This window comes from Pinus tabuliformis, chromosome 8 (assembly GCF_031772625.1).
Source record: "Pinus tabuliformis cultivar Carrire ecotype Pingquan chromosome 8, CPIR1, whole genome shotgun sequence".
In the NCBI taxonomy this organism is placed as follows: domain Eukaryota; kingdom Viridiplantae; phylum Streptophyta; class Pinopsida; order Pinales; family Pinaceae; genus Pinus; species Pinus tabuliformis.
Window position 1 is genome coordinate 1402746696 of NC_142294.1, and position 72089 is coordinate 1402818784.

The 72089-nt window shown below is 34.2% G+C and overlaps 1 protein-coding gene across 1 annotated transcript; it reads right to left on the minus strand.

The window, feature by feature from the left end:
- Positions 1-4256: 4256 nt before the first annotated feature.
- Positions 4257-55985, minus strand: LOC149240800 (alcohol dehydrogenase class-P-like). Its single transcript, XM_089370315.1, has 6 exons — positions 55833-55985; positions 5715-5790; positions 5543-5604; positions 5256-5351; positions 4948-5109; positions 4257-4761 (listed from the first exon to the last, which is right to left on the minus strand). The coding sequence occupies exons 1-6, from the start codon at positions 55983-55985 to the stop codon at positions 4642-4644; spliced, it is 669 nt and encodes a 222-aa protein (XP_089226441.1). The 3' UTR covers positions 4257-4641.
- Between the last annotated feature and the right edge of the window lie 16104 nt (positions 55986-72089).

A 72089-nucleotide genomic window follows, 5' to 3' on the forward strand; every position in this document is an offset into this window, starting at 1 on the left:
TTGGGCAATTTCCTTACTCTTTTTTGTTGGTATCACATAAAGTGCATGGTCTAGGGATTTAGTGTTTTTTTAAAGGCTTCAAGAATCATGCGATGGCGATTCTCATGGAGAATGTTTATGTATTTTTTAAATGTCTAATTAAATTTATAAATGCAAAACATAGATTTTACTTTTAATTAATATTGAATTTAAATAGTATAGTTTTAAATAATAATTTTAATTGTAATTAAAATTGAATTTGAAATATGTTTATAGAGTATAAAATAGTTGATGAATAAGTATATTATCAAAGTACTTCTTTCATAATGATTATATCAATTTGAAATTTTATGGGCGTTTCATTTCATTGACTTTCAACTAAAAATTATACTGATAGTGACATGAATCGATTCTGTATCACATAAGTATCAACACACCTACTTCCGACTAAAAGTTATAATGATAGTGGCATGAATGGATTCTGTATCACATAAGTATCAACACACCTAATTGTCAATTTCTCTAATAAAAAAAATAAAATTTATGTTGTTGCAACTTTCTTGTTTTATATTTAAAAGTTTAAATATATTTTCAACATACATTCATACATTAAAATTAACATTAATAAAAATAAACGCATTCATGCATTAAAATTAATACTAACAAAAACACACATTCATGCATTAATACTAATAAAAACACTTAACTTCAACAAAATGATGTGATCACCTTGTTAAAGAATATGAATACAATAACATCAAACACAAAATAATGATTTGAATGTGATATAAATACATCTCATAAAAGATTGGGAAAATTTATAAAACAACTTATTATAATTTATATAACCTAACCTCAAGTAAAAAAAAATGTAATACTATATCGAAGTAAATTTAAGTATTTAAAATTTGATGATACTAAATGTGTTTTATAATATTATAAGTTTTAAAAAACATATTAATTGAATTAAATTTAAATGATTGTAAAAAGTGTTATTTTATTTATTAAATTCAAATTTTATAAGAATATTTAATAAATATAGTATTATAATGAATTTAAATGATATAGTAAATATTATTATAAAATTAAAAAATATTTAATATTTTATTTAACTTATTAAGTTTATAATAATTATATTATTATAATTTTATGTTATTAATCAAAATGAGAAAGTATATTATATTTGATAATAAATTATCTCAATTTTATAATTATTTTTTTAACAATCAAATTAGTAATAATAAAAAAGCTTTAAATACATTAAATTTTAATATTTTTACTGTGAACATGCAAAGATAAATGTAACTTTGAAAAACTTAGATAGGTATGCAATGGATTAGAGTACAGAAAGGAAGGGCATGGATAAGCCGTCCCAAATCCAAAGCCAAGCATGGACAGATTGCCGTCCGTGTGTGAGCCTCATGGAATTAAGTTATGATTATTGATTTTTGAGGGGTTGTCAGAAGGATTGATTATATATATATATATATATATATATATATATATTTTATTCTCTGTGGTATTTTTTTTTTTTTTTTTAGGGTTTTTTTGGTGATTTTATTTAGTATTCAATTGACCAGGTCATGATGTTTGTTGTATCAGTTGTAACAATATTGTAAATGATATCTTCCATTATTATAATATTGTTGGTGATGTTTATAATATAGTTTGTTTAAAATTTAATGGACCAGGTTTTGTTGTATATTTTTCTAAGGATTTTGTATTTATATCATTGAAAATTGATTTTTTTGTTTTGTTTTAATTAGAGGCTGGGGCTACCTTCAGTGTTGAATGTAAGAGTATTGGATGGAAGAACCATCATTGAGATGCTATTATTGGGATCTTCCCATCATTGAGATGCTATTATTGGGATTGTCTTCCCATCATTGAGATGCTATTATTGGGATTGTCTGAAGCCCCATTATTGAGATGCTATTATTGGGATCTTCCCATCATTGAGATGCTATTATTGGGATTGTCTTCCCATCATTGAGATGCTATATAGTTTAATTTCTCAAAGGTGGCTCCAATCCTAAATCCCTCCCCATGAAATTTGAACCTATGACTTGGTGGAGACTAAACCCCACACAACCAATCGGTCTACACCTCATAAGTAAGAAATCGGTTTTATAATGATAAGATAGTTTGATTGGTTGGTGGTTGACCTTATTCCATGTTCCTCCTTAATGAAAATATTATGTTTAAGGAAAGGGTTAGAGACTAAGCTTTCACGAGATCCTTTTGATAAAGAAAATATTTCAAAATTTAATATAGATTTTGTAAATAATATCTTTTTGATAAGAAAAATATTTCAAATTTTTATATAAATTTTGTAAATGATATGAAACATCAATTTTTTTTTATGGTGATGTCATTATGATGTTCACCAGATTAGTAATTACTATTATGAAGTCATAATACTATGTTAAAATGAATTTTCATGATATTTTTATCAATTTTAATTTATCCATTTTAAATATGACACAAGATATCCATCCAATATCATAGATAAATTGGTTTTAGAGAACTTCATACTTAATGCACAATATTCCTTTATTTCGATTGACAATACATGAACTTTCATGATGTTTTTAACAATTTTGACTTATTATAAGTACCTAAAAATTTGTATGAAACAACATATCCATTCAATATCATAGATATATTGGTTTTACAGAACCATATATTTGATGCATACTATTCTTATATTTCTATTTCTATTAACCATTCATCTAATAAAAATGTTGAACAAATTTCTACCCCTTTATTCTCCATATATATATAGAAATGAATAATAATGTTGATACTTTGTAGAGAAACATTGTTATTTTACACTAGCAATTGTCCCAAAAGGTACAAAGAGAGGCTGATAGGATTATTAATTTGGAATTGTAAAATTTAGTAGCAAATATTGCAGAGGGAAATTCCATGATATTATAGAATGAAATCCCGTCCTATTACAAGTAAAACTGAGAAATTTCATATACCACAATACAAGTAAAACTGAAACCAATCTTGTAGAGTGAAATCCCATCATATTACAAAATGAAATCTCATTATATAGGATTTATTAGGGTCATTACAGAGAAAATTAACATAAGTGGAGAGTTGATTCAGAAGGTATGACATGGACTCTGTAGAGTGAATCCCCTAATCTTGTAGAGTGAATCCCATCATATTACAGAATGAAATAGAAGTCTAAAGGATTTATCAGAGACATTACAAAGAACGCTATCACAGTGGAGAGCTGCTTCACAAGGCAGGACATGGATTCTGCTTATTCACCACAGAAGCTCTTGTTGTTGAAGATGAGAAGCAGCACAAAAGTAAGTCATTCCACAACTACTACAAACTTACAACAATATTAACATCCTGCAAATATTCTCATCTATGAGGAGCTTTGGGGGCCTATAGATTACAAGAGAATAGCAGAAATTCTTCACTAAACATGTTAGTAGCGTACTGATCATCTTGGCGGTTGGAGACAGAACTGGTGTTGAAGCTCTCTTTCCTCACAAACCCAGCAGGGGCTTTCTTGTCATAATTCTAAGTACAAAATTTGACTATCATTTTCTGCATCTTTCTATTTATATACATTGTTTGAACTCCTGTACAAAATTTCCCACAGAAGAGAAACAAAAGATATTACAATCATATTGTAAGAGAAACAAAAGATATTACAATCATATTGTAAGAGAAATGATCTGGCTACTAACAAATGAAAACCAACATGAAATGATGATTCAAGCACTACAAAGTTAAATCCTAGTTTTCAAATACATTCTGTATTAACTACATGTGGGCATCACACTGTCCTTGTATAGTGACTTAATCTATTTGGCTAGCAAGAAATGAAAAGAATTCAAAACAAAGATGTTATTCCTAATCAAGTTTGACACAAGAATAGATATGCATATTAAGGTACACAACCACTTTTAAAGGAAAAGAAACAAATAATACTAAGATCCCCAGATATATATATAACAATAGTGTGGAGTTATTTCAACGAGGCTTGTCAAGGTAATCCCAGCTATTGTGGATCATGAGGCATTACTTTAAGAGACAATTACGAGATCAGTTTCAAAGCAGAGCTGTAGGAGATGGATCAAACAACAGAGCAGAACTTTATGCTTTTTGGTAGATTCTGAAAATAGCAATAGAGAAAGGTTTAGATTGTCTACATGTGATAAGAGATTCCAAACACATTGCAGAGAGGTCAAATGGAAATTTCAATCAGGAAAATTTGCAGCTGGCCCATCATTGGACGGAATCAGAGAAGCAAGGAAAAATTCCATGTCATTATCTTTTCAGCATGTCTGCAAGGGATAAATATGAAGGCTGATATATTGTTCAAGTAAGCACTGAGGATGCAGAACAGATGGATGGAGATGATTGAATACCCCATCTGGACCTTCTCATTCAATCTATTTCTAATCAAGCTATTATAGTAATGACCTTTTGGATGGCTGTTTTGGAAGCAGTGTCAAAACTTAAACATCATACTTACCCTAAAATTATTATAACTGTTTACATGCTTTCCAGGACTTTAATTGCATACCATAGTTACACATAAAAGCCACGACATTAATCACATAACAGTTTGAAATAGTTCAGCATGCCTTCATAACATTGGAGATATTCCAACTGTGTTCATATTTGTCACTAATCCTGGATGACTTTAATTACAGTTCTCAGACCCTCTCCTTTAAGCATGTGATCAAATGCCTTGTTGATGTCAGCAAAAGAAACCTTGTCTGTAACAAATTTATCCAGTTCAAGCTCCTGCAAATTTAACAATCAAGGAAGGAAAGATTAAAACCGTAATTATAACTCTAATTAGATATGATAAGCATAGATTGCTCCCGGCATGGTACGGACAAAAAAAAAACAACTGGGAAATATGACCACACAGTATTATCTACAATTATGGTTTGAATAAGTTGTTACAACTATGTTATGAAGTCTTACCCCATTCAAATACATCTCTACAAGGCCTGGCAAATCAGTTCGAGGCTTGTAATTTCCAAAGAAGGTTCCTTTCAACGTTTTCTCGCTCAGAAAGTTTACAGGATTCGTTTTAAAGAATGCGTCTGAACGAGGGACCCCTGTTAAAACGGCTACACCCCAACCCTGCAAAAACAAAACTCTGATATCAAACATATGCATTGCCTGCATTTTCTTAATTAAATCGAAGCAATCAGTTTAAACTTTAAAGCTACAACTTAGAATTGAAATGATTGATGTATCTTAAACCAAAGGAAACCAAGAGCTAGTACATCATGGCAGCATTCCAAAGCTTGAACCATGGCCTCAATACTCCCTGTGCATTCGACGCTGCAGTCCACCCCTCCATCAATTTTTTCCGCAATTACCTGTAAACATTTTTTATAAGTGTTTGGAAATTAAGAGTCTACACTGCTTTGAATGGATGGTGAATGAGTGCACTCCATGCGAAAACTTAAAATCTCCCCCACCTAAGTACTAAAGTACCACACTAGTCAAAAGCAACCAATACTCTGATCTGGGAGAGAGTTTGATGATCATTTTGGGCAGCTCAACGTACCTGCTGAATAGGTTTTTCGTACTCTTTAGGGTTTATAAATTCCGTTACTCCAAATTGTTTTGCTGAGAAAGGAAAGATTACAAAAAAGGGTTAAAAAGGCAATTCTACAAGTCAACATATCAACATATGTACACAGGTTTTCCAATAATGGAAGTGGGAAATATACAATTACCTCGTTCATATCTCTCATTATTGAAATCGATTCCAATTATTCGAGCAGCTCCTGCAATTCTTGCACCTTCACAAGCCTGCGTAGTATAAATCAACTTATTAAACAATTTTAAAAGTTTTTCTTGAAAAACCATTATTATTTTCATCTTAATTTACAACATAGTTACCAATTTTGAATTCGAATCCATAAATTTCCCATGAAAATTTTCAAGTCAAAAATTATTATCTAATAAATAAATACATATTTAGAAAATCAATAAACTTATTTATTTATGTAGATTTCGTTAAAATAAAAATATATTTAGAAAATGAGTAATAATGTACTTTCACTCATTAGACTTTTAACTTATTTGTCAAAAATTCTTATCCAATAAATAAATACATATTTAGAAAATCACCATTTTAAACTGATTTATGTAGAGTTCAAAATAAAAATATATTTAGAAAATGAGTCACAATGTACATTCTTTTTTTTCTTGTTTTATTGGCTTTCGCGCCCACCAAAGAAAGAATATTTTGAAAAATGAAATTTTTCCAATTTCACAATTGTTTTTATTTTCCTTCCTTTTCTTTTTCTAAATACACACAATTATATATATGTATTGGAACCTTGACATTATATGTTTACATTTTTTTTATCTGGCTTTCCAACTCTTCAAACTAATAATGAAATTGAAAAATAAAATTTTTCTTAATTTCACAATTATTTCTCTTTTCTCTAGTTTTCTTTTTGAAAATACAATTATTTATGTGGTAAAATCTTATTATATGTCTACAAATCATACAGCCACACAATTTTATTTCCTAACAAAAAGTCAAAGCCAACCCTCCTAACTTGCATGGCATCCTAACTCCTTGAAAACACTATTATGTTAAAATATTGCTCTCTTTAAAGACGGGCTCAAATAAATGAACCAAATCGAACCATTCGTTGTTCCAATCGAATTAATATATTTCCAAACTTTTACCCCAATTCAAGCGAATCTTGGTAACTGTGATTTACAGCGACTATCCGGTTCTATAATCATTTCCTTGGGTTATAAACATAGATAAGGGAGATGCTCAGCTTTACAATATTTCTATTCAGGGAATAAGAAGAAGTAGTGCTGATATCTATCATCATTTGCTTGCGTTATAAACATAGATAAGCGAGATGCTCAGCTTTACAATATTTATATTCAGGGAATACAAACAAGTAGTGCTGATCATCGCAAACATAATGAACAAAACATAAGTAGCAGCTATAAATAAATATATAGATATATAGATATGGTTATATAAGCATATATAGGGACCAAAAAATGAGGATTACATGCTTGGAGAAACGGCCAGAGCGCAGCGATGTATATTCGATCAGATGCGAGTGACAATTATCACACGTATGTCTAATCGGCGGTGACTGCGAGTCTTTTCCCAGCCAGAGAGAAGTGCCGAGGAAAACTGCAAATAAAGTAGTTAGGACCCTTATTCAGAGTAACCATGTCGTTGCCAGTGTCGTAGCGTTTTGAATTCCCTGCAGTACGGGTTTTATAACCGTTCGCGTCTGCCACCACCACGCAATGAAATCTCAGGTAATAGTTGAATATTGCACGTATAATTACTTGAATTTAATTCAATGGATTTCAAGAATATTTTAAAATGGGATTTAAAAGAGTGAGGTCAAGAAATTAAACTCTTTCACTTCTCTGTAGCTAAACCTAATTGCATTATCAATTTCAAAAATATTTTAAAATAGGATAACCGGAGTGAGATGAATAAATTGAATTCACTACCTCTCTACCAAATATTCTGGAAATTTACAATAATAAAGATTGTTTTACTAAGGAAATATTCTATACATTTACAATAATAAAGAAGGTTCATTAACCATCAGAAACAAAACTCAAAATATTCCAGAAATGGACAATGATAAAGATGGCCCCATCAGCCACATAAAACAGCCTTGTTCATCAACCAGATGCATGCCTTCAAAACACATTAAACTTACAGAGAGTGTCACTGGCCTTGAATTTCTTCCCGCCAACCCAGCGAGACGGGTCGGTTTGAAAACCCCACCCATGCGATCCCCAACCGCGTAGGTGGCGCCTTCAACAAGAAGTGCAGACTAAATCATCAAACAAAGGGGCAGCATGCCCATTGTGAAAAGCGCCACACTGCCTCCTCCCTCGGCCATTTTGCGGTACAGAACCAGAGCAATCAATAACACACATAAAATTTTACCAGATCGCACTAACAGAATTAGATTTTTACCAGATCACTCTGACTGGGTAGAACAGTGACAAAATTAGGTTTTTACCAGATCGCCCTGACTGGTTAAAACTGTGACAAGATTTGGGTGGAAAGAACGGTAGCTAGAGAAAGACGGGATGCGATGATTTATATAGTGGGATGTAGGTAGATCCCGAGTTTGCGAAAAAATTGTAGTATCTTCAATTCCATGCATGGTGGTTGGTGTTATAAGTGCCACCAACTGCCCCGCCCACTTCGACATTCATTATTCAAACATTACGGTCATTCATTCCAGATAACGACTATATACCTCCGTTAAAATCTCCCACCACCTCCGTTATTGAAATTTGGCCGAGCAAAACAAGCGTTATATGCCATGATCGCACAACGTTCTGCCCAATCGGTGGATTTCAGAAGATCGAAGAGAGACAAATTATCAAAAGATTAATTAATATTAAAAACCTACCCTGATTTTGTGGGCTCTGCTCCAAACTTTTCTGCGTAGGACTTTGCCCCGATGATGGAGAGAGGGTGTCGACAATTCTGGCAGAGCCATCTCGGAGGTTTTCCCGCACGCTGTTTGACAAGTTAACGGCGGAAAACCAAAGTAGTAGTGACAAGTTAACGGTGGAAAATTAAAGCAGTAGTGACAGATGTACCGTGGAAAACAAAAGCGTAGACGACCGTAGGAAACCAACTGATTCAAAAGTAGCCAGGTGTCAACCTTACAGTGAAAGGGACGACGAAAGTCTCTTTCAAAGGGAAGGCCTATCGGCCTAATTAGAGAGTGTTTCTATTATTGAAATATAATAAATACATTTAATGTAATAGTCAATTCTTTATATAGTAAATATTAGAGAAACATTATAGATAATAAAGAAAAAATATTATTTTTAATAAATAAATATATTTTTAATTTTGCAATATATATAAATATAGTTAAAAAATATAAATCATCAATAAGATTGTTGTAATAATTAAATAAATATTCTTTTTATTAAAATTTAATCATTATATTTAAATGGATTTTTTTTATTATTAATTTCTAAATATAATGATAAGTTGATTCCTTATATATAAATATAATTAATATAAATAAATATTGATTTTATTTAAAAAACATATATTTTAATATAATTGTATTAATTATTTTTATTTTATATATATATATATATATATATATATATATATATATATATTTCAAAATCACTTACTTAAATAACTGCTCACATAAAACACAACATTTTAAGAAAATAAAAATTGAAGCATAAAATTGAATTATAATATAATTTTTATGTTTTATTTATTTTTTAAAGATAATATGATTTATTTTTTTCATCTTTGTAAATATTTTTCAAAGTATTTATTCTTGTTTTAGTTTAATGATTTTTATTAGTTATCTATTATATATTGATTTAAATGATTTTTATGAGTTATCTATTATATAATGATTTAAAAGATTTATGATTTATTTAATATTAAATGTAAAGTATTAATTTAATAATTTTATGAGTTATCTATTATATAATGATTTAAAAGATTTATGATTTATTTAATATTAAATGTAAAGTTTTAATAATTTTAAGAGTTATTCATTATATAATGATTTAAAAGATTTATTTATTATATAATTATTTAAAAGATTTATGATTTATCTCATTAAATGTAATAAATAAATATATATATTTTAATTATTGGCTTCATGTTTAATAAATAATTTTGTAATATTTATGTTTTTTTTAATATCTATATTAGAAATGGAGTATATATTATGTTGTATGGACCTAAAAAAAGATAGAACTCCAAATAAAAACATATTAGAATTATGATGGATATATATTTTTTTTCTATTATAGTGTTAGATTACTAACTTTAGTCACTTTGTTCAAATTATAGAGTAGCAATATTGCAAACTTTCGAAATAAGACCAAAAAATAGTTTGAGACATAAAAACGTTAGTTCAAAAGTAAATAAAGAATGCGTACACTATACCTAGTAATGAAATTCCATGGCTTCCTAAAGAAGACCATGGATATATTCATTGATAATGATAAACTCTACTAGGAGAAAAAAGAGCTTCCTTGGAGAGCTCATTTGCTTGATGTTTAAACTCTTTGTAGACATGAGTGAAAGAGGTCCATTCAAAGGATTGTTGAGTTAAAGGGATTTATTTCATGAGAGGTTTTATATGGATAATATCCATTTTGCTTCTTTTATTGGCTTAATCAAAGACCACTTTCAAATCTCCCATAACCTATAACCTGCGTATGCCTTGTTCAGTGGCACAATGAAGAAGAGTCCAAAGCATTACACATTCCACTTAAGAGTTTGAGACTTGTCTATGAGCATATCATAAATGGAAGTAATGCGAGGAGTTAACGAACAAACACAAGTTAATGGGTGTCCCTAGTTGGCTTCATAAAAAAACTCAAGGAACTTCCAAATCAAAAGAGGGCATACTAATCAATTTGGATTTATTTTCCTTAGTGTTTTTGAGCATGAGGCCCACTACCACCTTGGTTGGGGTCAGAGCATCTTGGAAAATGCTTTGATTTCTTTCCCACTAGATTCCATAAATTATAAAACATAGTAATGCCTTGAGGATTTCTATTGTGTAGTCAACTAAACAGTCCTTTAGAAAATAAAAAAGATGGGGTTTATTCCAAGTGGCTTTTGGAGTCAATGTTTATGCTACCTCAACCTAGATTACCTTGGTGGAAGAGCACTGTGTAAGAGATGTTAAGTCAATCAAAGTCTTGTCTACATAGTGCACACTAGTTGTGACCAACCAATCCTCTCTTCAGGCTATTAAGACATATCAAGAGCTTATTACGTAAAGCAAGCCACATGACGATTTTCATTTTGAGAGGAATATGAATCTTCCATAAGCATTCACACCACCATTCACAAACTCATTGAAAATATGCTTCTACTTGGACATTGTATTTCAATTTAATTGTAAAGTTTTTAGTTGAGGAATTTGTTGACCAACAAAGTAAATCATCCTCATCGGATATTTTATAAAACCTAAACATAACCTGGTAACTGAACCATCCCATTCCTAAGCTAGTGAAATTTAGGATCAAGCTCCACATTTGGCTTCCATCTTTGATGACCCAAATCATTCTTGAGTTGGGTGCCTACATCATGAAGTGTATAAATGCCTCAAGCATGTACTAGATTGAGAAGGTCATCTAAGAATTCAAAATCTTCATCCACCCCAATCCAAGGATCTTCCCTAATCCACATTTTCCTTTTGTTGCCCTCACACTAAGAGAGTCACCTACGAACTAGAGGAGAAGCTTCAACAAAGGCTTTCTAGACAATAGAGATATTGTTTATAGATTTTCTTTCTCAACAATGCGAGTCTTCATTTGAGATTCCACCTAAGTATTTTGACGTCATGACTCAATGATCTAGGAGGATCCTTGAAATGCATAAATTTCAAAAGTCTCAAATTCTCATGAAACTAGTGCCAAGTCGAAGAGCTTGTTGCGCTGATTTCAGTGGCATATACGGTTTTAAAAATGGCCTCCGTGTGAGGGAGAAAATGCGTTCTGAAGTTATTCTTAAATAGATAAAAATTTGGGCCTTTGCAGGCCAAGTGGAAATTTCTCAGTGTGACATGTGGCAGGTTAAATTCAATGCACATCAGCTAAAGTAAAACCAAGCACAGGTCAAACTGTAGGGTCGGGGGGCGAAATTGTGACCTCTGAACCATTAATCCAAAACTTTACTGTTGGCCCATGACTTTGCTTTGTTAATACACTGGCGGATTTTTATATTCAAGTTTTATTGAGTTTAAATGTGGGGAAAGGGTTGGCGGAGCTCACCAGCCAGGTGGCCTCGCCAAACCCATGGACTATGTTATCAACGCTACCAAAAAATTTAGGGGGGGTCTCCAAACCATGACGTGGAGTCTCCACAGATGGTGCAGTCAAGCCCTCACCGCCGGTGTTCCAACTATATGTGACCACGCCAAACATTTCTTATATAACAAACCATGCCACGGACATGTGATCGCTGGGGTTTATATATATATATATATATATATATATATATATATATCTGCCAAATGCTAATGTTATAACTATGTGGCATTTTCCATGGGGGCCATCGGTCCAATAAAACACTTTGGTTTAAAACTATATGTTAAATATGGGTTTGGGTTATAACAACACACCATTACATATGCACCGAGTTGTAATGTGTTGCAACGATTGCTAAATGTTGGCAAAGAAATCCTGGGAGGTCTGCGTGTTTGACCCCAGTACTTTCCTGCAACTTTATAAAAGGTATTACCAATGCGCCAATGCCTAAGGAGTTGTATAGTGAGTTTCAAAACCTGGTTTTATTGGTGCCTGTAAATGCCTTTTTGGGCATATCTTGGTCAATATTGGGCCTTTTTTAGATTTGAGAGTTGCGTTGGAGAGCTGAGGTAGAGGCCTATCAATTGACAATAGCCATTGATGCCTGTGTGCACAGTCCAGAATGGCGAAATTTGATGTAAAGAGACTTATGAGCATTTTTAATACAACGGACGCCCACTTGGAAGTGGGCCCGGAGATGTAGTCCAGGAGGGACAAACTCCGTCATCAAATATCTTGAGTTTGCTTCTTATTTTCTTTATTGTTTATGCTTATGTTCAGATTTCAAGTCTATGTTTAAAGACACTTAAAAATAAATTTTCTCTCATTCATTCACATAAAATCAACCTTAGTTAATATTTGAAGAAATTGAGAAAATAGTCAATCCTGTGTTTTTGGATAATATTTTGGTATTAGAGCGAGGTTGATCATGTATAAGCAGGATATTTGCCAATATGAATGTTGACTATATCCAGGTTGCGACGTGGAGAAGGGAATCTTGAAGAGATAAATCCAGAGATTGGAAAGAGGATGACAGGTTCAAATGAAGGAAAAGCTCCTGAGACAAATAGCGGGAGGAATTTTAGCAGATGTTCCTTAATATGCAAAGGATGATTTCATAAATTTATGAAGGCAAGAAGACTAGAGATGCAACTTTGTCTTCTAAAGGCACGAAAGTGAAAAAGGGAAAGGAAAAAACTGATGGTAATGAACCTCGTTCTCCTCCATCTTCGTCTTCTTCTTCTTCCTCTTCTTTACCCTCTTCAAATTCAGACTCGCAAAAGAAACAAAAGAAATCTACTTTTTTGAGTCTTGATGTCAAGTTTGAGTTACCAATAGATGATGGTGAAATGAATCCTGAAAAGTTAGATAAATGGATAAAGAAACTTGAGGTGTATTGTAGAATTCAGAATATTGTTGATGAATCTGCAAAAATTCAGTTAGCTACACTTAGAATGGGGGGAACAACTTTGATTTGGTGGGAAAGTAAAACTCAATCAGATTTGAAGCATAAAGGTAAAATTATCTCTTCATGGTCTAAGTTTGTTAAAGCTATTAGAAAGAAATTCTATCCTTTAGGATATATGCAACAGGTTGTAATGGATTCGCAACATATAAGTCAAGGTAAAGGACAAAGTGTGCAAGAATTCACACAGGAATTCAGGAAAAAGGAATTAGCACTTAATTTTCCATTAAACACACGAGATAATTTGTTAAAGTATATTGGAAGTGCGCATTCTTATTTGTGACCTAAATTGCTTATGTTAAATCCAACTGACTTTGATAAAGTGTGTGTACAAGCCATTCATATTGAATCAGGTGGTAGACCTTTTCAGTTAAACTTTTCAAAGAAACCATTCAAGCATTTAGATAACAAATATTCCAAAGAAGGCAAAGGGAAGAGAAAGTTGAAAGGGAAGAAATTGAAAACAACTAAGAAAGAAGGAGAAAGGCCTACTTGTACTCATTGTTAGAGGGTTGGACATGATGACTCCAAGTGTTGTAAGCTTCATCCAGAACTTAAGCCAAAGAAGTTACTTAAGAAAAATGGTGAGATGAAAGCTAATGTTGTAGTCCAACAAGATTTGGGATCCGACTTTGGTGATGAAAAGAAGATAACCGCTATGGGTCTGACAAGTAATCCTTCTGAATATATCTCTAGTTCTACTTGTTCTACATCTTCTTCAAAATATAATGATGTGATTGAAGAAAAGAAGAGAGTTGAATTGTTTCATATTAGGATTATCTCCAAGCACACTAAGATAGATACATTATTTGATAGTGGATCACAGGAAAATCTAATATCTAAGGAACTAGTAAGGAATTGGGATTGGAAACTAAAAATCTTCCAAAACCATACCCTTTAGGATGGTTGAAAGAAAACACTCAAATGCAAGTCACAAAAAAGTGTCAATTAAGATTTGTAATTACAACTAGTTTTGTTGATGAAGTTGAGCTAGATGTGATTCCTTTAGATATATGTGGAGTTGTGTTGGGTAGTCCTTATATTTATGATCGAGATACCATATTTCATAGAAATGAGAATAAGTATCATCTTGTTAAGGATGTAATTGAATACATTGTCAGGGAACACATAATTAAGACAAGCTTGGATTTAATCATTGTAATTCAAATGAAAAGGCTCACAAATTCAAGTAAAACGTATGTTCTTATGTTTGTTAAATAACAACCTAAAGATAAGTGTGATTCTTTTCAAGGGTGTGATTATCAATTTAAGGACAAACTGGTTGAAATAGTAGATTCTTATAAGGAATTGTTTAAAGAACCAAAAAGCCTACCTCCAAAATGAGAAATACAACATGAGATTCAATTACAATCTGATGCCCCTCTTCCAAATATTGGCATGTATTGTATGTCGGTAATAGAAAATGAAGAAATTAAGAAACAAATTCAAGAATTGGTTGATAAAGGCTTCATTCGACCTAGTTCTTCTCCATGTGGATCACCGATGATATTAGTCCCTAAGAAAGACAGAACTTGGATAATGTGTGTTGATTTTAGAGCCTTAAATAAAATCACCATTAAGAACATGTATCCTCTTCCTAGAATCAATGATTTTCTTGATCAGTTAAAAAATGTCGTTTACTTTACAAAACTGGATTTAAGAAGTGTTTATCATCATATTCGTATTACAGAGAATGATATATGGAATACTGCATTGAGGACTAGATAAGGGCTTTATGAATGGTTGGTTATGCTGTTTGGCTTATGCAATGCTCCAATTTTTTTTATGAAAGTGATGAATGATGTGTTTCATCCTTTTCTTGTTAAGTTTTTCATAGTCTATCTGGATGATATTCTTATTTTCAGTTCAAGTTTGGAAGAACATGTAAAGAATGTTAAACATGTTTTTGATGTGTTGCAAAGAGAGAAACTGTATCTCAAACTTTCTAAGTGTGAATTTGGGGAAACTTCCTTAGTATATCCTGGTTACATAGTTGGAGGAGGTCATCTAAAAATAGATCCAGCTAAAATTGATGTAATCATTAAGTGGCCAAGACCAAAAAATGTGACAGAAGTTAGAAGTTTTTTGGGTGCAATTTAGTATTGGAAGAAGTTTATTTTTCATTTCTCTTTTATTGCATCACCACTTCATGATTTAACAAGTTCTAAAGTCTCCTTCCAGTGGGGAGGAAAACAACAAAAATAATTTGATACTCTAAAGCAGAAAATTGTGACAGCTCCAATCTTAGCATTACCAGACCTTCAACAACCATTTGAAATAGAAACTAATGCTAGTGGGTATGCAATGGGTGCAATGTTATTGCAAAAAGGAAAGCCTATTTGTTTTCATTCAGAAACATTTTCTAAAGCAATTTTTAACTATCCAACATATGATACAGAATTATATGCATTAGTGGAAAGTGTTAAAAAATGGAGACATTATTTGATGGGAAAAGAAACAGTGATTCATACAGATATCAGCCACTTTAGTACCTTTAATCTCAAACTAAGTTGCAGCAGTCTCGATATTATAGATGGATGGGGTTTTTGCAACAATTCCACTTAGTAATCAAATATAAGAAAGGTAGCACCAATAAAGTAGTTGATATGTTATCAAGACCTTCTTTGAATGCTTTGATTATTCTTCAAAATAGTTCTTTAGCACATGAAAGTTATATTGAACAATATTCTAAAGATACTCGTTTCAAAGATGTTTATGAATCACTAACTCATGGTGCTCAAGTGGAAGAAGTGAATTATCATGTTCATGGCATGTTATTGTACCATCTTGGAAAGTTGTAAATACCACAGGGAGAAAGAGTGCATGTGATCAGGGAAGCACATTCTTCTCATGTTTCAGGGAATTTTGGTGTAGGTAAGATAGTGGCACAGTTACAAAGGTATTGCTATTGGCCTCGAATGAATGAAACAGTTGCTAAGTACATCAAAGGTTGTGTCATGTGTTCAACAAGAAAACCAAACAACAGAAAGTTAGGTTTGTATATGCCACTTCCAGTTCCTTCTAGACCATGGGACAATATATCTATGGATTTTGTAGGAGGACTTCCAATGTCTAGAAAAGGGCATGATTATTTGTATGTTGTGGTTGATAGATTTAGCAAAATGTGTATTCTTGTTCCATGTAGAAAGCAAGTTACTGTTGAACAGACTGCACAATTTTTCTTTCAAAATGTATGGGTTCATTTTGGGTTGCCTACTTCTATCATTTTAGATCGGGACTCTTGTTTCATGGGAGAGTTTTGGTCCACTTTGTGGGAACTCATGGACTCTAAGTTGAAAAAGAGCACAAATTTTCATCCACAAACAGACAGATGGGCAAATAAAGGTGGTGAAAAAACAGTGGCACATCTTCTCAGAGGTTATTGTAGCAAACATCCTAAGTTGTGGGATGAATACTTACATTATGTCCAACATGCTTACAACAGTCCTTGAATTATTCTATAGGTAGATCTCCTTTTGAAACATGTTTTGGGTACCTGCCAAAATCACCAATGGATTTCATGTTTGGTGAAGAAGCTAAGGAGGATGGACACGGAGATGTCGACAAAGTAATAAATTTCATTCAAAGAATCCAAAAGATTCATGAAGTATTGCAGGATCAATTGGAGAATAGTCAGGCCAAATACAAAATGCGCCATGACAAGCATCGGGTGGATCATCACTTCCAGATTGGTCATCAAGTATGGATTTACATCAGAAAAGAAAGGATGAAAGGTGAAGGTAAAAAGTTGAAACCTATCAGGTATGGTCCATTTAAGATTGTTGAAAATATTGGGCACAATGAATTCCGGTTAAATTTTCCTCCGTACATGCACATATATTTAACTGTAAATGTTGAAAATTTGAAGTTGTATGAACCTCCAATGATCATGGATCCAGAGGAAAATGCTCAAATTCCAACTGTAGATTATTTTGCACCTGAATGTATGATTGATTTATAGGAAGATACCATTTTAGATAGAAAGGTCTGCACTTCGAGGTGTGGAGATTTTGAGTATCTTGAAGTGGGGCTCAAAGGCATGAATCCAAGCAAGGCAAGGTGGATGGAGATTGGAAGGGTGAGGGAGTTGTACCCTCACCTCATGTTTGCTTAAAACCAAAGTTTTGGTGGTCCAAAAGCTTCTAGCGGAGAGGAATGATCCAGGAGGATCCTTGAAATGCTCAAATTTCAAAAGTCTCAGACGATCATAAAACGAACGTTAAGTCAAAGAGCTAGTCACAGTAATTCCAGTGGCATATTTTGTTTCTAAAATGGCCTCCGTATGAGGGAGAAATGCATTCTGAAGTTATTCTAAAATAGGAAAAAAATTGGGCCTTTGCAGCCCAAGTGGTAGTTTCTTAGTGTGACACGTGACAGGTCAAAGTCAACGCACAAAAACCAAAGTCAAACTAGGCACATGTCAAACTACAGGATTAGGGGTCTAACCCTTGACCTACGAACCGTTAATCCAAAAATTTACCATTAGCCCACAACTTTGCTTTGTTAATACACAAACATATTTTTATATTTAAGTTTTATTGAGTTTTAATGTGCGGAAAGGGTTGGCGGAGTCCGCCAACCTAGCAGCCCCGCCAAACCCATGGACTATGTTATCAATGCTACAAAAATAGTTAGCAAGGTCTCCAAACCATGGCGCGGAGTCTCCATGAATGGCGCAGTCAATCCCTCACTGTCAACGTTCCAAATATATGTGACAACGCCAAACATTTGCTATATAACAAACCATGCCATAGGTATGTGACCACCGGGGTTTATATATATATATATATATATATATATATATATATATATATATATATATATATATATATATATATATATATATATATGCATATGCATATGCATATGCATATGCATATGCATATACATATACATACATATACATATACATCTATATATATATGCATATGCATATGCATATACATATACATATATATATATACATATGCATATACATATACATATATATATATATGCATATGCATATACATATACATACATATACATATATATACATATACATATACATATACATATACATATACATATATATATATATATATATATATATATATATATATATATATATATGCCAAACGTTAATATTGTAAATATGTGCCATGTGCCACGGGGGCCACCAGTCCAATAAAACACTTTGGTTTAAAACTATATGTTAAATATGGGTTTGGGTTATAACGATACACCATTACACATATGCTGAGTTATAATGTGATGTCAAATATTTAATATATGGTTGCAATGTTTGCTAAATGTTGCCAAAGAAATCTAGGGAGGTTCACGGGTTTGACCTCAGGACCTGCTCACAACTTTATAAAAGGTATTACCAATGCGCTAGTGCCTAAGGAGTTGTATAATGAGTTTCAAAACCTAGTTTTATTGGTGCCTGTAAATGCCTTTTCGGGCATATCTTGGTCAATATTGGGCCCTTTTGAGATTTGAGAGTTGCGTTGGAGAGCTGAGGCAGAGGCCTATTAGTTGACAATAGCCATTGATGCCTACATGCACAATCTAGAATGGTGAAATTTGATGTAAAGATACTTATGAGAATTTTTAATACAGTAGATGCCCACTTGGAAGCAGACATGGAGATGTAGTCCAAGAGGGACGAACTCCGTCATCAAATATCTTGAGTTTGCTTCTTATTTTCTCTGTTGTTTATGCTTATGTTCAGATTTCAAGTTTATGTTTAAAGGCACTTAAACATAAATTTTCTCTCATTCATTCACATAGAAGAAACCTTAGTTAATATCTGAAGAAATTGAGAAAATAGTCAATCCTGTGTTTTCGAATCACTCAATGCCCACAAGGACTCATTATAGATAAACCTATAGAGGTTCTTTTCCACCAATTATTTTATGAATAAGAAGATGTTCTCCATGCCCATACTTCCTTGTTTTTTGGTTGAAGTGCAAGTGTCTTCCACTTATCTAAGGGATGCCGTCAATGTATCTTTTTTTCCTATCTAGAGGACATGGTAACACTTCTTCCTAAATTTAATCAAAAATCCCTTTGTGATCTTGGTATTTGCAAAGAGGCAATGGAATAAGACACTTTCAAGAAATTTTTTAAGAAGAACTAGATGGCCACCCCTTGAGAGAGAATGGTTTTCCTAAAGGAAAATTCGAGCCTCAATGGGGGAATTTTGAGGTAAAAAGTGGGCCTAAAAAATTGTACTAACAAAATTAAATTTCAAAGAACTAGTAAGATTCAAGATGATGATATCATCCCAAATGATATGAAATTGGAGGAGAACTTCTCCTTCCTAAAAAGTGATCGTCCTCTAATACTTTGCAAGTAAAAATGGGCCTTATGGAAACACAAGTTTTAAAGGTCTCTTCAAGGTTAATGAGTTAGTTTACATGTGAACTTCTAAATAAGCACATATCAACATTTAACTCATAAAGGAATTCAAGAAGATAAACAACACAAAATTTGGTGACCAAGTTCACCCCTCCTGAGCTACATCTTTGGGCCTACTAACACAGCTAGATCGCTCCATATATTTAGTGAAGAAGAGTACATAAAGTTTGTTGACTAAAATGAGTGGCTAGTTTCCCCTTCAAGGAAAAATTCTCCTGCAAAGAAATATCGCTCTAAAAAAAAATGACAAACCACAGTTAATCATTAAACCATCAACAAGAAAATGGTTCTCCTACAAAGAGCCAGTATTCCATCTGCAAATGAGCATACATGAGTATACAAGTACTACAATTCCACATTGAAGTAGAAAAAGAGATCTTTCATCAATAAGACATAGTGAGAAAATACAAACATAAGTTGTACCATACAAGTCATAGTTGCTGCAGTAAACATCTGAAGCTAGAAAACCCCTACAAGGTCCTCTCCATGCTCAAAAGACTTCAATAATTGCTCCAAAACACTGATTGATCATGACACCCATGGACTCAAACCTACAAAAAGTCTCTTTAGATGTACTCCAATAAGCAAACATAGGTCTCCATTGGATCCAGAATGTCCAAAAACCCCTATCTAGACTCTTCTTGAGCTCCAAAAAGCCAAAAAATTCCCTGTTATGGCTCTCATAAGTTCTAAAACCTCCTCCTCTATTATCCTTCCTACAAACTAGATAAAATATCTAACAGAGATACAAATCTGCCCTGTTTTCCGTTGCAGAGGTGACGATTCACCCGCCGAAGGTGCAAAATTTCGCAATGTTAAAACGCACAATAACTCCTGTGAGCGGAAAATTATGGCCACATGGGGCCATATGGCCGAGGACCAGGGCTAACTGCCCACCCCCGCCGACCTAGGCCCCTTATCCACGGGTTGTTGGTCACGTCAGCGCGATGTGGTCGAGGGCCAGGGCTAATAACCCCCTCCCGCCAGTAGCTCCTTTTATTTTTCTGCTGGTGGTATTATGTGGTTTTAAGGGACCGGGGCCAGGGTCTAAACTCCACCCCACTCATTTTAACACCCAAACGACTCCACTATGGTTTTATGTGTGATCATATGACTTGGGCTAGGGCCTTGAGCCTTGCCCCCTCTTCGTCAGCTCCCAAGAAACTTGGTTCTCAGTAGTGTATTCAACTATGACCATGGGTCGAGGCTAGGCCCAAGCCCTACTCATCGCTCCTGCCATGGTCGTGTGGGGGTGTAGATGACGAGGGGCTAGGGCTTTGTCCCGACCCCTTCCCCAAATGCACATTTGACTTGTCTTTAACATAAAACTGTGATCTTGATAAGTTAAGAAACACGTTCATAACATAGTGGTAAAGCTCAACAATGTTGGAAGGTAGGTCATTTGTTTGATCCTGCTTGAGGTTATCTGACCCTTAACAAAATTTTAGCCAACTACGAGGTGCCACGTGATGACCTCTAGTTGGGCCACGTGGCATCCTCTAATTGGACCACCACAACCAACCAATAAATGCATGCCAACTCCCACCTGTACGTGGATGCCACTTGGCAGGCTAGGATTGGTCTGTATGCACTTAGTAGGCACGCTGACATCAGTGGTATGACTGCTCAATCAAAAAAACCTACAAATTTTTTTAGTTGTTGGGCCAAATGATTAGAACATCATAACCTTGTCATACAAGATCAGATTGATCACCAGATCACCTAGGGGAAAATATTTTGGAGGGAAAAAGAAGAAAATAATTCTTATTTTTATTATTAGTTGTATTTTTGGCTTATCTCCTTGTATGTTCACCCAAATTCCAAGAGTGGACAGTCTTTGAATGTAGAATTAAATTCCACATCCAATGAGTACCCATTATGCATACTTTCAAGTAGATCCACATTGAAAAAAATTTAAAATACATGAAAAAAGTGTATTATCCATTTTAAAAAAAGAAAATACATTAAAAAAAGTGTATTGAACACGCCTTTTTCATCTATTTTCAATTTTTTTCGATGTGGATCTACTTAGAAATATGTAGAGTGGGTACTCGTTGGATGTGGAATTTAATTCTGCATCCAATGACCATCTAATCTTGATATTTAGGTGAACCTACAAGAAGGTAAGCCTAAAATACAATAAAAAATATAGTTTTTCTTTTCTTTTCTTCAAAAATTCATAAGTCTCCTTTTATTATTTTCCTTAGGAGGCCCATTTTAGACCTCAAAATTCCCCTAGTGCTATCTTCCTTAGAAGCCAGAATTAGTCATCATAGTAGTAGAAATTTGATTTCAATTGGAATCTTAGGTCCTTGAAACCCCCCTCAAAATATTATGATGAGAAGGGAAACAAGTCCTTTATCTAGTATTGTATCTCCTATAGAATATTGTTCATAAGAAGGCATGATCTTCTATAGTTGAGCTCCATACTTGTAGCTTTTCTAAAGATATCTATTTACTCCTTTAAGATCCGTAGTTCTTTTATTGAACTTGTATCAAAGAGAAGAACATCATCTATGAAGAGAAGATGCATGATAAATTCAAGAGTAGTGACTTTGAAACCCTTAAGCCTTCCTTATTATTTGGATTCTTTCATGAGTGCACTAAGACCTTCCATCAATAAAAGAAACAGGAAAGGAGACAAGGGGCATCCTTGGTGGAGGTCTTGGGAGTCCCAAAAAAAGGGGAATGGAGTATTGTTTAAGAACTACAAAGGAGAATAAATAAGTACAACCCATAATCCAATTAATTGACTTTAGGTTCAACCCTATCTAAAGTAGGATGAATATGAGGTACACTAGATTTACAAAATCCTACTTATATATACTATGCAAAAAGTATCTAATCGATGTGTTTTCAATTGTGATGAATAAAAAATACAAGATTTAAAATTATAATTATATATGTGTGTGTGTGTGTGTGTGTTTGTGTGTCTGTATTAGATGGACATTCTCTTTATTAAAATTTAATTAAGCCCCAATATAAAGATATGTTTTCTTGATGGGGTGTCGAATGATGGTGATGATGTGGTGATAGAAAGGAATGCCTTGGCTCTAAGCATCATTAATGGCCAACATGCTAGTTTTACCGCATGTCTATTAACTTTGGCCTTGGGAGAGGTGTACACCACCTCACATGGCACCCCACATTAATCTCCTTTGTGCCTTCGATGCATTGAGACTCTTCATGAAATATTTGAGTTTCAGACCCCCATATATGCTCCCACACTTCAAATTGCTACTCGTCTCCCTATTGTTCCCCCTACTACTCGTTGATCTTACCTATATCTCCTCCATTTTCTTGCCTCCACTTTAATACTTCTCCTTAGCTTTCTTCTCACACCTGTTATATCATGTTGCAAGTAAGTGAAATTCCCCAGATTCTATAGAACCACTGGCGGCCCTCCCAAAAGGTTATGGTTTGTTTTCTGAGTTGCATTTTGTCTACTCCTCATCCTTGGGCTCCTTTGTCTAGCATGATTCTTCCGTCTATCAATAGCCATGACATGCAAGGGTGCTCATTTTCATTGAGGCGATGATATTGCAAAGATTAAGACCATCCCATAGACTTGGAAACTTCCATATCTTCATGACTCTAAAGTTTATTTTATTTGTTGCTTTGTTTGAAATGTTTAGAGCTCTAGTATATTATGTTGTTGTTCTCTTGGTTGGTTTTCTCGCTTATCAAACAACCCTTTTCTTTTGCATTAGGTTTTTGTTAGTCTTATGTATGCAACCTCAAACTATGATCACTCATTTTGTGATACTCTTGATTGGTTTCCCCGCTACAAGGACAACTCTTAAATTCTATAATTTGGTACTTCACCCCTCAGTTTATTTTTAGATGATGAATGTCAATTAGTTATTCTATCTCTAGTCTAGTTTCCCAAGTGGCAAGCTAGAAACAAATTACAACCTGAGGCTATTGTAATTTGTGAACAAACAATAGAAAAATTAACTTAAAAATAAACTAAAATAAAATATAATGATATTCTAACTCCCTTTCTTTTTAATTACGATAAATCTTTCTTTTTGATAAATATAAATACATTTTATTTTTTTAATCACTCTTTATTTAAAAACAAAATTATAATATAATTTCATTAACTAATTTTAGATTTAAATATATTTCTCTTACATCATACAAAATAAGCTTAATATATAAATTATCAACAATTACTTCAATACATTTATTTTTATTTTTATTTTTTTATTATTTTGTTCACTTAGACATGCATAGTTTGAGACAAACCAATTTGACTAATTTGTATCACATAAGTCTGATAATCTGTAGTCTGATAAAGTATCACCTATGTATCACATCTAGCTTAGGCCACATCAAGCTATACTCATTGTTGGATTTGTACTTAGGAGGTTTCAAACTGATGACCTTTTAACCATGGAAGACCTTAACAAAACACCTTATCACTATTACTATATGCCTTGTAAGAAATATATACCTATATACAATAGAACGTTAAAAAAATAAAAAATAAAAAATAAAATAAAATAATTATAAATAGAATAATATAAAGTAAAGTATCTAAAATAAATAAAAATCTAATTATATCATTTAGTATATAGAATTTATGTTCTATTTATTTTAAGATAATATGGGAAATTTTTAAAACTATTCCTTTTATACCATTTGTTTTTAATCTAAAAAATTTATGAATTATTTTTTATTATTATAAGGTGATATTAAATATTTATAAAATAACGAATGTAAATATTAGTTTTCTTCAAATCATTTACCTTATGTTTAGTTTAATGATTGTAAAGTATTTTAGTTTTAGTTTAGATATTCCTTTCGATTATTTTTTAGATTTTTTTATTTTTACATGGGATGTCACTCTACTTTCCCATGAAACAATGATGAACCATCGCCATCCACCCTCACTTCACCCTTCTTAGTGTAAATAATTGGTAACAGGTGATGAAACCAAATGCATGCAATGTGATCCTAGTATATGGAATATGGTAACACATTCCTCTCTGTTGTGTAGGATATTTCCCTCTCATATGAACAATGATTTCATGCATCCTTTACTTGCTCCTATAAAAGTCAACTTGGAGAATTATTTAGACATAATGAAGTCTCGAGCTCTTTGGATTTGAGTTTATTTATTTCTCTAAACTAAGCTAGCATAGTAGAACTAGGCTTAGTCATAGAGGACTCCACTAAACCCATGCTCAGATAAATGTTAAGAACTTAGCTGCTACTTATTGGGAGTATATGCCTGTGGTAGCTATAAATGAAATTAATATTCGAGAGGTAGAAGCAAGGGAAGAAAACCATTCATTTAGGATAAAGAAATGGAGAATGTGGGTTAATGGATTCTTGGCAATATAACTAGTAAGTGGAGATATAACAAATATCTGAGATAGTGGATCGTTATTGGTAAGTGAAAACCATCATTTGCAAAGTGCTATAGAAAAGAAGTGAGGCTCAATTGGAAATCCTACTATGCATAGATGCTTTCTAGTTCCAAGTGAAAAATATGGATCTCAAGGTCTCCGAGCTAGGAAAAAAATAGCCAATAAGAAGAGGATGATTCAATGGTAGCAAGTCTAGTGGACTCACCCCTTGGGTAATCATTTCAAGAATTCACTTTTTTTGTTTTTACTTTTCATCAACAGTGAATTTTCTAATCCGTATAATTTTAAGTAAAGGCTAGGGAGTAAAACCCAAACATTATCAGACTTTTGGTTATACTTTACTATATTAGTTTTGAAAACTTGGTTGTATGGACAAAGCTAATGTGCCTATGTTATTGGTCTGGTTTCCATAATAGCAAGCTAGTAGCCAAGCATATGCATATTGTTGGTTGCTTAGATAAATTTAATTTCAATACATAACTTACACAAGAGACAATTTTTTTAATTAATATTTTGAATAGTTTATTGTCAATTTATCTTAATTTATATTTTAATCTTTTTCGCCCCTGGGGAAAACTCAACTAGCAATAGTCGTGTAAATGATGTATTATGTGTGAGGAGGTTTGGTGTTCAAATCCGCCCAATTCACCTTGTGTGTGCAGAAAGGGCCCTACGTACATGCTTAGAGTTTATAGTGCTAGCGATTGAAATCGACCAATGTTGGTGATTGGAATCAACCCTATGTCACGTGAGTATGAAATTGGCATAATTAACAATTCCTTTAATCACAAAACAAAAGAAAAAAGAAAAAAGTTTAATCTTTATCATATAATTTAACTATTTCAACTTTTATGAAAGTCTTTACTTACCCTTATTTAGCTCTAAGAGTCCATATTTCTTAAATCAAATTCCAATTATATTTTAAAATTTTAAATTGTGAAAATTCTTTTTTAACCTTTTATTTTTTCATTTTCACTTTTATTTTATTAAATTTTAACTTAATCAACTAATATTCTTTCATATTTTTCATTTTCCCTTTTATTACCTACTCGAACCTCCCATTTTCAAATTACTACTATAATACTACATCCAATTTAATTAAACTTATCATTCTCTCACACATATCCTTTTATTGTTTGCTATATAAAAGAAAAGTGTGCTTAGTACTCATTATATGACAAAAGTAAAATGCTCTTTAGAAATGTTCATGTAAGATCATTACACTAACCTTTTCACTAAAACATTGTTACACATTTTGTATTATTTTACCTCTAATACCCCTTTTAATTTTATTGGACTTACCTATTGTTACATTTTTGCATTATTTTACCTCTAATAACCCTTTTAATTCTATTGGACTTACCTTTTGTTATGACTTTGTATCACATAATTTTTTCCATGTTATATTCCTTCCCTCGAGCTTTGGGGAGGTTTCTTACTCTTCTTTGTTGGTATCACATAAAGTGGATGGTTTATGGACTTAAAGGCTTCTAGAATCATGAGATGGTGATTCTCATGGAGAATGTTTATGTATTTTTTAAATGTCTAATTAAATTTATAAAAGAAAAATATAAAATTTTAATTATAATTAATATTGAATTTAAATATGTTTATAATAGCTAAAATATAATAATTTCAATTGTAGTTAAAATTGAATTTGAAATATGTCTATAGAGTATAGAATAGTTAATGAATGAGTACATTATTAAATATCTTTTGCATAATAATTATATTAATTTGAAATTTTATGAGTGTTTCATTTCACTGACCTCCAACTAAAAGTAATAATGATAGTGACATGAATTGATTCTGAATCATATAAGTGATTTCCAACTAAAAGTTATAATGATAGTGAAATGAATCGATTATGTATCACATAAGTATCAACACACCTAATTGTAAATTCTTCTAACAAAAAAAAACATTCTGTTGTTGCAACTTTCTTATTTTATATCTAGAAATTTAAATATCTTTTCAACCGTACATTCATGTAATGAAATCAACATTAATAAAATAAACACATTCATGCATTGAAATTAATACTAACAAAAACACACACATTTATGCATTAATACTAATAAAAACACTTATATTTCATAAAAACTACACCTTTAAAAAGATAATGTGAACACCTCTCTTAAAGAATATAGATACAATAACACCAAATAAAAGATTTGAATTATGCATTAATACTAATAAAAACACTTATATTTCATAAAAACTACACCTTTAAAAAAATAATAACACCAAATAAAAGATTTGAATGTAAATATAAAGACATCTCATAAAAAATGGGAATGTAAATATAAAGACATCTCATAAAAAAAAGGGAAAATTTAACAAATAACTTATTAGAAGTTATGTTAGCTAACATAAAATAAAAAAATTAATACTATATATTGAAGTAAATTTAAATATTTAAATTTTAATCATAATAAATGTGTTTTATAATATTATAAGTTTAAAAATATATATATTAATTAAATTAAATTTAAATATGTTATTTTATTTATTCAAATTCAATTTTTATAAAAATATTTAATAAATATATTGTTATAATGACTTTAAATGATATTGTAAAATATTATTTTAAGATTAAAGAAAAAATATTTTATATTTTATTTAACCTATTAAATTCTTAATAAATATATTAATATAATTCTTTTAAATTTTAGGTTAAATATCAAAATGAGAAAATATATTTGGTAATAAAATAAATATTCTCAATTTTATAATTATTTTTTTAATAATCAAATTATTAATAATAAGAAATCGTTAAATACATTAAAATTTAATATTTTAACTTTGAACGTGCACATGATAAATGTAGCTTTGAAAAACATAGAGAGGCATGTGATAGCAATGGAATATTTTTGATGGATGATTTGATTCTTAAAGAAATGGAATATCTTCATAAAGATATTGTTTAGGCATATTGAAGATTTTCAAGAATGCATGTGATGTTTTGAAAAAAAATATTTGATGTTTTGATGTTATGATTTTTTTCAATTTTTAATTTATTAAGTGTTGAAGATTTTTGAGGGAAGCATGTGATGTTTTGAAAAAATGATTTAAAACATAATATGAGATAAGAATATTTATCATACTAGTTGTGATCTAATGTATGGGATTCTCGAAATGAGAACTTTAATAATTTAATTCAGCATGGTCTAGAGGTTATGCTTATAGTGGAGTTATTATCTAAGAAAGGTGATATGTTGTGTTACAATTATTCACATGCCATCTAAGCATAGGATGACAAAGGATTAAGCATAGGATGACAAAGGATTATTTGTCAAACGCTATAGTTTAAATTATTTGAGTTTACTCCACGCAATCCCTTGGGAATGAAAGAAGGTCAAAGTTGTTTGTGTGTCCAGGAAGCATGGTTATATTAAAATGAAAAGTTTCCCTGGTTTGTTTTTGTTGTTTTTAAGATTGGGAGGCCACTCTAGATAAAGTGGTTAGAGTACAGAAATCAAGAACACAAAGGGGTTAGAGTATAGAAAGAAGGACATGGATACGAGTTCTCGAATCTAAAGTTAATAGATGGTTCTCGAAAAAAGATATTGAGGGGAGAAATTGTTTGAACAGTGAAAAGTGTTCGGAATTTGAGTAAAAAATTCAAAAAATATTGCAATAATAGTGTTTGAATCATGATTTTTTATGGTGGAAATGGATTCAGCACCATCAAAAACTTTTGGGGCACTCGAAATCTTAAAATTTAACAACTATAACTTGGATTTACAAAAATCCCTAATAAATTTGATCAAAATCTTACTGAAATTTCTCTAATTTTCGAAAAAAAAAAGTTTAACCCTCTATGTGTGTGAGCCTCATCAGTCTACTTGTTATGTTATGATTACTGATTTTTGAAGGGGTGTCAGAAGGATTATTTCTTTATGTTTGTGTGAATTTTTTTTTTTTTTTATAGCAATATTGTATTCTCTGTGGTATTTTAATTTTTATAGTGTTCTTTGGTGATGTTACTTAGTTTTAAATTGACCAAGTCATGATGTTTGTTGTACCAGTTACATTCTTTCTCACAGTAACAGTATTGTATTGTAAATGATATTTTCATTTTTTATAATATTGTTGGTGAGGTTGATAATGTAGTTTACTCAATTTTTAATGGCCAGATTTTGCTGTATCAATTAGATTGTTTTTAATAGTATTATATTCAATGTGGTATCTTTGATTATCTTTAGTGTTCTCCACTAATGTGGATATTATAATTTAAATAGTTTTAAATTCAATAGGATTGATAACGAAATTTATTTCATTTTAAATTAATTAATTTATGAGTTTGGGTTTGATATGTAATTTATTTGTTTTTAATGATTATTAAATTTGTAATTGTATATTATTAATTTATATTAGTAATTAAATGAAGTATTAAATAGATAAAAGGAAAGTATTAATATGCACAAATTTTAATATTATTATCAAATCTGTAATATATATTATTAATAATTAAAGAAAGGTTTAAGTTGGATTGATGATTTAAAAATGTGGAGTAACTTTTGAAATGTTTATATTTAAGATTTTCTCTTTTAAATATCTAATTTGTAGGTTTGTAGTTGTTTTTATGAAACTCATGGATAAGAGATACTTCCAATTTTCGGAAAAATCAAGGAGCAAGCTTTTTTGACCTTTGTAGTTGCCTTGGCTAAAGCCAGATTATGCATTTGTGAGACCCAAAGCTATTGCCTATTGCATAAGACTCAATATGGGAGATGATATCAACCCAAAAATGGAAGTTTTTTGCTCTATGAATTTCTCTTTGAGCCCCCATAAAATAAATCAGCCTCAACCTAGGAGATTTTAAAGTTGAGTGGAAGTTATTCCTCAAGTGGACCTATCATCTCCAAAACACAAAAGTAAAGTCCTCATTTGGCTGAATGAGCTATAATAGTAAAGTTTACATGCCTTAAGCCTAGTCGAAAAGCTATTGAAACTTGAGTAGTTGAGCAATGGTCTTTGTGGATAGCTGTCTCTATGGAACTCGTGGATTAGAGATACTTCTACTTGTTGGAAAAATAAACGAGTGAGAATTTTTGACCTTTGAAGTTGCCTTGGTTGAAGTCACATTATGCGTTGTGTGATACCCAAGACTCTTTCCTCTTGCATAAGACTGAAGATGGTAGATGATATCAACTCAGAAATGGAGGCTTTTTGCTCCATATTTTGGTCTTTGAGCTCCTATAAAAAAAGCAGCCTCAACCTAGGAGATTTGTAAGTTGATTGGGAGTTATTCTTCAGTTGGACCTATCATCTCCAAAACGTGATTCAAGAAAATCCATCACTTTGGCTGACTGAGCTCCAATAGTGAAGTTTACAGGCCTTTGACACAGTCAAAAAGTTGTGGAAACTTGGGTGGCTCAGCAATGGTCTCCTAATATTAAAGGATAGGCATTTTCTTTTGCTTATGGTTGGCGTTATTTTGTTTTTATTTTTCTCAGTAATACGAGTAAGATTTAATATTTTTCCCTTGCCTATATTTTATGGGATTTGAGGGGATGTATATGTCCCCATGATGCTTTTATTTCAACCTAAAGGAATATCTCAATAGCCTTGGTGTGGGTTGGATGCCTCATCTCCCTCTTATCTTCTAGGATGATAGCACTCTTGGAGACAATGGGAAAAAAATGGGTGGATACATTGATCATAAAATTCTAAAAGGAAAATGTACTCTTATGCAAAAATATGTGTGGAGATGGATTTGGAGAAGGGACTCCTAAAGGCTTTGCAAATGAACGTTGATGGGCACAATAACCAATAAATCCTAAATTACGAATAAATTCCATTCAAGCGCCATATTTGTCATGAATATGGGAAATTTGTCAAAAGTTGTCCAAAAGCTTATGAGGAGTATCCCTTTTCAAATAAAAAGACAAGATATGAACTTGAGTTCAAAATGGTCTCAAGCAAGTGCATAAAATCTTAATGTGAGGGGTTGTCTCTGTCAAGGAAACCTTATGAAAGTTTTCCCACCTCAAGGAATAATCAATTTGAAGCTCTTGAAAATCTAGATGGTTCAGAGAATCCAAAAGACATTGAGAAGGAACCTAAAAAGGACGCAATTTTTATTAAACCAGCTCACAAAAAGATAGAAAAGATAGATCAACGCCTTAGAATTCAGCCTCTTCGAGGGGTAACCTCCTTTACATTACACAAATGAATGATTCTTTGATGATTCAAATGACAAAACCTCCTTTATATATATAGGAGTCTAAGGAGTCACAATATAACCCAGACGACCTAATAATAATAATATAAAGGCACAAAAATAACAATAGAGGGATTCTATGGAGCATAGTAATAACAATATGGGCACAATAGGGGCACAACAATATTAATAAGGGATATAACTACAATAGTAATGGGGTAATCACTAGTATTATAGGGACCTAGCATGCCCCTCTCCTTCAAAAAAGTGTTGTCCTCAATGCTTGAGTAGTTCTAGATGCTTCTGTATAAAATTCTCATCCTCCCATGTGGAATCTTCAGCGGATAAGTTCTTCCACTTTATGAGATACTCCGAAATTGATCGATTTCGTAGCTGTCGAGTTCTCGTTTCTGTGACTGCTTCCGGTTCCAATATAATTTTTCCTTCCTCGTCAAGTTCTGGCAATATTGTTTGAACTGGGAGCTTGTTGCCTATAACCTTCTTTAAACATGAAACATGGAAAACTGGGTGCACTCGAGAAGTTGCAGGAAGCTCCAATTTGTATGCCATAGTTACCAATCTTTTGCAACACCTTGTATGAACCGTAATACTTTGGTGATAATTTATTATCCTTCTTAGCTTGCTTGAGGGACATTTGTTTATATAGTTGTAGTCATAGGAATACCCAATCACCTACATCAAAACTTCTTTCGCTGCGATTTTGATCTACCTGTTGTTTCATTCTATTCTATGCCAACACGAGGTTATCCTTTAAGAGTTGGAGGACTTGTTGTTGATGCTCGATGTGATGTTCCACTGCTTGAACCTTAGAATTTTCTCTTAAATATGATGTGATGGATGGTGGTTGATATCCATAAAGTGCCATAAATGGGGTCATTTTTGTTGCTGTATGGAAGGAAGTGTTATACCACCATTCAGCCAGAGGCAACCATTTGACCCATTGTGTCTGTTTATCAGATACAAAGCAACGAAGATATCCTTCCAAACATTTGTTTACTATCTCAGTTTTCCCATCAAATTGAGGATGATAAGATGAGCTATGAGCTAACTAAGTACCGAGACAAGAAAATAATTCTGTCCAAAAATTTCTAGTGAAAATGGGATCTCTGTCACTTACAATAATCTTTGGGTTTCCATGTAGCTTTTGAATTGTTTCCATAAATGCAGTCGAAACTGTACTGGCTTTAAATGGATGTGATAATGCACAAAAGTGTGCATACTTGGTAAGTCTGTCAATTACTACCATGATGACACTCTTTCCCTCATACTTGGGTAAACCTGTGATAAAATCAATTGAAACCTCCTCCCAACATTGGCTTGGAATGGATAAAGGTTGTAATAGCCCTGGGGTCTTAATTGTTTCAACTTTATTTTGTTGGCAAACCAAACATTCTGCCACAAACTTTTGAATATCTGATTTAAGGCCATCCCAAAAAAATTCCTTCTTAACCCTGTGGTAAGTTTTTAAAAATCCCGAGTGCCCTCCTAAGGGAGAAGTGTGCAATTCCATAAGAATCTTTTGTTTGAGTTGGGAATTATTACAGAGGTATAAGCGATCTTTGTACCATAACGAATCATTTTGCTAGCTAAATGTATCAGATGTACTGGAATCTTGTTGTAACTTTTGAATAAGTGCCCACACTTCTTCATCATTCTTCCATTCCTCCCTTGCTTCGTTTATCCAACCTGGTTGGATAATAGAAATGGCACACAACAATGCTCCCACATCCTCATCCTTTCTTGAGAGTGCATCTGCCACCACATTTGCTTCCCTCTTTTGTAGATGATTTCAAAGTCATAACCCAACATCTTTGTGACCCACTTTTTTTGCTCTTCAGAGGATAATCTTTGTTCTAAAAAGTATTTAAGGTTATCATGATCCGTTTTTACCTTGAAGTGTCTTCCCATTAGGTAGGGTCGCCATTTCTTAAGTGCATGTAGTATTTCCAACATTTCCTTCTCATAAATGGCTTTGTGTAAAAACTTTCCCTTGATTGGACGACTTTCAAAAGTAATGGGTCTTTCATCTTGCATTAAAACAACACCAATTCCATTTCCTGAAGCATCACATTCCACAATAAAGGTTTTTGTGAAGTCCGATGTAGCTAAGATCAGTGCTTGGCACATTGCCTCTTTAAGATGTTCGAAGGCCTTTGTTGCTTCTGGAGTCCATGAAAATGCATCTTTCTTCAATAATGTTGTTAGAGGTGCTACTATTCTCCCATAATTTTTAACAAACTTGCGATAATACCCTGTCAACCCAAGAAATCCTCACAGATGCTTTATGGATGTGGGGATTTTCCATTCCTTAATGGCTTTAATTTTGCTAGGGTCTACCTTAACTCCTTCATGAAATACAATATGACCCAGATATTCCACCTCTTGTACTCCAAAGAAACATTTGGATCTTTTTGCATATAATTGTTTCTCCTCCAATAGTTGTAGCACCCTGTCAACATGTTCAACATGATCCTTCCAAGACTTGTTGTAGACTAGTATATCATCAAAAAATACTAACACAAATTTTCTAAGGAAGGGTTTGAAAATGGAATTCATCAAACCTTGAAATGTAGAAGGTGCATTGGTAAGGCCAAAAGGCATGACCAAAAATTCATAATGACCCTCATGAGTTCTAAATGTTGTTTTCAGAATGTCTTTAGTCTTCATTCTGATTTGATGATATCCTGAACGAAGATCCAACTTGGTGAAGTAAATTGATCCATGCAATTCATCCAATAATTCATCAATGACAGGAATGGGAAACTTATCTTTAATAGTGAGCTTGTTGAGCTCCCTATAATCCGGACACATGCGCCATGATCCATCCTTCTTGTGCACCAATACTACTGGAGCAGAGAAAGAACTTTGACTAGGTTGAATTATACCAGCCTCTAGCATTTTTGCAACCATATGTTCAATTTCACTCTTTTGGGCATAGGGATATCTGTACGGTCTGATGTTTGGAGGAACACTTCTTGGAATCAGATGAATAGCATGATCATGATCACGAATAGGTGGGAGACCTTTGGGAGTCTCAAATACCTTGGAATGATTGTCCAAGAATTTTTGGAGATCTTGAGAAATAGATGATTTCGATGTGGAAACATCTAGTGAACATAATTGTGCAATTACACCTCTTTGTTTCTTTTTTAGAAGCTTTGTCATACCGTTAGAGCTGATTATCTTTCCTGGTTTCCCTGCAATACCCCTTAATTCAACTTCCTTTCCTTTCACAGAAAATTTCATGAAAAGTTCTTGAAAATTAAAAGCTATTGTACCCAAGGATTGTAGCCATTGGACTCCTAATACAACATCAGCACCTCCCATTGGAATGGAAAGCATTGGGCTAGTCAATACATATTCTCCCATGGATAGCTTGATATTATGGCACTTTCTAGAGCAATTTATTGTTCCTCCATTTGCAACCATCACTTGACACTCTGGTGCTGGATATAGGAAGCAATTCAATTCTTTTGCTACCTTACAATGAATAAAATTGTGCGTACTTCCTGAATCAATCAACACTATTACCTTTTTCTTCTTGATTTGTCCTTCTATCTTGATGGTTTGAGGAGTGGTAATTCCAGCCAATGCATTACAAGATATGGTCAGATTCATTTCTTTTTTATCTAGGCTTTTTTCCTGGAGTATATCCTCTTCTTTTGACCTTTCTTGCTCCTCTTCTTCTTCCTCTTCACAATCTATGTAGAATAATTTCTTCCCAGCACACTTATGACCTTTAGTGTATTTGCTATCACAACTGTAACAAAGCCCTTTTGCTCTTTTTTCTTCCAATTGTTGTGGTGTCAACCTTATAGGTTGTGGAAGACTAAGGGCAACAACACTTCCATCTTTATAGTTGTGAGTGGTATGCTTCCTGGTTGCCATAATTTTGCTTTCCATTTTTCTTGCTAACCTGAATGCCTTCTCTAATGAATCAGGTTCCCAAAGGTGAACATCATGTTGGATATTATCCTTTAAATTCCCTATGAACACATCAATCCTATGCTCCTCTGGAATATTTTTTACCCTTATGTTCAATTTTTAGAACTCTTCAATGTGCTCCATTATTGAACCCTTTTGTTTGAGACTTATCAATTGGCTAAAAAAAGTGTTGCTTTTTGTATCTTCATAATGTGCTGTCAATTCTTCCGTAAAAATTGCCCAAGTGATAATTTGTTTACGAGAGAAAATCCATTGATACCATACAAACTGATTTGGTTCCAAATATAAAGTTGCAATATGTACCTTTTGTGTGTTTTGCACATTATTGAGATCGAAAAATTGCTCCATATGTAATATCCATGTTGCGGGATCCTTGCCATCAAACTTCCTCATATCGATTTTTAGAATATGGTGGGTCTTCGATCCAACATTAGAGTCTATGAAATCATGATTAACAATTCTTTTGTTCACATCATGAGTTTCCTTTACTACCCTTTCACCATTTGTAAGTATTTCTTGTAGAAAATTTGTCAAATCTGTCAAGTTCAAATCTACCATGTTTGCCTTCAAATATGTCTTTAAATCTGCCATGTCTCTCTTCAAATTTGTCTTCAAATCTATCTTAAAATCGTCCATCTTAGCTTCCATGCCCTTTATCTTAGATTCCACGCCATTTATCTTAGCTTCTGTTAGCTTTTGTGAGAGTGACATTTGTTGCACTCGGTCTTGTAATTTTGATATATCATGTAGCATTTCTTCCTCTTATTCATGAGTCATGCTAGAGCTTTCAGGTTGCTTACTAAGTGTTTTCATTTTCTTTCCTCGGGGCATCAGTTACCGATAATAATGCTCTACTATTCCCTTTGAATTCCTTCAAAATAATTTTTCAAACCAAGCTTAAGAATTTTTTTTAAAAAATCTACACCTTTTTTCACTTTGTAGGAGCTTGATATTGCCTCTGATGTATCTCTGTAATTTCGGATCATCCAGTTCTGAAATTGTGACCTACAGTAGCCCTCTGTGTCCTCTTTCCAATGCCACTAGTCTGATCCAAATTGGATTCTCCAAGGAAGAGTTATGCCAAATCTTCCACAGTGACCTGATTATAGACTAGTTCAGTAGAGCGAACTTGTATGACATGCCACGTGTCCCTGTTTCGACCTTTGGCTCTGAAAAATATATATAAGAAACTACAGTCCATCCTCTTTCTGTACCTTCTTACGAAACTTCAATCTGATGCTCAGAGAGAAATTTATGATGATTTTCCCCAGGTCACTTGTTTGGAATGTAATTCAAGAGTCTGCAAAAAGACCAACTTCCTCATATCATATCTCTGCAAATATAGCGTGATGAAATTCGGACCCAAGGTTCAGTGTGATGTCATCTCAAATGGGTTTTGTTTTGTTTTTGTTTTTGTTTTTTTGGTTTTGTTTTTTTGTTTTTGTTTTTTTGTTTTTGTTTTTGTTTTTGTTTTTGTTTTTGTTTTGTTTTTTTTTTTTTTTTTTTTTTTTTTTTTTTTTTTTTTTTTGTTTTTTGTTTTTGTTTTTGTTTTGTTGTTTTTTTTTGTTTTGTTGTTGTTGTTGTTTTTTTTTTTTTTTTCGCTTCTGAAACGTCGCAGAAAAAAAGTTATAGCGAAAATTCCACGATGACCTATTTGGTGCAGCGAAACCCTAGAATCCAAAGCTCTGATACCACATGTTATGAAACCAGCTCACAAAAAGATAGAAAAGATAGATCAACGCCTTAGAATTCAGCCTCTTCGAGGGGGCAACCTCCTTTACATTACACAAATGAATGATTCTTTGATGATTCAAATGACAAAACCTCCTTTCTATATATAGGAGTCTAAGGAGTCACAATATAACCCAGCCGACCTAACAATAATAATATAAAGGTACAAAAATAACAATAGAGGGATTCTATGGGGCACAATAATAACAATATGGGGACAATAGGGTCACAAAAATATTAATAAGGGATATAACTACAATAGTAATGGGGTAATCACTAGTATTATAGGGACCTAACAGTAATGAAACCCATTTTAGGCTTAACACACCTTGATAATGGAAAAAAATAATCTCATGTTAATGCTTCAATAGGCTGAAGAGAAGGAAGAAGAAGATACAGAAGAAATAGAGAAGGAAGAAGACGAGGCAGAAGAAATAGAAGAAGACATAGAGTAAATAGAAGAACTAAAGCCAGTAACAAGGAATTTAAGTCTCCCAATTTTTTTTTCCAAGATTCCAAAGAAAGTTACAATCCCTGCTTCTCCTTTCATAAGAGGAATTAAATGTGATTGGGAATATATGGCTTTTGAGGGGTTTGTGGGGGGGGGGGGCCGGGGGGCGCGGGTGCAGTGTGGGAAGCCTCTCAGGACATCAAGCACTTTCAAAGTTGATTAAGGGGTTACAACTAGTAAGTGATAATTTATGTTATGTTGATGTATTATTCTTTGTAATCAATATGTAATATTGTACCCTTGTCCTTAGGAATTTGGAAAGAAGTTCTCTTACATTAAAATTCTCCTTCTTTGCTATTAACCCTTTGAATGGTGAACGTAAAATATGCAAAAAAAAATCAGCACAAAAAATCTTGCATTTTTTTTTTGTAGCCATACTATGGTTCCTTTAATAAAATATCCTGAAATTCTTATTAAATAATAATAATAATTAGAATAAGTATTATTTATTTATATATATAGGTCTAAGAAACACTAATATTATTTTAGGCATTAATGATTAACAAAGAGATAGTATTATGCACATACTTAGATTTGATATTGATAAGAAAATGTTACAAAACTGTGGTGCATGTTCTTAGTTCTAAGTGTAATATCATATAGGTTGTCTAATTCAAATTACCAATAAAAATTGACAATAGAATTGGGAGTTATAATGATTGGGAGTTATTATATATTAGCAAAATAATGTTATTACTGCTTTTTAAACTTTTAAGAATGATCATTTTTCATCATTAAAAGTAACATTAATGCAGTCTAAGACACAACTCGTAGTAACAACTGAACGTTGTTTTCCTTGGATTAATAAGTAACCATTATTAAAAATATCATCATTATTAAAGTTTAGTTTAATAGTAATTCTGAAATCTCCACTCAAAATCTTGTAGTAAGAGTATAAAGCATGATTAAAAGGGGTTCTTTTTAGTGATGATTTTTGAACAAATATCATTATAACTACATATAAGGGAAATTGTAAACCACTTTTGCATGTAGTTATAAGGGTTGTATTTAGGTAATGGTTTTCTCTAATTGTCTTGATACTTATTGACGAGCCTTTTAATTACATTTCTAATTGCTCATAAAGACAACCAAAATACTGCATTTAATTGACAACCTTGGACTCGTATGGAACTTTTTAGTTACTATGCATTATATATGCAAATCACACTTCTAACTTTCATTGGTTTGTTTGTAGTTGTAGCATCAATGATTACTTTTGCGGATGGAGTACAGGGAGTTCATAAGCTTGGAAAGGTTCTATAAATTCAAAAGTAAAGTGACTAAAGATACTTGTAGGAAAGTAAACACACTTACATGAAATTAAACACATTTGTGAGAATGTAAACACACTTGTATGAAAGTAAATACGTTTGTAGGAAAGGTAAACACGCTTGTAGGAAAGTAAACACGCTTACAAGAAAGTAAACGCATATGTGGGAAATTAAACATGTTTGCAGGAAATGAAACACACTTGTAGAAAATAAATCTTAAAGGAAAAAATGAAAGAAGGGATTGATCCTTGCCAAGATTATTCCCGTTTTTACTATAACCAACAAATATAATCACTGTGTTGAGCACATTTATTCAACAACATAAATTAATGCAAATAAGTCTGAAATGAAAACATTGCAAATAATCAATTATGTAAATAAATTGATGCATAAATAATCAATTGCACAAGTGGATAAAAACACACAACCAAAAATTAATTAAATAAGTAAATAAAATAAATTCTACATGAATAAATAACTAAAAAGATAAATTACACAAGGAGAAAAATAACTACATAAATTATATAGCACTATGTTCTTTTGGAGTGGGCCTCGTCTCCATGGAACAACATGTTCATATTTATTAACACTTGTTGCAATGACAACATAAATCAATTTAATTAACTGAGCTGATTAACAAAAACTATTATTCCATTAATATGCAAAAAGAATAAATAAATAAATTAATCAAATCATATACTATCAAAATTATAAACTACAATTAAAATGAAAAAATTAATAATTAAATAATTTCATTATGGTCTGTACAATGCTCTAAGAGTCCTACCCCGTGAAACCAAAGAGGAACTCCTTTTATACATAACATTGTTTAAAAATAAAATAATAGTTAATAAATGAGATCCACAAGTTTCTCATATGGTTTGCTAATAATTAACAAACAATAAACAACTCGTACATAATTCCAAAATAATTTTTAACAACTTAATTAACCATGTATAATATTGAATCCAATTGAAATAATAGAATAACAACTGTGTAACAATATCAATTCAAGGTTTCAATAAATCATGGTTCTAGAGTTGCAACAATGGCATGAATTGGAGTTGTAACAACAACATGAACTAGAGTTACAAGAAAACCAGGAACTGGAGTAACATCAACAACAATAATTAGAGCTGCAATAACGAGAGTTGTAACACTAGAGTTGCAACAACACCATGAACTAGAATTTCAGTAATGACATGAATTGGAGTTGCATCAATTGGAGTTGTAGCAACAAAGCTTGGAGTTGCAACAATGAGAGTTGCAATAATAGGGTTTAGAGTCGCAACAATGGGAGTTGCAACAACAAGAGTTGCAACAATAATGGTTGTAGCAACAAAGTTCAGAGTTACAACAACTATAACCAAAACATTAACTGTAGAAACATCACAATTTGCACAAAAAACTCTCTGACACATCGTCTTTGCAAATTAACACAAAAGTTAATACAAATATGATATTTTTTAATGTTTAATCATACATTCATATAAAACACTAAGGAAATGCAATGGAAAATTGTTTATGTCTAAATCCCTCATATTGGACTAATATAGGGTTGTAGGCTAGCTAAAAGGAATTAATAATAGGGAAAAGAGGGCGTAAAATGATGCCAATTCTGAGGCCCATCATCTCCCCCTCGTCAAAAATGTTTCATGTCCTCATGCAACCTAGTACCTCTATATTAGGCATACTATAGGTACACTTCTTTTTTTCCATTGAAAACCTCTTTCTATCATTAATTTTTTTCATTTTTCTCAAATGTTTGTTGTGAATTTTCATAAAGAATCCTCCAAATTTCAAAATTAGCATCCTAAAACAATTTTAATGAGCTTGCAACAAATCAAATAGAGTTGCAAAAACTCTATATAAGAAATTGCAGTAAGAGTACTATAGGAGTAGCAACAAGCTTCTTTTAGCCATTATCTAAAAAATACTTTTCTATTAATTTTTGCAAGCATACTTGTCCTATTTCATTCATTTTCCACAAAAAAATCATGACCATTCGATGCACAAATTTTGAGATATAGACGAATCCTTCTCTACATATAAAAATTGGAGTAGCAGCGATGGTGTTATAAAAATAGTAGCAACACCATCATAATAGTTTAAGTCTTCTAACATGATGATGTATCATTTCTTGCTATTGGTTATTGTGTAGTAGTAACATTGTTCCTGTTACGGGTTCTTGTGTAGTAGTAATAGGGCTTCTTTATGTTATATTGCTCTCACATATCATTGTTGTTGCTTGCATACTAAAGAAACTGATAAGTTGAATACCTTGCTTAAAATTTTGGATCTAAATATGCTCATGGATAAATCAAGAGAGATATGGCATTACAAATGTTGTTTGTCCCTTTCAACTGCTTATTTTTTCATTGTTGGTTCTTGTGGAGAAACAACATCTTTTTTTCTCTGGCTATTAGTTCTTGTGTGGTAGCAACAAGGTATTTTACTGTTGCCAACTTAAAATCCTTTTCGTACATGGATATTGGAGTGGATATGGATACAAATGGTGATGGAATCTTATGGAATGTGAAGGTGATGGTACCCCCCAAAATGAAGAGAATGTCCACACTCAAGAAATGGAAAAATATGAGAAAGTTGGACAAAAGCCTAAGTGTCTTTCTAAATACAAATCCATATAATCCAATGAACTTAGATTAAATAAAAGAAAAATAAGCATATCTACACCTACTTAAGAAGCGTTACAACCACTGATTGATAGGTGTTGTTGCTGCAACTGAATGGTAGGAAGTGTAGCAATTGACTGATGGGAGCTACAGAAATATGTAACAACACTTGTAGAAACACCTTGTTGTAACAAAATTCCTGTTTGATAGCCTGAGACGGTCTGTAATGATGTAAAATTATGTGGAAAAGAAGAATGTGGATATTCAAATAATGGATCACCACGTTACATATAGACTGAGATGTGGAACAACCTTCTCTGTGAAACTTGTGAATCCTTATTCCCTAAGAAACAAAATCTTGAAGATGAATTTTTATGTTTATTTTTAGGATCTTGTTTACCAACAAGTTTGTTTTAGAACAATATTTTTCTAACTGCACGCAAAGGGTTTTCACATTTAAATTTTTTATTATATTTTTATTTTTTTATTTTTTATGGAATGCTCACCAATAAGATATATTTCCAACATTCCATGGTATGATGATGCTCGAGATAGGTTTTCACCATCAAATTTATTATGGAAGAGAATAGGAAAATGAGGTAGCTCAACATTGTAAGTGAGCTAAGTCACTTTATGACACGAGTTAGGGATTTTTGAAGTAGGAAGTAGGAAATAATAAGGCCGAAGTTGTGATTGAGTGGTATTAAAAAGATTAAACTCATGGGTAATGACATAAATACATGAACTAAACTTCACCATGCAATTATTTTGAATTGAGAAGAAGAAAATACATGGGCATACCATGGTTTTGATGAATGAGTAGGATGAATAGTAGGTTTCATTGAAGAGAATCACATGTAGCAAGGGAATTGGAAATGTAGTGATGGGATTTAATTTATGAAACATTGGTCTTTACTTCATCCTTACTGGCTTTCCAAAAGTTGCAAGAAAGGGCCTCAGTGAAATTCGTAGCATGTAGAGCTGCAACAACTACACTTGGGAATTACAACTTTGTGTCTTTATAGGGAGTTGTAGAAATTCTTGAGAAAGTTGCAACACTTGCGCTTCAAATGGGGAATTGCAACACTTAACATCAAGGAATTACAACATCTATCCATGGTGAATTGCAACACATGTATCATGTTCCTGTCTGAATGTACTTTTTCAACTCCACCTCTTATTATTGATCCATCTCCGACTTAAATGATGAAAAAATTATTTATGCCTTTTCTTTTAGGCGATACACTATGGGCCAAGCTTCCACAATTTTGAACTTTGATTCATGGTGGCCATAAGGAATTAAAAATATATCTAATGGATGTAGTGGATTTCTAGCAACATTGCTCCAAACTTGGAGTGACAATGTTTATAGTTGCAACAATAGTGTTCTAGAGTTGTCACAACAATATTCAGATTTGCAACTGTCTTCAACAACCACTTTATGTATGGATTGACCTTCTATTTCTTCTTAGTAATTGCAAAAACTAGCACTTATCTGCAATTAAAACAAGAGAACTTGGGAGAAGAAAGGTGTTGGGTCATCAACTTGTCATCTTTTCACCATTAAAAACACCTTTCATGATTATTTCATCGCATTATGTTACCCACTCATTGTCATTCTTAGTATGCTTCTTCATGAATATACTGTAACAAGACTACAAATGTTAACATAGTTAATTATCATTATTTTCCTTTATTTCTAATGAATTAGAGAGGATTATACTTGCCTTTACTAATGAAGGTTTTTTCTAGCTCTGTTAATGTAGCTCCAATGTAGTTCTTGTAACCAACCTCCAAGTTTGGCATATCTATGTAGCTTGAGAGGGGATTTAATAACATGTGTTTTGTGCCTAGGGATGCTGACATGGCATCATTTTATCTACATTGTATCCAAGTCGATTACAGAAGCCTCGAGGTTATGATCCACATTCAGTCAAATTGTGCCAAGAAAAATCGAGTTACAAACTGCAGGCATGATTTTTAGAGAAATGAAAAGAATATGGAAAATTTGTGACATGATTTTGTTCAAAACATCCCCAATTAGGTGATTTGCAAGAAGTTTCTCCAAAAAAGTTTTTGGATTAGGAGATACACATAATTCCTTCAAGGGTATCTTTCTGGTTGTGGTCAATACCAAACTATGTCCCAAATAGAACAACCAATTAGAGAAAAAACCAAACCAAGCTATTCTTATATGGTTTCATTTTATATTAATCACACATAATCATATCTTGAGTTATTTTCCATCAAATATCTACCAAAAAGGGAATTAATTTTAATTCGCCCCCCTGCCTCTTTGTATAAAATCTATGGACAGAGCATAGGAAAGGGGGAGGAGAATAGGTAGGATTATTGAGAGAATACCTAGGCTACCAAATTTTTGTAGTTCAAAGTTTTATCATTTGGGAATAACTAGGCTACCATCTAGTCTTTGCATCTTTTTTTCTTTTGTTTGATGTTTTCGGCTTCAGTCTCCATTTTCTTTGTCTCTTGTTTCTGGTTTTGGATTTTACGTATTTCTTTCATGTTTTCTTAATAAAACCTCGCGTGAAAAAATGCATGGCTCAAAAGGGAGTTTGTCATGGATTAAAACAAAAGTGTGAAAACCACAACGCTTGGATTTTTGTTGTCATCCTTCTTTGTTTGGAAAAATGCCACAGGTTGAGCTAAGTCTAGATGGAAAATATAATTCATCCAAGATGAGAACCTCGAGGGAACCTATTATATCTATGCTTATGCCAGTGTCTAAACTACTCAACTTGGTGTAAATCTACTTGTGTGTTAATGCTTGTCCAATCTAGTAGATAAGGGATTAGGAGAAAATCTAAAGCGAGAAAATAGATATCATAGGTCTTAATATAATTCTCTGAAGGGTAAACCCCCTCTACTCTCATTAAGTCAAGATACCTCTTCCACCCGTTGAAAATAATAAGTGCCAGTGCACAATCCTATTAAATGAATAAATAAAGGGTGAAAGAAGAGAAATGCTTCCTGAGCAGGAAGGTGAAGCAAGAGACTTCATCGGGGTATTGGCCAGGCTCAGTATCAGCGAAGCAATGTTTGTGTTCTTTAAGTGACTCTGTTGGGGTATTTTCCAGGCCTTTTGGCAGCAGATCAACACTAGAGATCAAAAATTTTGCTCTGAATATAATAAACTCGCCATGCACATTACCCTTTCCTGTATTGGAACAATTGTGATAACATGTATCTTATGTGTGTTCAACCGATAGAGAAAAGCGAGATGCTATGTATAAAACTGGGTTGGAAGGGGAAAATTGATGCAACCAATACTTCCTAAAGATTTGACCCTTAATCAAAATCTATTCCTGGACAAAGAAGCTAAAGTCTGCCCAACGTGTCACCAAGTGTTCTTGCTACTACGACACCCTCCAAAAATTTCGCTACATTCGAATTTTGGAGCCTACTATCACCTATTGAGAAATCAGTGCTAGTATAATTAGGGTTGATTTCTCTTTCTTGATAATTACTTGTGAATTATGTTGGCTTCTTTTACTTCTTCATTATATTATATTTCATCAAGAAACTACCAAATTATGTGTGTATGAAGATCACAAGAACAAGAGACACAAGTTGTGGACACTCAGCCAAGACAAAACCCTTATTTAGGGGAAACCCAGTCAAAATTTTTGCTTGAGTGTTTAAGATGAGATAATCTAAGACTCTTCGACCTAGACATAGACTTCCTCCAACCACCAAGTTAACCCTTCCTTCTAGCAACTTTGACCTATATCTTTGACCTTGCAACAACAAAACATTGACCCAACAAATGCAGAATTTCGACCTTCCCAGCAGCAAAACTTAGACCCAACAAATCCATAAATTCGACCTTCCCAACAAAAGAACTTTGACCTAGAAAATAGCCCAATAAATTTTCATGAAAGAGAGAGAGGGAGGTAGCCCAAAAACTTTGACTTTTTCTTATTCTTCAATACTTCCTTCTTCTCCTTGAAATTCACACTTTTCTGCACTTCCTTCTTGTGTATCTAACTTTTTGAGTTGGTGAGAAAATAAATTGAACTGCACTTGTATATATAGCCTCTTCTGTGAGTCTAATTTTCCTCTTGTAGGCCTACTTCATCAGGCAAGGGACGACTTGGTGTGGAGATGAAAAATTACACATTTGACTCAATAATAATTCTTTTTACATGATTCAAAATCCCAAGAAGGGTCTCATTAAATGGATAATAACTATAATGACTCAATATAAAACCTATAAGTCCTCAGTGGGTACTTTGACCTATAAGATGAACACCCAAGCATGAAACCCATGCTTTAGTGAGTCATTGTAATAATATCTTTGATAAATACATATCATAATGACTAAAATATAAATATGAAGATTGAACCTAGTTACATTCTTCAACACCCCCTCTTAACTAGGGAGGTATTCATAATTTACACATATATATAAAAGTACAAGGAAGATCTCCAAACACAAGAACTACGAAGAGTTTAGGCACATACAATGCCACAAACTAGATTCTTGACCAGGGAAATCTATCTGGGTGGGACTAAGATGGATTAAATATTTCAGCCTCTCTAGGTACCATCAAGATTACTTTCTAACCATCAACCCAGGGAAATAGGTGTGTAATGCAAGTCCAGAGTTATATGGCCAACGTCGCCCTCCCTACTTCAGGAATTAGACATAAACAAATAGTCCAACCACATGTACTCCTAGGCAGTCTGTATTACACAATATGCCTCCTCAAATCTCTTCCAAACCTTTATCATCAATGAGATTAGTGATATCAACCAAACCAAGCATGCTTCTAAGATATTCAAACTTCTTATTAGGAAGAGACTTTTTTAACACATCAACTACTTGTTCATTGGTCGGGACATACTATAGCTTCATGATCCCATCTTTTACCAGGCTTCTAATGTAGTGGTACTTACTGTTGATATGATTTGTCCTTGCATGGAACACAGGATCTTCAGACATATTAATTTTGCTTTTATTATCACAATTTATCATAGTAGGTCTTAGAGGCTTCCCAAACAAATATAACAAAAGTTTCCTCAACCATAAAACCTCATTTCGTATTTCACATGCAACCACATACTCATCTTCAAGACTACCCAAAGAAACAAGATCTTTATTTCTACTTATCCATGAGATCATAGCAGAACCCAAACTAAAACATCCACTAATAGTGCTTCTTCCATCAGTCTCACTGCCACCACAATCAGAATTTGTAAAACTTGTCAACTTGACTTCCTTGTTGTCGTACTTTAGGCAATGATGTATCGTACCATGTAGATATCTTAATATATGCTTGGTAACTATCTAATGATCATGATGAGGCTCCAACTGAAATTTACTAAGAATGTTCACAAAAAAGCATATATCTAGTCTAGTATTTACCCAATACATCAGAGAACCCACCAACTTATGATAGGTGGTAGGATCTACGAGACTTGAGTGATATCTTCTCAAATTATTGATATTAGTGATCATGGGAGTAGTCATGGGCTTGGAATCCATCATACTGAATTTATACAACAACTTAATTATATACTTTCCTTGCCCCAAATATATCTCCTCAGGTTTCTGCCATACTTTTAGACCTAGGTAATAATGCATCAGTCCTAAATCCTTCATCTTAAACTCAGCTGCCAACGTCTTCTTGAATTCTTGTATCCTTTTCTCTAAACCTATAATAAATAGGTCATCCACATATAGTAGGATAATTATTGACTCATTATCCACAACTTTGATATATACATTTAGATTAGTAGTACTTTTGACGAACTTGATTCTTAGAAGGTTTGCATCCATTATTGCATACCATCCCCTAGGAGATTGCTTCAAACAATATAGGGACTTCTTGAATCTACAAACATGAGTGTCTTTTCTATCTACTTCAAAGCCTTCAGGTTGTTCAATGTATACTTCTTCATTGATGGTTCCATTCAGAAATGATTTTTTTACATCCATTTGATGGATATTCCAACCCTTTGTTGCATCCAACGAAACCAAAGATATTATAGTAGGATATCTTGTAGTAGGTGCAGAGGTTTATTCATAGTCTATGCCTTCCTTTTGAGAGAAACCCCTTGCATTGAATCTAGCTTTGTACTTGTCTATGTTTCCATCAACAACGTGCTTGATCTTGTAGATCCATTTAGAAGTGATAACTGATTTGTCACTTGGTCTAGGAATGATTTACCAAACCCCATTCTTCATGATGGATTGATATTCATCATACATATCCTTCTTCCATACTTCTTGGTGATAAACTTATTCAAATGTAGTTGGTTCAACTTCTATTAGTTTTTTCATGGATGTAGCATATCCAAAATATCTTTTTGGTCTTTTTCTTTCTCTAAAAGTTCCTTTCCTAGCTCCATGTCCTTCAACATCTTCAAGAGTAGGTTTTAACCAATTTGGCCTCTTCCTTGTGTTAGGTATGATCATAGGTTGAATAGGCTCGCTTGGTCCCTCTTCTTCTTCTTCTTGATTTATAGTAGGATTATCTTGGTGCTCTTCTTCTTCAAATAGTGGTATGTCTTCTTCATCAATAGGAATATATTTGGATCTTTTTTTGGAATGATTCTCATCAAATATAACGACCCTTATTACTTCAATATGTATTCCTTCCTTGATGTAGATTCTATATTCCTTTGAATAAAGATGATAGCCAACGAAAATCCCTTTAATGCTTGTAGAATCTAGCTTCTTTCATTTGTCCTTTGGAACGTGGATGTATGCGAGACATTAAAATATTCAGAGATGGTCCACACATGGATTCCTTCCTGTGAAAGCTTCTTCAGGTGTCATATTATCAAGGATTCTATGAGGAATTCTATTTTGTATATATATATGGCGATCATTGCTACTTCTCCCCATAGAAATTTTGGTATATCTTGATAAAAAATCATTATTAATTTACATTCAAGTGTTCTATTTTTCCTTTCTGCAACTCCATTCTGATCGGGATTGTAGGGAACAATAAGCTCCCTCTTAATTCATGCTTCTCTACAATATACAATTATTTATCTTGAAGTGTATTCCCCACCATTATTGGATCTCAAATTCAGTATCCTTCTTTCGGTTAAGGTCTCTACTTCAGATCTAAATTCCTTGAACTTCTCAAATACTTCATCCTTTGATTTGAGTAGATAGCGCTATGTCTTTCTGGAGTGATCATCAATGAAGGTTATATAATAAAGATGACCTCCAAGTGATTTATCAGACATAGGCCCACACACATCTGAATGAATGAGGCCCAATATTTCTTTAGACCTTGTTTCACTTCTTGTAAAGAGCTTCCTTGTATTCTTCTAAGGCACATCCCTTGCATAGTCCTTCACGATATTCTTTGGTATTGGGAATTCCATCCAATTATTTGAGAGAGGGGGTAACCTTATAATGAAAATTTCCATAACTTCTATGCCATAGTTCAATGGGATTTATTTCCATGTGAACTAGGGCTTGAGGAGGTTGTGTTATGACTCTATATAAACTTCCTTCACATACTCCAATAACCCTAGCTTTAACGATGCTTGAATCTTTTCCCCAAGCCAAAAATTTTCCATCTATAAAAGAAATTCTATCACTTTTTTCCTCTAAGCAAGAAATTGAAAGTAAATTCTTTTTCAAACCTGGAATATAGAGTATATTATTGAGATGTAGCTTTTCTCCATTGTCCAGTTGGCAGCTTCAAAGAAGTTGATCCGAGGCCTTTAACAACATAATTTTTTTCATCTTGCAATTCCATTGCATGAAAATATTGTTCCATAGAGTGTGATTTTGGTTTTTATCTCTTGTCATGTACCTTGATGCTCCACTATCAATAATCCATGCATTGTCATCATTGAGTGAACCTGTGAGTGCAACCAAGAACCCTTTGCTTTTGACCTTATTGAATAAGTTGTAGATGATTCTTTTGATCTAGCTTCATGCGATATTGAATCCCATTTTCAAGTATCTTATCATAGAGAGAGAAACTTTTCCTTTCAAGCCAACAAAGTTATCTCCAATATTTATTGGACTTAGCTCTGATACCATGTTGAGAAATCAGTGCTAATAGAATTAGGGCATGATTTCTCTTTGTTGATAATTAATTGTGAATTATGTTGGCTTATTTTACTTGTTTATTATATAATATTTCATCAATCAATTGCCAAATTATGTGTGTATGAAGATCACTAGAACATGAGACACAAGATATAGGCACTCAACCAGCGCAACACTCCTATCTAGGAGAAAACCCAGTCAAACTTCTTCCTTCAGTAGTTAAGATGATATAATCCAAAACTCTCTGACATAGACACATGCTTCCTCCAACCACCAAGTCAACCCTTCCTTCAAGAAACTTCGATCTAGATCTTTAATCTTGTAGCAATAGAACTTCAACCCAACAAATCAATAATTTCGACCTTCCCAACATCAGAACTTCGACCCTGAAAATCCAGAACTTCGACCCAGCAAATAGCCCAATAAATTCAAATAAAAGAGAGAGAGAGAGAGAGAGGTAGCCCAAAAACTTTGACTTCTTCTTCTTCTTCAATCCTTCCTTCTTCTCTTTGAACTTCACACTTTTCTGCACTTCCTTCTTATGTATCAAACTTGTTGATTGTGAGAAAATATATTGAACTGCACTTATATATATAGCCTCTTTTGTGGGTCAAATTGTTCTCTTATAGGTCGACTTCATCAAGCAAGGGTCGACTTGGTGTGGAGGTGACAAATTACATATTTTCTCAATAGTAATTATTTTTACATGATTCAAAAACCTAAGAAGGGTCTCATTAAATGGACAATGACTCTAATGACTCAACATAAAACCTAGAAGTCCTCAATGGGGACTTTGACCTATAAGATGATGACCCAAGCATGAAATCTATGATTTAATAAGTCATTGTAATAATATTCAATTTTTCTTTTTCATTCTTTGGTAAATACATTTCATAATGACTCAAATATAAATATGAAGACTGAACCTAGTTACATTCTTCAACATCACCGTTGTATATAATCTGTCACTTTGATCATCAAATGTTGTCTCACGTTATTTTATGAGTTCCAAGTGTCTTTCAATAATATAAAGTGTCGCCAAATTGATTAGAACATCTTTAGGTGCATTTCATGGTCATAATATCTTTTGTTGTTGTAAAATGACACTTTTGGGTCATAGTCACACACACTTCACTCGTGGTACTTGGGGAATGTGTACAAAGTAGCGTTTTGATGAATATTTATCATTGTTTAATTTTTTCTAAGTTTTCTTGATGAGTCGGTATGAGTCACACATGGTTTTATATTTAACTCATCTTGTTCGCCCCTTTTCCTATATCCCAAGCTAAGACAAATATTTTGTTTTAAAGTAAACCCATTGAGGCCAAGAGTGCATGAGCACACCCTGAAGCCATGATCAAGGATCCTTCATTGTTCAGAATTGTGCCATATTCCCCCTAAGAGCACAAAGCACACTCCTTAATCCATCTTTCCCCTTCCTTGTTTCGAATTGCACCCTTGAAAAACCAAGTCTTCCTTTGAGTGCACTCCTTCAACCTGAAGGAATGCGCCCTCCTTGAGAGCACTCCTTCGACTCGAAGGAATGCTCCATCGTTGGGAGTGCTCCTTCGACCTGAAGGAATGTGCCTCCCTTGAGCACATGAGCACACATAGAAGGCCTTAAGCTCCACCATTCAACCTTCCACAATGCGCCATTTGCCCTCTTGACTCTTTGAGCGCATGAGCGCACTTCGAAGGCATGAATCTTCATCCTTTAGCCTTTAGACTTGCACCATGTTCCCTATTTGGTCTCTTGAGTGCACTTCAAAGGCACAAATATTTATCCTTCAACCTTCAGACTTGCGCTATGCACCCTCATTGCTTTTCTTTGAGTGCACTCCTTCAACCTGAAGGCATGCACCCTCCTTAAGAGTTCTCCTTCAACCCAGAGGAATGCGCCCTCCTTGAGAGCACTCCTTCAACCTGAAGGAATGCACCTTCATGGTTTCTTGAGTGCATGATCACACTCCGAAGGCATGAATCCTCATCCTTCATCCTTCAGGAATGCGCCCTGCACCCTCTTTCTCTTCCTTGAGTGCACAACACACTTGGGAAGCCCAAAGCCTTCCCCTTCATCCTTTGGAATTGAGCCATGCACCATGCCTTGATTGTGTCCCTCTTTTGACTACATGAGCACATGTCGAGGCCACGAATCCTTTCCCCTTCATCCCTTCAACCTTTCAAAGTGCGCCCATGAGCCCAGAATCCCCTTTTATCCCTCTCGAGCACAATGAAAATGTATGAAAAAAATATATGCATAAAACATGGTGGAATAGGAGATTTTAAGGTTGATCATTGCTTATCATGAGTGATTACAGAGGCAGGTATTATAGAAATATCATGAGGAAGATCAGAAAAAGAGAACAAACAAAGGAAGCTACATGAAGAACGAAGAGCACACTTGAACATTGATGATGAAAACACCCCAAATAATCCGTTACATCAAAGACCCTTTGAAGGGTGAGGACATCAACGATTGAAGTTGCATAAAGAAATGAAGACACAGTGGTAGCCATGTCACCGTAGGAGAAATTCCATATCATCAATCACTATTAGTCCTAGTCATTAAAGATAATGACATGTAAAGTCTCATCACATGATGATATGGAAGTCATGGTGTATTATTGTAATCATTGTAAACACAAATAAGTGGAAGCCAAAGAGTCTTATGTGGAATAGGAAAATTCACTTAGTTATATATGGAAAAAATGTCTTTAGAAGAAGTCCAAAAGTCATTTAGAAGTTCAAGAGTTGCATAGAAGTACAAAGGTCATAATTGAAGTCCAAGAGTCATGAGGGTAATTCAAGAGTCATGGGGATATGAAAGGTCATCCCCCTTGTTATAAAAACAACCTCATAACTCAAGAAAAGGGCTTTTGGAGGCTTAAGCTTTGGAGAGCTAGTCTTGGCTTCTCTACTTGGCATAGGAGAGAAAACTATTCTTTGGAGAAGCAAGCATTAGGGGACTTTTGAGGTCTAAAATGGGCCTCCTAAGAAAAGTGTACAAAAAAAATAAACTTTATAAGAACTAATAGGACTCAAGATGATAATGTCAAACATGGGGGATGATTCATCATTTTTGGAGTAAAAAACAGAAAGTTAAAAAATAATAAAATAATAAAACTACTTTTTCAACTCGTATTTTTAACTTATCTCCCTAAGGTTTTACTCAAATTTCGAGCAAGAGTACTCATTGGATGAAAATTTTTATTCCTCATCCAAGGAGTACCCATGTTGCACACTTTCGATGGACCTTGCTACACGAAAAATGAGAAATACATGAAAAAAGTGATTGCAATCACATTTTTCATGTATTTCTCATTTTTCATGTAGTAGGGTCCATCGAAAGTATGCAACATGGGTACTCCTTGGATGAGGAATCAAATTTTTCATCCAACGAGTGTTTCCACTTGAAATTTGAGTAAACCCATAGGGAGATAAGTTGAAAATACAAGTTGAAAAACATTTTTTTCCTTTTTCCCTCTAAAATTTGATGATGTAATCTAATCTTATTTTATTATTTCCACTATTATTTTATAATTTCCTTAGGAGGCCCATATTAGACCTCAAAAATCCCCTAATGGAGCGACTTAATGTTCCACTATTAGAACTAGTGTCCACCATTGTAATTGATGTACTTGGATCTTTCACCTTATAATTGAAGCTCTATGAGTTAACACATGTACATGTATGTATCACAAATGAAATAGGAATATTCTTGGGATGTTTATGGTATATGTTGTGTTCATATGTACTAGAGAAATTGAACTATTTCAGTGGTGTTAGTACGCATCTTGTTGAATGTGCATTGTATTTTCTTTAATATCATTGTGTGAATTATTTATCTAATGAATCTTTCCATGCTCTCATGTGCCTCTTCTAGGATAGTACTATTACTTTCCTCTTAGAGACTCACTTCTTGTCTCCCCTCGTGAAGGTTTCCTTTTACATCTTGCAATTGGTGCTTCACAATGTCAACTTACTTGCTTATTCAAGGTTTACGTATATAATCTCTTGTGTTCTATGTTGAGCCTAAGACGAACCTTTGTATTATGGTGGCTGGGCCGATACTCCGGATGGGGCTCCTACTTCAAACTGTGTGAGGTCTAATTGGGACTTCACATCGGGGAGACCCTCTATATATTAGCGGTATCCAACACCGTCAACACATTATCACATATTTATATTATTTTACCACTAATACCCCTTTTAATTCTATTGGACGTACCTTTTATTATAATTTTTATCACATAATTCTTTCCAAAATATTCTATTGAGGATTTTTCCATGTTATCTTCCTTCCATCGAGATTTGAGGAGGTTGCTTAGTCTTTTCTTTGTTGGTATCACATAAAGTGGATGACATGAGGCTTCATGTGGGTTCCAAGATCCTTAGCTGGTTATCCTCATGGAGAATGTTTACAATGTTGGGAAGAGGTTTTAATATGTGATACACTATTTTTTTAATTTCTATTTAAATTATAGAAAGAAAAAGCATATATATATATATATATATATATATAGATATAGATATATATATATATATATATATATATATATATATATATATATATATATATATATATATATATATATATATATATATATATATATATATATATATATATATATATATATATAGAGAGTGAGAGAGAGAGGAATTGATAATTGGGTTGGTCTTATACTTGTGTGACATGGGGTCAATTTCAACCGAACATTATAACTTCTAGGTGCCTATGTATACCCCTTCCATAAGCATGGGTGAATTGAGGGGATTTAAACCTCAAACCTCTTTAAACATAACACTTCATTTTCATGACCATCACCAATTGAGTTGCCTCTCATGAACTTTTCAAATATAAATTTTAAATGTAATTAAAATTGAATTTAGTATATGCCCATAAAGTATAAAATAATTGATGAATGAGTGCATTGTTAAGAGACTATTTCCATAATAATCACACCAATTTTAAATTTTGTGAGTATCTCACTTATGTAGCATCCATTTAAAAATTATAATAGTAACAATAAGAATCAATTCTCTATCACATAAATACAAAGACACACCTAATTACCAATATCTCCAATAAAATTAAAAATTAAAAATCAAGCTAAAATATAATAATATTTTAATATATTATTATAAATATATTATAACTTTCTTATTATATATCCAAATTTTTTATTAATATATTGAAATTAACCATAATAAAAACACATTCATTGAAATTAATTCTATAAAAATACATACATTCATACATTGAAATTAATACCAATAAAAACACTTAGCGTTTCATAAAGCTGCAACTTCAAAACTCTATTAAAGAGTATGGATACAACAACATATAAGGGATTTGAATATGGATACAATGACTTAAGTAGAAAACCCCAATAGAAGTTAGATACACTAATTCTAAATAAAAAGATTTGGTATCATATAAAGTAAATTTAAGTATTTAAATTTAGCTTGCAATCTATAAATTTATTATTATAAGTTAAAAATTATGTTAAAAAAATTTAATTTAAATAACAGTGAAAAGTATTATTTTATTTATTTAAATTTAATGAGATTTACATGTATTATATAAGTATTTTAATGAGTATATTGTAATAATTTTTTATTTTATATATATTTTATAAAGCATAGAGAAAATAGTTATAAGGTATTTTGTGTTAAAAAAATTATTGGTTTGAAATTTTATAGGAAAAATCTAATTATATTAAACAATGGTGTGGCTTACATAAATTGCAATTCTAATATGCTTTTAATGATTTAAATACCTCTAATCAATCTATAAATTAAATATCCCAGTTATATCAAAACTCACCTAACTTAACTAACAAATTTTTTTTATATGAAATATAAAATTACGTAAAAATACTCAATATTTTATTTAATTTTATTTAACATGTTAAATTTTTAATATTGAAATTTTATGTTAAATATTAATGAGAAAGTATATTTGATAATAAAATAAATTCATCCATCTCAATAAAAAAAAAGGTTTAACCATCAAACAATTCGTAATAGTAAATCTTTAAATACATTAAATTTTAATATTCTAACTAACTTATTTTGAATGTGCAAATGACAAATGTAGCTTTGAAAAACATAGACAGGCATGTAATCGCTATCATGAAGGTGCTTTTCATGTATGATGTTTTCAAAAGATATTTGAAACACCAAATGAAGTAAATTCTTGGTTGATGATTTGATGTTTCCTAAGACAAATCTAAGATTTTCCAGAAAACATGTGATGTCTTCAAAAAAATATTTGATTTTTTTAAAGGTATTATGATGCTTTTTTTTCCGGAGAAAAAAGCGAACTTTTTATATATGAAATAGATAAAAAGTTACAAGCAGATGCTAATGCATTCAGTTGCAGTGAGGAGAAACCCCTCAGCTGAACCAGAGAAATGTGTCTCTTCTTTGAAACTGTCCAAAGACAAACCAAAAGTCCATATCCCCTGAAGGTGGGAACAGTTCTGTTCTTTTTACAAAAATACCAAAAAACCTCGGCAAATTCTCTGCCTGAAACAGTCACCAAATACATTACTCCGACTGTATGAAAACGTGGGCCTCCATAAGAGGATAAACAGCCCATTGTTTACAAGTAATAACGCCCGAAACACTTGGGCCGAGAAGAAAAAGCGGTCTCAGCAAAAACATCAAGTTTATGTGCACAAGATACATACGTCCGTGACCAACAACGAGACTGATAAAAACAGAAACAGCGAGCGGAATTTAGACATAAGGAGGCTGGAACGACTCCTGTAGCTGATCATGATGCTTTTCAATCACTTTCCAATTGCCCACAGCCTGCTGCAGAGCATTTTTAGATAGTTTATCCGCGTCTTCATTCCGGCTCCGATATGATCCTCCATTACAGTGACGGGACCTTCTGCTAGCCGCTTCCTGGCGTCCTTCACCGGGGTCTCTTGGGCCTTTGGTTCTTCAGTCATAGGATTAGCGCCTTCTCTTACCGGCTCCTCTTTATTGCTGTTCCTCTCCTCCATAGCCGCGTCCTTCTGTGTTTCCTTAGCCCCAGAGACCTGTTCCCTCCTCATCTTTTTCTCCCTCTGCTCATCTGGTTTCTGCGGCCTTCTTCTGCGATTACCCAGAGGGCAGTCCTTTGCCAGGTGCCCGTATTCGTGGCACCTGTAGCACCGAAAAGGAAGGTGCTCATAGTCCAGAGGCTGCTCAAAAACATATTCTCCATACTCAAGTTTTATAGACTCCGCTAATCCATCCTTAGGGTTCAATCGAACCAGAATCCTTGCCATTGTTCTTTCGTAGGTATGAAGAAAAGACATATCAGCTTCAAGATAAGTGCCCAGCAGGTCCCCTATGGATTTAAAAACTGATTCAACCCACAAGAACGGAGGAAGTCCAGGCGCTCTGACCCATACTGGGAACTCATCCGCCTTCTCCCTATTGGCATCAAAATTTGGCGTCCATCTCTGAAACAAGACCGGGCGGTTTCCAATAATCCAGTTCCTCTCAGCAACCCAATCTGCATCTTCTTTTTTAACGAAACTAACCATGAACCATCCCTTTACTAACAGAGCCACTCTGAAGGAATTCGACAAGGATTTTTTCCATTGGGTCTCCGCCCACTGATTCAAGGACTTACCAGATAGAGCCTTCCCTCTGATTCGACCTACAAGAGTGCATTCCGCCACAGTCAGAGCATCCTGAACTTGGACATCCATGCCGAGTACCAGATTGCCTTCAAAAGTCTTCTTCTTCAGGGAGAAGTCCTTCTTTCGGTTTGCCTCCGACTTGTCCTGACCCCGATCTAAAGCCCCTCCCAGGAGATTAGGATTTGCAGATTCTTGATTGTCCTGAGGATTCCCTCTATTACCTACAGGGATTTGGGGTGCTGTTTCTCCCCGCGCAGACTGTCTACCGGCGTCCAACACCACCTTCTCGGCTGCCCCCTGTCCTGGATTTCCAGTTTCACTTCCACTAAATAGGGTTTTCCCCACCTTCTCTAGCCTTATCGTCTCGTTCCCCTCAGAAATAAGCCCTTCTAGACTTTGGCTGGGGTTTTGAGCATGTTTTAAGGGTGAGCGTCTCACAGTATGCCGGTGACCCCTTTCTATATCCACATTCCCTGTCTTCGAAACCCCGCCAACTGATCTCCAGATGTCTTGCTTGGTCGGGACATTTATAATGTCTTCAAGCCCTCCTGATAACCTGGCTGGAGCTGAGAGGGGTTTTAACTTGCTGCCATGGAAACCTACTGTAACCTGGAGCGGGCTCTTCTCCGGAAAAAATGGTGAGAAGGTATCCTTCCCTCCTTTGATGCGCGATCCGTCCACTCCTGCCTTGACCTCTATCTGCTCGGGTTTCCTCTTGGGGTTCCACGCGCCCTCCGTAACCGGCTCCGCATCCGCATGGCTGCCAACTGACCCAAAGAACTTAACCAAGTTTTGGGCGGTTACATCTTTCCCCCAAGCTGAAAGCAAATCCTCCGGAGCCGGTTCCAGGTCAACCGACTCGTTAGACTTTACCATGGTGAAAAAACAGTAAAAAACACAGTACCTGCCACTCTACACTGCACTTAGCTGTAGCTGTCACTGCCGCTTCGGAACGGGTAAACGCCGGTTCCCCAAAACAGCTGTTGTCTCTCCGGAAAATAGCTTAACTTTGCCGTTTCGGTATTATGATGCTTTTGTTTGATGATTTTACTTTTTATAAGGTATTGAAGAATTTGTGGGAAGCATGTGATGTTTTGTTTGATGATTTTACTTTTTATAAGGTATTGAAGAAATTTGTGGGAAGCATGTGATGTTTTGAAAAAATGATTTAAATATGAAATGGGATGAAAATTTTCCAAACACTAAGTTGTGATGTAATCTATGGAACTCTCGAAATGACAAATATGATTCAACATGGTTGAGATGTTATATTTATGGTGGAGCCAGTATCTAAGAAAGGTGATCTATTGTGTTATATTAACTCACATGCTACTAAGCATTACATGAGAAAAACTTTATTTGTCAAACGGTATGAATTAAATTCTTTGAGTTTACTCCACACAATACCTTGGTATAAAGGAAGGTCAAAGTTGTTTCTAGGTTGAGGAAGCATTGTTTTTTTAATAAAATATTTTCATTAGTTTTTAAAAAAAGTTATAATGGATAGATATGAAGTTTATTGTTTTTTTGACTTTATTTTGATAAGATTTGTTAGTCAAAAGAGTGGTACAAAAATCGTGTATGAAGTGTCATTTTTTCCAAGATCCTTAGCGACAAAAATGCTAGATTATCTAAAACACATGAAGAACCAGCAGATTAACATAATTTAAGGGTGAAGGTCTAGTGCTTGAGCAACACCCGGGGCCGCAATAGGGCCAAGATCATGTGAGCATGAAATTCGATGTGAGTGAGGCACACCTCCATCTCTTCCAACCACTCACTATTTCAGTGTTGGCTCTAGCGCAAACAAACCAAATGGTCCAACATATCCCACTAATTATACTGAATATCGTTGAGGAATGAAATCACCTCATTCTTGTCCTTGTTACGTTGTTTCCGGAGATCTTCTACAACAGTCGAGATGTTTCACACTTGCTCAACGATAGAGTCTAGTGTGGGCGACTGCTCCACTCAACCCGATGACTGGCCATATACTCCACCATATCCTCACCACCAACTGAATCCGCATTCGCTGCTCCCGCCCTACTAGCTCACTCATATGGCTGGCCTCGAGTTCCTGTTCCCTGTCGGGCTCGACCTTGTTGGCCAACATGGACACTATATCTCCAAGACACTGGTCTCCAAATTACAAGGGAACAACCCACTCTCCTAGGTTCCACCACTCCACACCCCTGAATAGGACTGAGCCACGACCCATATTGTGGTTCCAATGTCTCTTGGCACGTCCAACGCACCAAGGTTGACACTGCCTCCTACGCAAAGTCCAATTATAACCAGCGCCACCTCAATTCAAAACTTCACAACATAAACTCACCTTGCATTACCAAAACTGGACTGAGCATACCAACCATGTTCCAACCACACAACCAAAATAATAATTAAAACAAACCAAAAAAAATACCAAACTTACCAGTACACCACCAAAAATTATTAAAGCACTCCAAAAACTAAACTCTACATAATAAAACCCGCAATAAAAACTCCCACTTATAAAAATTTCAAGCATCCACGAACCCCCTCCCCTAAATCCCACACCACCTTGTAAATACACTCGAGCAAACCCATAATCAACATAAATACCTTAACCGCCACCACCAACTCAGACAAAGGTTCCAAAACCAACGAGCATGCACATGTGACCGTGTGCATACTCATCATTCATAAATTTTTAACAATAATGTACTATAAGTGGTATTTTAATTTTTATGGGGTTCTTGGGTGACCAGGTCATGATTTTACCAAGTGGATTGTTCCTAAAAATGTTTTATTGTAAATGGTATTTTCAATTTTTATGATATTGTTGGTGATGTTTATAATATAGTTCCTTATTGTAAATGGTATTTTCAATCTTTATAATGTTGTTGGTGATGTTGATAAAATAGTGTATTTAATTTCTAATGGACCAATCTCCTTATGTTTTTTTTACGAATTGGATTGATTTTTAATAGTAATATATTCCAAAATAGTATCTTCAATTTTCATAATGTCCTTGGGTGATGTGGATAACGAAATTTAAATAGTTTTAAATTCACTAGCTTTGATGTTGGCTACGTAATCAATATTTTGATAATGAAATTCATTTAATTTAAAATTAAATAGGTTTTTCGCTATCTAGTCAAAATTTTGATAATGAAATTTACTTATTTTTAAATTAATTAAGTTTTATTTATGTAATCAATATTTGTATAATAAAATTTTATTTAAGTTTTGAGTTTTATATGTAATTTATTCGTTTTTAATTATTACTAGTGGTAACTATATAAATTAAGTGAATGATAAATAATAAGTATCAAAAGATTTACTTATATTGTTAAAACTACGACAACCATATAAATTAAATGGTTGGTAGATGCCTATAGGCATCAAGGCATAATAATATCAAAACACTTATTTTTATGATATTTCTTATGTTGCTAAAATTTAAAAAGTCATAAAAACTAACTAATCTAGCTTAAATTGTGGGTGGATGGAAGAAGGTCAATCCACCCACAATGGGATGCTTATCACTAGGATTGTATGAGGCTCTAGACACCCCTTGAGAAGTTTAATTCCTGCAAAGTGGCTTCCATCCTCAACCCCTCCTCATGAAGTTTGAACCTGTGACCTAGTGGGGACTAAACCCTAGGTGAATCAACTAGTCTACACCTCATGAGTAATAATTACTGATAATTAAATTAAAATTCTAGAAGCCCTATTCCAAAATAGACATGCATATGAGTGTAATGAAATTTATAACTATATATTATTAATCAAAGGAAGTATTATATAGATAAAAAGAAAATACTCATATGTAATATTTTTATAATATATTATATATATATATATATATATATATATATATATAGGATTAAGTCAGATTACCTGTCTAAAAATGTGGAATAATCTTTTGAAATGTCTACAGTTTTTTTTTTGTTTTTTGTTTTTTCCTTCGATCGATACCCAATTCATGGGCTTGTCCTATCCTTGTAGAACTCATGGATCAAAGACACTGCCACTTGCTAGAAAAATCAAGGAATGAGAATTCTTAACCTTTGTAGCTGCCTTGGTTGAAGTTGCATTGTTCATTGTGTGTAACCCAAAGTTATTGCATATTTCATAAGGCTCAAGATGGGAGATGATATCAACCAAAAAATGAAGGCCTTTTTCTCCATAATCTAGTCTTTAAGCCTCTAGAAAAGAAATCATCCTCAACCTAGGAGTTTTATAAGTTGGTTGGAAGTTATTCCTCAGTTGGACCTATCATCTCCTAAAGTCAAAAGGAAAACCTTCATTTTGGCTAAAGGAGATCGTCAAAAGGAAAACCCTCATTTTCGCTTAAGGAGTTCTAACAGGAAATTATACAAGCCTATGACCTAGTTGAAAAACTATGGAAACTTTGGTGGTTGATAATGGTATTTGTGGGTAGTTGTCTCTACGCAACTCATGTATTAGAGATACTTCTACTTGTTGGAAAAATCAAGGAGTGGGAGTTCTTGACCTTTGTAGATTTCATGGTTGAAGCTACATTATGCATTGTGTGAGATGCATAGGTATTACGTCTTGCATAAGACTCAAGATGGTAGATGATATGAACCAAAAATGGAGGAATTTTACCCCATGGTTTGGTCTTTGAACGCCCATAAAAGAAATCAACCTCAACCTAGGAGATTTGTAAGTTCACTGCAAGTTATTCTTCAATTGGACCTATAAGATTCAAAACACGAAAGTAAATCTCTCATTTTGGTTGAATGGGCTCCAATAGGAAAGTTTACAGACCTTTAGCCTACTCAAAAAGCTGTGGAAACTTGGGTGGCTAAGCAATGAGCTTCTAATATTAAAGGATATGCATTTTCTTTTGCTTATGGATGGGGCTATTTTGTCTTTATTTTTTCTCAACAAATAAGAGTATGATTTAATACTTTTCCCTTTCCCATATTTTATGGGATTTGAGGCAATGTATATTTCCTCATGTTGTCTAGATTTCAACCTAAAGGAAGAAATCTAACAACCTTGGTGTGGGTTTGTTTTCCTCATCTCCCTCTTATCTTTTAGGATGATAACACTATTAGAGAAATTGGGAATAAATTGGGTAAATACATTGATCATGCAATTCTAATAATAAAATGTACTCTGTGCAAGAATATGAGTGGAGGTGGATTTGGAGAAGGGACTCCTAAAGACTTTGCAAACCAACATTGATGGGTGGAGTGACCAATAGATCCTAGATTATGAATATATTCCATTCAAGTGCCATATTTTTCATAAATATGATAGCTTTGCCAAAATTTGTCCGAAAGTTTAAGAGGAGCATCCCTCTTCAAATAAAACAACAAGAAATGAACTTGAGTTCAAAATGGTCTCAAGCAAGCACATAAAATATCAGTGTGAGGGATTGCCTTAGCAAAGGAAACCCCATGAGAGTTTTCCCACCTCAAGGAATAAGCAATTTGAAGTTTTTGAAAATTTAGATAGTTCAAAAATCCAAAAGACATTGAGAAGGAGCCTAAAAAGGAAGAAATGAAACCCATTTTAGGCTCAACACACCATGATAATGGCAGAAATCCATCTCATGTGGATACTAAGACTAATGATTCAACTAAAATGGAAGTAGAGGATGAAGAGAAGGAAGAATAAATACAAGAGGATGTAGAGTAAATAAAAGAACTAATGCCAATAACAAGGAATTTAACTCTTCCAAACCATTTTCCAAAATTCCAAAGAAAGTTGCAATCCCCTATTCTCCTTTCACAAGAGGAAGGAAATGTAATTGGGACCATCTAGCTTTCGAGGGGAAAAAATCATCTGAGGACATCAAACACTTTTGAAGTTCATTAAGGGGTTACAACTGGAAAGTGATAATTTATGTTATGTTTATGTATTATTCTTTGTAATCACAATGTAATATTCTATCATTGTCCTTAGGAATTTGGAAATAAATGCTCTTACAAGAAAATTATCTAGTAGCTGGTTGGTAAAGTCGGACTCGTAAAGATGGTCAGGTCTTGTGCTCAAACCTGAGCAAGGGCATTGATTAATCACGGGTGTTGCTCGTTTCTTGGGCCAAGCCTGCTCACCTTTTAGGGTGAATATCCATTGTTAAGAATCTTGTTAAGGATAAAAAAACAACATCATTAGAGATATAGTGCATGAGCGGAGTAGAAGCTTAGAGCAGCCTTCACGAGAAGAACTAGTTAGCGAGAGCCTGGTGCAGCCTTCGACCGGCAGGAGGAAGCCAAGGGAGCACGTAAAGAGACACAACCAACCTCGAGACTACGTGAAGCTCCAGAGCCATGGCCCTAGGAGGGGGTCGCGAAAAGGAAACTCCCTTGCCATCAGAGCTAGACGCATTCCGGGATCCGGTTGCAGCTTGAAATAAAAGGCTAGCATCCAAAAAACAACAAAAGTTCGTGGAAAAAATGGCAACTATCCCCACAGTTTCTTTGCCTACTAAAGAGGCTTGCAAAGCGACTTTAAACCTAGTAGAAATAGGACTTATTGGCTAGTTCACAGGTTTATGGCCCTCGCCAAAAGCGGTAGAAGCCTGGGTTCAAAGGAACTGGCGTTCACTGGTCAAAGAAGGAATAAAAAGCCATTTCGTCGGCAAAGGCTTCTTTGTTTTTGTATTCAAAGCAGCAGAAGACAAAAACCTAATATTCAGAAATGGCTCGTATTTCATGGGGCCTCAGGGACTATATCTGAATCAATGGACTCTAGACTTCGACCCGACCCTAGATGTGCCCTCAGCCTTTCCGGTCTGGGTGAAATTTCCCCCCTTCCTTTTCACTGTTGGAACTCTAAATCCTTGGAAACCATAGGCAACAAACTAGGCAAATACATTGATCGAGCAGAAAGAAGAGATCAATATTCTTGTGCTAGAATTTGTGTAGAAGTAGACCTGGAGGAAGGTCTCCCTGAAGCCATTAAACTCACGGTGGCTGATTGGTCACACATACAAGTGCTAGAGTATGAGAAACTACCATTTAAATGCAGACATTGCCATGGCTACGGGCACTTTTCCAAGCATTGTAAAAAGAAATCAGAGGATTTAGTTGAGAAAGAGAAGGGAGATCAATGGACTCAAGTCTAGAAATCAGGACCAACCAAGCAGAGCAACAGGAATAAAGGGAAATCTGCCTCCACTGGGAGGGTTTCTCCTCCAGAACCCCAAGCAGAAGGAAGTTCAGTCCCTCCAATAGCAGACATATCAACCAACCCCTTTGATATTCTCAGCACACCAGAAGAACCCCAAGATCTAGCAGATAAAGAGATTGAACAACAGGAAAACAACATGGAAGAAAGAAAAAGGCAAGAGGAACCAGTCCAAACCCAAAAAGGTGCCTCTAGTTCCCCTACCTATGCAGATATGACAAGAAAGAAGACCCCTGAGACATCAGGATCCTTGGAAGAGGAAACATCTGAGAGGCCCTTGAAACGAGTGGGGAGGAAATCTCACAGAGAGGTCAGAGAAGAAGAAGCAGAAAGACAAAAAATGCAAGGCAGCCAGGCCACTATAGAGCTATTGGCAGAATACTAGAAACAGGCCTCCCAAGGGAGGTGTTTCCCCAACCCCTACCAATAAATAATGCGATTAGTCTCTTGGAATTGCAGAGGACTGGGGAACCCATCAAAAGCTGAAGCAGTCAAGAGCCTATTAAAGTCAGAACTTCCTGAGATCCTCATGCTCCAAGAGATTAAAATAGAAGGAGAAGCCCTTCTAGAACTCAGCAAAGAAAATTGGAAAACAAAAGTTGGAAAAGCGGTAAGTGCTAGAGGTACATGCGGCGGGTTAGCCACTCTCTGGGAGGTCGAAAAATTCTAGCTTGAGAGCTCCTTTTAGACGCAACACTGGATTTACACCGAACTTCGACACCTACCAAGTAATATAAACATTGCTCTCTTTAATCTCTATGTTCCTGTACTCTATGTAGAAAAGGAACAATGCTGGCAAACCCTAACTAATTTTTGGGAAGCTTACTCCCTCAATAATATAATTACTGCCAGAGACTACAATCTAATCCTAGACCCAAAGGAAAAAATAGGATGAACCAATAGCAGGGACCGCTTCCTCCCCTTAGTGGAAAACCTGATTCAACAATGGGATTTAATGGACTTCAGGCCAAAAAAAGGGCTATACACCTGGACAAATAACAAGATAGGGGAGGAGCATATCTCAGCCAGGCTAGAAAGATTCCTTTTTTAGAGTTCCATCCTCTCCGAGAAGATGATCATTTCCACAAAAATTGTGCCAAAGTGGAACGCAAACCATAAACCCATCCTCCTTCTGATGCAAGAAGAAGAAAACCTGGGACCAATCCCCTTCTAGTTTAGTCCACTATGGGCAAACAGGGAAGGGTTTTTGGATACAGTGAATAAGGCATGGTCCATTCATGTTCAAGAATCACCTAGCTATGTTTGGGAGCAAAAGATAAAAGCCACCAAAACAGCCTTGAAGAAATGGATAAAAAAGCCCACAGTATCTCCCACTACCCAAAGAAAACAAAGCACAAAGCAACTGCTGGATCTCCAAATGGGCCTGGAGACTCAAGACATAACTAGAGCAGAAATTCATTGGAAGCAAGAACACCAAATCAGCACCCTCTAGACATATAGAGAAGAGGAAGAATATTTGAGGCTCAAGTCACGCAATCTCTGGCTTGTGTATGGAGACAAGAATACAACCTTCTTCCACAAGAAAATTCGTACCCACCTCTCTAGAAACCACATTGTTGAAATCACCTCACCAAATGGGACTGTTCTTAAAGGCACAACTCTGATAAAAGAGGTGGCAACCTCTCATTTTTCAGCTGTTTTTCAAAGAAGAAGGCGTGGAGGATAATGAGGAAGCTCATGACTTCCTTAAGCATGTTCCAAGGATGGTTAATGAGGAGGACAATGCAACTCTCCTGAATCCATTCACTAAAGAAGAAATCAACAGTGTCATATGGAAGATGGAACCAAACAAAGCCCCAGGTCCAGATGGATTCTCAATACACTTCTATAGACTCTGCGGGGATATCATCAAGGCTGATTTGTACTGAATGATCGAAGGATTCATTCGAAAAGCCAAAGTGGGAGGAAGCACAAACTCCACCTTCCTAGCCCTAATTCCCAAAGAAGCCAACCCGGAGACATTCGACAGATTCAAACCAATCTCGCTTTGCAACGTGTCCTACAAAATTCTCACCAAGCTACTTGATAATAGAATGAAACCTCTGTTGGACAATCTCATCTTTCCCAATCAAAGAGGGTTTGTCAAAGGAAGGCATATCCTGGACAATGTGATACTGGTGCAGGAAATCATCCATTCCAGCCACCAGCGCAAAGAGCAAGGTATGCTCATCAAACTGGACATGGCGAACACCTTCGATAGAGTAAGACATTCCTTCCTTCTCCAAGTTCTTTCTGCATTTAATTTTAGTTCTGATTAAAGCATGCATTGGAGAACCCTGAATAACCCCTCTAGTAAATGGTAGACCTGTAAACTACTTCAAAGCTACAAGGGGAATCAGACAAGGCTGCCCTCTGTCCCCCTTCTTGTATATTCTGATGGCAGACTCTCTAAGCCAAAAGCTCTCTGATGAGAAGCTCAATGGGACACTTCCTGGCATCAGGGCGATACTCGGAACAACCCCAATCAACCATGCCTTGTTCACAGACGACTCTATTCTTTTGGGAGGATTCTCTATTAAAATAGCAAGGGCCTTCAACGGAGTAATCCAAAGCTTCTGCAAAGTCTCCAGAGCTATGGTCAATAATAGAAAAAGTATAGTGTACGGATGGGCTGTAGAACAACAATCTATTCTTAGTATTGCCTAAGCCCTAGGCTTCATCGGATATGTATCTTGGGAAAAATTCAAGTATCTTGGCCTACCTTTAACCTTGGGCACTACTAAGGCCCCTCACTGGATGGAAATTATTAGCAAAATCAAGGCAAAAATGACTGCTTGGGGTAGACAGTGGCTTACCACAGCTGGGAATCTCACTCTAGTCAAGTCAATCCTCTCATCCCTTCCTATCTACCAGGCCTCTTTCCTTTTAGCTCCAAAAATGATCACCGATCAGTTAGCAAAGCTGATTCGAAATTTTCTATGGCAAGGAGGAAAGGGGAACCAAAAAAAATTCCATATAGTAAGCTGGGACATAGTGAAAAGGCCAATACCTGAAGGTGGACTTTAAGTAAGAGATCCTGTGTTGGCCAATTTGGCAATGGGAGGGAAGATCCTTTGGAAAATATTCTCCAACCAAAGACATCCTGTAAGTCAAGTTCTAATTAAAAAATATCTGCACAGACGCTCAATAAAGAACATGGATGAAGGAGCTTCACACAAAGGAACCACGCTGTGGAAGTTGTGCAGCCAAGGCTAGAATTTCCTCAAATATAAGCTCTACAGAATTCTAGGAAATGGGAAAAGAATTAGACTATGGGAGGACAAGATCATGGGTCTCCAACCCCTAAGCCTTGCACCAGATATAATAGAATTGTGTAATTGGCTCACCCAACAAGGTATCCACAAACTTGCTAACATTTGCACATGGGATTTAGCAGCGAACTGGAGTAATTGGGACCTCCATCGCCCCCCTGATTTGATGCTCCCTCAACTTCACTAGTTATTAGATAAACTCATAGGTCTAGCTCTTGTGCACCTGCATTCGAGGGACAAGTGGGGCTGGAAGAAGACTGGAACTTACTCAACTCGGCTAGGTTTTGCATCTCTCCAAGGACAACAACATCAGATCCATACTACAAAGCTTTGAAAACATATTTGGGACCCATTTGGACTCCCAAAAATCAACTTCTTCTGCTGGACTCTCATGCACATAAGGACCCTCACTGGGGAAAACTTAGAGAAAAGAGGAATCATAGGTTCATAGAGATGCCCTCTCTATTGCAAGGACTAGGAAATGATCAATCACCTGTTCATTGATTGCCCCTTTTCTCAAGAGGTCTGGTTGCAAGTAATCATGGGTCTCAACGCCTAAATCCCTCAGCAGTCTTCAGTGGTTAGTCTTTTCACAACTTGGAAAGTTCGATATCCACACTCTTTGAACAACAACTCAACTTGGACTAAAATATCGAATGTAATCCCAAAATATATCTGCTGGGGAATCTGGTTGGCTAGGAATGAAGCCATCTTCAACAACAAACTTCAATCCACCGACACAGTAACTGCTAAGGCCAAAGCCTTGCTGCTGGAAACTTTTGAAAATAGACCTCATAAGTCAGACACTTCCCTACTCCCTGAAGAGCTTAGCTGGCTAGGTGAGTTCCTGAGACGGGCAAGCATCAAGAAGAATATCCACTTGCCAAGCCATAATCTAGAGTGGTGTCTCTAGATCTCTGAGGTGAACTTCAAAAAATGGTGGAAAAATTAGGGAAAAGTCACGATTTTATTCGACAGAGCCTCCAAATGAAACTCGGGGATATTAGGGGCAAGAGGAATAATTTACTCCACAGATGGACAAAAATAAGACAACTACAGTTGGGGACTAGGTCAGAGCACCAACAACCAGGCCAAGATCCTAGGTCTGCTCAAAGCGTGTCAGCTGGCTCAAAGGAACATAGGGGAAAACCTTCAAATCTTCGGGGACTCTAAAATCCTGATTAAAACCCTTAATAAGGGTGACCAACTCAATAGCTCTGCTCTAAACAAGACCCTAGAAAGAATAAGAAAGTTGACTCAAAACTTCACATCCTGCTCATTCTACCATGTCCTACGAGCTCAGAACAAGGAAGCTGATATAATGGCTAACAAAGGATGTCTTCTAGCTCAAGGTATGCTGGTGAACAATGATGAAGAAGCTGAAAGGCACCCAATTCCTTAACAGGCTAGGAGAGTCAATCAAGGACAGATTCCCACAGAACAAAGGTTGGCACAGACAGACTTCCATTGTCGTGAAAGAGTGGCTCACTTCTCGACAGGTCTTCGGCTTTCTGCATGGGCCAGCAGGGATGGGAGTAATAACAGGGCGCAGAATGGATTTCATACAGAAGAAGGCTTCGATGGTTGAGATGCGTAGGCTCAGGGCGGGGGATGATCCGACGGCCACCGCGAGCTGGAAAAGGTGGGGGGTTAAAGATGCGGGGAGTGGTAAGCAGTATTTTTCGCATTGCTTTTGGTTGATGGGCAGTAATTCACGAATCGGACGTGATGTACCTTTCGGCCTGATGCGTGGCAGGACAAAACCGCCCATATCGCGTGCTCCTGTGGAGATAAAGGTCAGACAGCAATTGGACGCGATTCGCGTTAGATCTGGGCAGGGCATGATCTGACGATCATCACGCGCTATTCATGGCAAGATCTTATCCTTGTCATGGGGCCGAGTACGGAGATGGTCAGGCTAAATCTCGGTCAGCAAGGGACGCAATAAGCAATGAATTTGGGTGGGATCGATCTGACGGTTATCGCACATAGAAAAAGGAGGGGAGTTATTTCGTTGGGAGAGGTAAGCGGGTCTCATCGCATTGCTCTTGGCTGCTTGGCAATATTTTATGAAACGGACACGATGCCACTTAAGGGCCGATGCGTGGTAATACAAAACCACCCATATCGCGCGCTCCTGAGGAGATAAAGTTCGGAAAGAGATGGATGTGATATGCGTCGAATCTGGGTGGGGGAAGATTTGATGGTTATCGCGTGTTGATCACGACGGGGGTTAACCCTGAAGTGGGGCCAGGTACGACGGAGAAGACAAGCTTTAAATAAATTCATTTTAATATATGCGGGTTTGTAATTTGGCTGTGGAACATAGTTTAAGTGGGTTTTATCTTAATCCAGAAAGAACCAAAGTATCAAAGAAAAGAGGAAAGAAAGACATGACACTAAGTCGACAACAACAAAGCAAGGATCACTCAGCCTGCCAAGTGTGCCAAATTCAACAACTAATCTCAAGATACAAAAGCCAGAACAAGAGGACTCTATTGAGCCAGAATTCTCGCATTTGTATGTATTCGAGGTCGTTTGGCATGCCCAACTTCTTTTTATAAATAAAACTCAACTATTTTTGTTAAAGAAAAAGAAGAAATTTATCTATATTTCTTTGCTCCTATCTCTTTAGATGATGTAAGAGAAATATGCAAATATCAATACAATAAATCTTTTAGCACTTTTATCCATACCCATGTTATGACTCCTTTAACAAAACATCTCCAAATTCTTGTTAAATAATGATAACCAACTTCGATCCATCTAATTCCGGATCTAACATGAGTCGAGAAGGATCAAATTTCTTCAAGTGCAAAATTCTTTTAGAGTGAAAAATATTATGTGTAATTTTTCATGGTTTAAATTGTATTTTTGAATGCTATATAGAGAAAAACTTAAACTTATATTTCCAAAAAATTGTTGGATTTCTACAAAAAAATATATGTACCTAAAAAAAGATCAAACTGTAAAAAGAGCTTTAACCATAAAAACTTATTTTTTAAAAATCTTTATATTATATATACTTAATTTTTTTAAAACAATATATAATTTATACATAGTCGACATTAAAATATTTTACATAACATGTACATCTAGACATTTTATAATGGTTTTTTTCTTATTAATATATTTTTAAGTATAACCCACACATGAAATTGACATCAACATAAATTAATTAACATAGATCTTCAAATAGTTTATTTAAATCCAGTGTTGAAATATTTCTTAAATGTACAAGGTTTAAACATGTTACTCACCCATTTTTTTACTTCTAATTACTTTACATGAAATTATATTACATACAACTAACTAAACATGCATATCATATTTTTTGTTTTGTTTTTTATTATAGCTAACATTGCTTTTCTATTTAGAGGACAATTTATTTTTATTTTAAGATGTACACATGTCAACTCCATGTTAAGCACAAACATGCTTACACATCACCCTCATACTGGATTGTAAAATGAGCCTCTGGGCTCAACCAATATAGAACCAGATTCCATTTTAAGCACAAATCTAAAATGAGCTAAGAGGGATCAAATTTCTTCAAGTGTAAACTTCTTTTAGAGTGCAAAATACATCATGTAATTTTTCATTGTTTCAATTGTATTTTTAAATGCTATATAAAGTAAAAAAAGACCAAACTGTAAAATATTGAAACCACTTCAAATGTTTTTTTCAATATCTTTATATGATATATCTTAACATAAATATATATTAATTAGTTAACATAGATCCTTAGATAGTTTATTTAAATCTTGTGTTGAAATAATTTTGAAAAGTATAAGGTTTAAACATCTTACTCACAATTTTTTTTTACTTCCAATTATTTTACATGAAATTGTATTACATCATATACACAACTAACTAAACATTCATAACATATTCATTATTTTTTATTACAGTCTATATTAATTTTCTATTTAGCGAATATTTTATTTTTAGCATATTCATTATTTTTTAATTATAGTCGATATTACTTTTCTATTTAGAGAATATTTTATTTTTATTTTAAAAGGGACATATGACAACTCCACAAACATACTTACACATCGCGGTCATACTGAGTTGTAGAATGAACCTCTCGACTCAATAATATCTATATATATATATATATATATATATATAGTAATGAGATAGTATTACACCTATACTTAGATTTGATAATTTCTATGAATAATATATTGTGTATGTGAAAATACCAATAAAACTTGAATATATATATATATATGAACAATAATGAGATAGTATTACACCCATACTTAGATTTGATAGTTTCTATGAATAATATATTGTGTATGTGAAAATACCAATAAAACTTGAAAATAGAGTTTGATATATTGGGGTTATTATATATTCAAAAGGTAATGTCGCTACTACTTTTTTAAACTTTTAACAATGATCATTTTTCATCATTAAAAGTAACATTTAGATACTTTAAGACTTTGCTCTTATTGAAAATTGACTATGGTTTTTCTTAGATTTATAATCAACAACTATTAAATCATCATCATTATTAAAATTTAGTTTAATAGCAGTCTCCAAATCTCTACCCAAAATCTTACGGTAAGAGTCTAAAGAATCATTAAAAGGGGTCCTTTTTAGTGATGATTTTTGAACCAACATCATTATAACTAC

What these genes read in the sequence shown, in the direction of transcription:
- LOC149240800 (XM_089370315.1), bottom strand. Translation starts at nt 55,985, where the DNA reads ATGGGCTGTTTATCCTCTTATGGAGGCCCACGTTTTCATACAGTCGGA. An exon ending in ACGAAAAACCTATTCAGCAG is followed by an intron (nt 5,352 to 5,542) that starts GTACGTTGAGCT and finishes AAATGTTTACAG; the next exon opens with GTAATTGCGGAAAAAATTGA. An exon ending in CTTTGGAATGCTGCCATGAT is followed by an intron (nt 5,110 to 5,255) that starts GTACTAGCTCTT and finishes TTGTTTTTGCAG; the next exon opens with GGTTGGGGTGTAGCCGTTTT.